Consider the following 72,089-nt stretch of genomic DNA (forward strand, 5'->3'; position numbering starts at 1 on the left):
GCTTCTGCATAATACACAAACTGCAACTCAGAGAAATAAAGACGAAAAAACGGCTAGAAATTAAGACTAGGGTCGGTAAACACTTGTCGCTATTTGGGGCACTGAAAACGACAAACTCACACAGTTTTTGCATTTATTTCATGAAGAATTCATCAAAACTGCATAAAACTATATATGTATATGTTGCTAGAGATGTCATCCATACAGTGGGATTCATTGTAAGTTATAATATTGTGCATGGTTACCATGGTAACCGGATGCCTAAAGGTGACTGGTAACCCCCAAAATGCCTCCTGCTGCTGCAAACATTGTTGTGTTTTTTTAATCTTATAGATGCAATAAAAGAAACACAATTTTTTATTGATTTTCGTTAAAAAAGTTTTCCTGTTGCCATGGCAACCAGTATTATCCAATCAGAATTTAGTTGTCAATAACTCGAAAACTAAAGCCCATAATTTCAAAAAGCTCAATAAGCATGTCCTTCCTTCTGCATAAAGTGTACGACATCAGGTATATGTGAAGAATATTTTGAAGCATTCTCAAGTTACAGCAAAATTTGCAAGCAAAGGCATAATAAACGGCCATTGAAAGAAAGATATCATTTTCGAATAGCAAAATACATGAAAAAGTTGCATCCGTCGTACTTTCAACACAAATTTGACTTCAAAGCATAGGCAAATGTATATAGTTTTTAATAATGTATGGACACAAATTTCCCTTAAAAATAAGATGAATACAGAAAGCAAAGCCAATATTCTATAGTAGCTCTTTCGAGTATTTACAGAGCGATGGTTATTCAAAACAATCCTGGAAAAGAGCAGAGGAAAGCAATTGATTTGTTTACGTTCTTAAAGGAAGTTTATTCAAGAATACCGATAAATTCCTTTCTAAAGAAGGAATATACACGTGCGCTGGATTATCCATCAAAGAATTAAGTGTACTTTTGTGTTTGTTAACTATTGTAATATATATATGTATATATATATATATATATACATATATATAGAATAAAATGAAATATCATGATATGTAAATTTTATTCAAAACGTGCAGTAATGAATTAATGCTGAGGAGAGAATGAGGGAAAAATCTTGGGCGTCTTTTCCCTTTTTATCCAGACTAATTTTACAGTGTAGAACTCATCTACAATGAGTGATGTGCACGAAAGGCAAAAGAAACAAACCTGTCTAAATTCCAGATAGTTTTGGGAGTTACCAATCACCTGTAGGCATCCGGTTACCATGGTAACCATGCACAATATTATACCTTACAATGTATCCCATTGTATTGCTGACATCTCTAGCAACATGCACATATATAGTTTTAAGGCGTTTCGATGAATCCTTCGTGAAATAAATGCAAAAACTGTGATAATTTTGTCATTTTCAGTGCCCCAATAGCGACAAGCGTTACCGACCCTAGTCTTAATTTCTAGCTGTTTTCATTTCGCCTTTATTTCTCTGAGTTACAGCTTGTGTATTGTGCAGAAGCCCGCTCTGTCATGAAGGTCATGAAAACCTGATTATTTTTACAATTAACCACTTTCATTGATTAGTTTTGTGCTAATTATGGTAGAAAAGTGGTCAGTGACAATTTCCAATAGAAAAACAAAGAAAAAACAAAAGTTGAAAAAGTTGAAAAACAAAGAAATACATAAGAAATTATGAAAAACAATAGAATACATTAAATTTCACCTAGAACAGCCACTTTTCGTTCCTGTTAACATCTTGATTATGTTTTGGTACGTCATGAGGATCCTGAACATGTAAGTGTCGAGGAGTCCGGGGCCCTGTTTCATAAAGCTGTTCGTAAAGTTACGAACAACTTACGAGCGACTGGTGATCAGTTCTGATGTGCTATACTTATCAGAATTTCCATAATTCAGCACAAGAACTGATCACCAGTTGCTCGTAAGTTGTTCGTAACTTTACGAACAGCTTTATGAAACACCCCCCGGGGGGGGGGGTGCACGGTGACCCCCCCCCCCCCCCCTTAGGTACCCAACTACAATGGCAATGGATTTACCCTCCATAATAATCGACACGCACACATGTATTGTGTATGTGCACCACAGAACATAAGAGTTCTGTGATGTGCACCCTGGCCTGGATCCCCACCACACCACCAATCGAAAGATCCTAATACACTACCTGGCCTAGCTGTGGGTAACTACACGCAGCCGCTTGAAGCACAGCGGTCTGGTCAGGCTAGCTAAGCTGTGGGGTAAACCTACAATGGTCTGTGGATTTGAAACAGCTTTCCGATGATCCGGGGACACTAACAGTCGTGTTTGTCAATTTATTTCTTCACTACCTGCACATTGTGGTAAAGCAATGATTGAAGCTCCTTGACCTTGTTTAACTTTGATAGCTCTTTTGTGTAGTGTTCACTGATCCTTGAAATAAGCAGTGTCTAGCATTCACCCACGTGGTTTTTTTGTAGCTCGCTTGCGCTTGCGTGTTCGGTGTTCTTGGTTGTATAACGCAGTGGCTCATACGGGAGGAGTGGGAACATAATTACGGTGTCTCACATTGTTGGTGCTGTGATTTCCCCATTGCCATGACGTATTGTACGGTTTGGTGGCATTTGAAGCTGAGCTCGCCCACTCATATGTTTAGGATTGGCTGTATTGCGATGAGCAGCCGCCAGAGCGTTCGACGGCTCCAAACACTGGCAAGATCTCTCGTAAGTAAAGTTAGTCCTTGGATATTGAAACACACGTAGCCAATCGTCGGTAGCTAGCTGGATATACTATTGTATTTTATGGTTGTAGGACCTACTAACACAGATTGAAGAGTGAACATATCTGTTTAGGTTAGTAGTAGCATGGACCTAGCAAAAAGTTTTTGCTAGGTCCTTGACCGAAAGATCGGTCTGTATCTGTCCGTCGGGGAATGTTCCGCGGAGACTACGTCTGGCTTCACGGATCCCCTCCGTATACAGACCGAAGTCAATGATGCCAGCTCCTGTGTGGCAATAGCGCACAGATCAAACGTTACGATTAACCAAATTTCAGGCAGCTATTTTACATTCAAACAAGTTTGACATGACATGACACATTATGCAGCAATATTTGGGGTTAATTTCTCACATTGTGCAATCGAAATACTCACAGTTACTCGGTTATAACGCAGAAATTTTATCGATATCGCAACATCGCCGTTCGCAAGCAGTAAGTCGCCATTTTTAATCTGTAAGCCATTGAAAGCCAATCACATGCGAGGTACGTGTTTTAGTAAAACAAACACGTAGAAGCTACCTCGCATGTGATTGGCTAAGAGATTCATAGTGTGTGTTTCTGCAGTTTGAACGTGACGACGCGACAGGCTGTGTTTTACGTTGAAAATTCTACTAAAATATTGGATTATTCATTAATCTGGTGAGTGTAGTCTATTCTTGAATAGTTGATTTAACTATTCAAGCTTAAATTTGCCGACCTAGGGCCGTGAATTAGACGCAATCGAGAAGGGTGAGGTACCTCACCCAATTTTCCATAGAGACAGTGGTTAAGAACATCCACACAGCAATGGGTACTACAACCTTCCGTCTGTCTACGGAGGACAGCGTTAATGGCAAAATATAAAAGAGTCCTCCGGACAGACGGATCTTTCTGTCTAGCTAGGTCCATGCCATGGTAGTAGTAGGCTGGACTGCCTTCTTCTCTAGCAGCAGTCAATACACCTGCACAATGGGACAGACCACGCATTGTGAGTGAGACTCAAGCATTTAGGGTCTGTCTCACGATCTCACGCATGACACCCATTTTTCTCACGCATTGGGAGCATAGCTTAAAGGATTAAAGTGAGAGTTGCAATTGAAGGCATATTTCCCTTTTGTCTTTCAAAATAAGTAAAAAATAGTCACTCATGTATTCACCAGCTTGCACCATTAAGACTAGAACTATTTAAGAGCTAAAAATTGAAAAAAGCTCCTTACCGTGGGAGGATCGAGGGCGGACACCCCCCCTCCCCTCACTCACGCACACCTATATCAGTATATGCGCGCGCGTAGAGATGCTGAGTCATGAAAATCTCACTCATAAAAATGTTTTGAACTTGGCATCTATGAATGGGAGTTGAAATTTGAACCCACAAACACAATTGGCACAAATGTAGAAACGACCACAAATGTAGAAACACCCCTAATGTAGAATTAAATACATTGCTGCACACAAATGTAGTAACCCCTAATGGCCGCACTATGGACCGATTCGGGTTCGTTGAGGGCAGCAGACAATTTGTGGCACTGGGCGCAGCCATAAGCTCATTTTGAGGTGTCTTGGCCGACCCCCCTCCTCTCCCCCACCCCCCGGGCAACGTGTTTACCGCGCACTTGTAACAAAGGTTCGCGCGCTAAGCAAGCATTCGCGCACTCAGTATGAGATGCCTATTGGCTAAAACGACCATGCATCAGTTTTTCATTCCGCGCGTGGAAGGGGATGGGGGGAGGGGGGGGGGGTCGGCTAAGACACCGCGTTAATGGCGCTGCCCATGCCAAAAATACACATAGCGCGTCACAGAATCGGTCTATAAGTTATGTGCTATTTAAACGACCGTTAATGTAGAAATGATTTCAAAACGTCACCCACAAAGGCACAAATGTAAATGTAAATTAACATGTTACAAACGGCAAATCGGTCGATATAGACTTTCAATTAGTTAGTCTGCTTCTCGAGTTCTATTAATTTACCATATGATTAAACCTTTTTTAACGTTTCGTTTGGCCTACAATCTACATGTAAAATACGGTAATGTGTACAAGTACGTGTGTGGGTGGGGTGGGGAGATGTGCAACATGTGTGTTTGTATGTATGTGTAGGTACCTACCGATATACAAATGATGCACAGGATAGAGTGCGTTAGTGGAGATGTAGCGCACTCGAGGGTATTTACAATTGTGAAACATGCACGAGGTGAAGCCGAGTGCATGTTGCACTACATTGTAAATACCCGAGAGTGAGCTGCATCTCCACTAACGCCACGACATAATCCTGTGCATCATTTGTTTTATAAAATGGGTCGAAAACTAACATCATTTTTCACGTACCTTTGTGGGTCAATACCAGTCAGCTACATGTAGCACTCGCTCAAGAATTGATGTCTGCAGATGTTCGTCCCAAACATTTACGCACGTCGCACTTGGAAATCCCGCACAGTATAAGTGCTGTACGTATTAAAGAGTATACGTACGCCACACATGTTATGCACACAAGAAAGGCCGGCCGGTAGGCAGCCCGAACTAGAAGTTGTTTACAGGATTGACAGCGCGTATAGTAGCGCGCGACGCACTTGTAACAACTGATTGAGTGCGCACTGCTAGTGTAAACATTGTGACGTCAGGCCGTGCATGTTAGTGAGAAATTAATACAAGCACACGTGACTCATTTCAGCGCTTCCAATTGGCCACATTCTTGAACCCATTTTATAGTATATTTTAACTATAACTACGATCATGCGACTAGCCCAAACGTGAAGTGTTCAGCGCGGCGGCAGGCTGCGGATGATGGGATTGGGATCTCACATGGGGTAGTATGGTGACCATTTGGTTCTGCTATTTATAACAGTCCATTTCTGTCCACATTGATGACTTAATTAAATGATTCGGTCAAGAGGAATCTGTGAGTGTGACAAGGACAACTGCTCTGTATGACATATTTGAAACCTTTGCACTTGCGCTTGATGTGCTTGCCGGTAGCAGCTAGATTTAGCCTTTTGACCAGGCACTCTTGCTGCGCGCAACATCCCGTGCAACTTGCATGTGGCGCCCGATTGCTCTTTGCTGGTGGATACTGCGATACACCATACAATTTTTTGTATATTTAGCAAGTCTAAATTTTCGGAAATGGGGACTTCCTGACAATTTCGCAAGTGGTTAAATTCGTGATTGTGGAGTACTGTACTGACCGGAGAAATGTACACGTGGATCAGACGCATTATTTTTGCATGTCTTTAATTTCGCGAATAGCACCTAGTAGAGCTGACTTGGGAAATTCGCGAAAATGAAAACCTCACGAAATATTCGGCATACTGTTTCAGTTTACAGGCACCTTTGTTGGTCGTAAAGGAGTCTGCACCAAGACTATGTACCACTGCAGCATCTGAGAAGCTAAGACTGTAAAACATGATATATTCGCGGCATTAATTTTTCGCTAATTGGAGCCGACGGCCTTTTTTGCGGCATGAAATTTTCACAAACTGCCACTGGCATTCAATGCATATAGTGAAGACAAGAACTTTCGCCTGCATTTTAATTTCGTGAATCTTGGTGCTCGTGAAATGCACGCGAACATTCCATGGCGCAGGCTCATTGTGATTAACAAGGGTTTGTGCCTGCAAACTAGCTGGTGGGCACATTTCACTCGGAACACCACTACACAGTGCGCAGCAAAAGGGCATTATTCAAAGGCTAAAAACGTCATGACTGTCATGCATATTCATATTGCTGATGCGCCAAGTGTCGCACAAAGGTGCATCAAAAAACAAAACAATGAACAGGAGGTATGGATATGAACTTGTAGAAAAATGTATTTTCAAGACCATGGGATCAATCTCCTTAACTTATCAAACTTCTTAATCTTTTAATCAAAAAGTTTGAGTCATTAGTGCGCATGCTCAAGGAAGAAGACAGAAGGTGCCATCTGCATATACATTGTATGTAACCCTGCACCTCAAAACAAACAAAAAGTCGCCAGACATGAATTTTTAGTTAAGACCATATTCTGAAAGAGCAGACTTTAAGCTTTAAAACGATGTATAACTCAAATCAAATGGACTCTCCTAACCTATCTAAATATTGGAAAGAAAGCACAAACTCAGGAAAAGTGTGAACTGAGAAAAGAGGCTCTGAAGTACAGTGTCTATTCAAGCGCTTAATCTTTACCAAACCGTGCTGGCTGTGCGATGAATGGGACAAAAAACAGGAAGTATAAACCCACCAGAGTAACAACAATGAAGGGATTATCAAATTAAAGTGAAATTAAGCATGCCTCATTAACACATTCTGTCCATAATTAATACCAACTTTCAAAGCAGTAGGGCTATCCTTTCAAAAGTTATTAGAGTTGAAAGTGAAGATTGTGGACAAGGTTTTTCAGAAATGAAAAAGGGATTCTAAAGACACACCTAATCACACTATTCTACCAAAAATGTTCGAGATAAACTGCTAAAAAAAAACCACACTTTCCTGCCCGTTTTATGATAACAAATTTTAGCATAATGTAAAAGAAGACCCGCTCTTTCAGAAAATATGAAAAAGTCAAGTTCGGCTAGGTTGACTCATTTCACTTATTGTCAGTCCTCACGCAAAATCAGTGTGTGCGACTTAATGTTCGTTTTGAGGTGCACGGTCACATATGTCTAATGATTGTGACGTAACAATGAACACCTGTACGACGACACAATAGCAGTGATCTTCTGAGGTGAGCGTTCGACTATCCCTAGCTGGAATGGAAAGTTTTGCAAGAAGTTTCGCAGGAAGTTTGCGTTCATACTGGCAAAATTTTGAGATCTTAAAGATCACGATCAAACTTTTTGATCTTTTTGCCAGTGGGAATGTGGCTATTGGCCCGTTCTCAGTAAAAGCGTTCAAATACGGAATTTTGGTGTCGCCGACATTCCATGACAGTTTGCGGTTCCCTGAAACCTATTAGATACTATTTAAATGTTTATAATATATCACAAGGACTTTATTTGTTAAAAATAAACACGATCAAATGCGGTTATCTGCCTTTTTGTATAAAATTTTGCTGTTAAACTTCGTTAAGACCCCAAAAACGCAGTGTCGCCGGCTATTTCAGAATTATGTTTTATTGCTCCTCTCCGTCCACAAACACAATTTCCAAATATCATTTTCATGGACGATGAGCATATCATATGAGCTAATCACAATACTCAAAAAGTTCCAAAATTTTTATTGACTTCTTTTTTTATAGCCTTTTGAAACCTGTCGCCAAGTTCACCGCCAGATACGTTACCAGTTTCTTTAGTGTTACATCATTGTGAAAATAACAAGACTATGCAATGACCCTGTGTATATGAAACCCTGAGGATATACTTCATACATTGCAAGTACTTAGATTTTTTGTGCAACAGCTCTTTTTTGAGAATACGGTACAATGTTTGAAATATCGGTTTTCTACACTTTTATTTGGACAGATACGTGACATACTTTTCACGCCACCCACTGCGACAGATGTTGCAATGTCAGACAAATTGTATATTATACATTACTCCTCGGAATGACGCATCGATTCAACATTAAAGTTTAGTACAAGTGAGAAATATTTGGTAGATATCGCTCTCATGATAATATGATCGACCATATACGTTACCACAGATACGTTACCCCAGATACGTGACCGAATTTTGCTCATTGGTCTTGTGCTTTCTGGGGATCAAATCTGGTCAAAATTCATCCCTACACATTACATGCTTCGTTTTGTTGGACCTCAGGATTATATTCTTACACCAAAAGGACAGAGAGGTGAAAAAGACCAACACTTTCACATGATTTTTCTTTCTGCATCAGTGTCTCACAACTTAATGCCAAGTTTTCCGACAGATACGTTACCACACAATCAAAATGCTGAAAAGAAATTGTAAATGTTTTTACAAACAAATCGTTGTGTGCTCATAAACTCCAAAGTTCTATTCTATAAAACCCAGCCACTTTCATATTCTATGCAACAACTTTGAACGTTTATCTTACAAGACGAAGCTAAGATTCAGCATATCAGTTTTTTTGCTTTTCGGATTTAGCAGATACGTTACGTATAATTCAGGGCACCCACGGTGACAAATAATGTTATGTAAAACAAAGTGTTCATAGAACAATTCTGCATAGAATGACGCTTCCATAAAAAATTAAAGTTATGTTCAAATGAAGAATATTTAGTAGAAATTGCTCTGTAACTTCACCGACAGATTCATTTACGGTACGCCAGATACGTTACCAAACTTTGAAAGAGTAAAAAGTAGTTTATGAAACGCTTCCGAGAAAAGTTTCAGTGTTCTGTTGCATATTTATTCTAGTGTTTTTCAACATATGAAGAACTACTCAAGATTCATTGATAAGTTGAACAATTATTTATTCATTTTCATTAAAAGGAATGAGCCAAATACGTTACCATAGGTCAAACAACTGTTTAGCATATCGAGTTCATAGAGACTGTACCTACTTCCTTCTAAATGCCTGCAAATATATATTTTTTAAACCTTGTTTGCATTATCCATCAAAACGTAATGAATATTTATAGTCAGATGGATAAATACATTCAGACGTAAGATGAGAATATTCTGTGAATGAAGAACTCAGCTTTCACATTTAGGGCTCTTTTCCACTACATTTCATAGTTTAAATATTACGTACAATGTTTAAAATGGTTAATTTGGGCTTACATCATTCATTTTTACATCAATTCATGTGGTAAATAATTAAACAGATGATATTTATTAATTCATACACAACTAAAATTATTACTTATATTTTACCAGATACGTTACCAAAGGTGATTCGATGTTTTTCAATAGTTATTTCCCCAGGAAAGCAATTCATATTTGTTTCCTGTGAAATTCCAAATTGGATCGTTCCCTTTGCATGATTTGTGGAATTCGAAACTTTATTTGTAAGCGAAATTTGCTAAAAATACAAAGTGAATCTTAAGGTTACATTTCATTTCAGCAAAAAGCATATTTCAACTTACCACACAGAAATAATTTCTACCAATTAGCAAGGGATGACAACATCTTTACCTCTTGAAAAACCCCAATATCTTTAGGGGGACAGATGTCTTTTCCTAAACAGAAATTGGATCAAAACAATAAATTTAATTCAGAGTTAGGAGTCCACTACAACATGTAAAATTGCGGTAACGTATCTGATTGGTGATCAAATATCATATATGATGCTCTATTTCAATTCATTTTTACTCAATGAATGGCCATCATTTAGAATGTTCCACTTTTTGTTTCGTATTTGACCGGTTTTGAAGTTTCCAAAAACACATCTTTGAATGTATTACTTTGTGGTTGATTTTTCGGTTTTACTCACATGGAATTGAACACTTAATCTGAGAATGGCCCTATTGTCTCTTGTTTTTGTGTGTAACATCATGATTTATGTGTGTTTACACTGTATCTCATGCACTCACATGATACTCTGCTCATTACTACACTGTTAAACGCCACAGAATTACAGATTGCCGTCGTGTGACAAGACCGTCACACCAAAGATGACATCAGGTAACAACTCTTCATCGTCTGATCCTGATGCGCGCCGATTTGCACGGCCGGACGAGGTGAACTACGCCCTCCGGCAGGACATGGGGGAGGACTTTCGGAAACACACCGTCACGATCTCCACCCTCGGGATGAACTTTGACATGCTGTACGGAGAATGGCCCGGTGTGAGCACAGAGGGCAAAGAGTGTCCAGTGGTCATCTGTGTCCATGGGATTCCAGGCACGTACGGGGCATATCGTCCAATCGGCAGCCGCATAGCAGCTAGGGGTTATCGGGTATTGGCTGTTAATTTGCCTGGTGAGTTTCAAAATTGAACGTCTCAAACCCAGGGAGCTGCAATGTAACTTTAATACCTTTGGCAACCACATGATGTAGGTGAGACAAGAAATATCATACCAAGTATTTATATTGTAATTATTCCTGTAGCTATTTGTTGTCCCCGCCGAACGAGTTCGAGCAGGGGACTATGAAACGGGCTCCGTACGTGTGTGAGTCCGTGTGTCCGTCTGTCCGTCCGTCCGTGCGTCCGTCCGTCCGTCTGTGCGTCCGTGTGTGATCAAAATGTTCAATTTGCTACTTCTCTGTCATTTATGAGCCAATTTTGATTCTGTTTGCTTTATATGATAGCACTACATGGGAGCTTTGAAACTTCTACACAGAATTTCAGTTGTGACCTTTGACCTTGACCTTTTACCTATATTGTACATTTTGCTTCAAAATGCTACTCCTTCGCCATTTCTAACCCGATTTCGATTCCGTTTGCTTAATGTGATGGCACTAGGTGAGGGCTTCAAAACTTCTACACAGAATTTTGACCTTTGACTTCTTTGACCTTTGACCTTGATTTTTGACCTATATTGTACATTTTGCTACAAAATGCTACTCCTTTGCCATTTCTAACCCGATTTCGATTCCGTTTGCTTTAAGTGATGGCACTAGGTGAGGGCTTCAAAACTTCTACACAGAATTTTGACCTTTGACTTCTTTGACCTCTGATCTTGATTTTTTACCTACAGTATTGTACATTTTGCTAAAAAATGCTACTCCTTCGCCATTTCTAACCCAATTTCGATTCCGTTTGCTTTATGTGATGGCACTAGGTGAGGGCTTCAAAACTTGTACACAGAATTTTGACCTTTGACTTCTTTGACCTTTGACCTTGATTTTTGACCTGTATTGTACATTTTGCTACAAAATGCTACTCCTTCGCCATTTCTAACCCGATTTCGATTCCGTTTGCTTTATGTGATGGCACTATGTGAGGGCTTCAAAACTTCTACACAGAATTTTGACCTTTGACTTCTTTGACCTCTGACCTTGATTTTTTACCTTTATTGTACATTGGCTACAAAATGCTACTCCTTCATGCCATTTCTAACCTGATTTCAATTCTGTTTGCTTTATGTGATGGCACTACACTGTAGGTGAGGGCTTCAAAACTTCTACACAGAATTTTGACCTTTGACTTCTTTGACCTTTGACCTTGATTTTTTACCTATATTGTACATTTTGCTACTAAATGCTACTTCCGGCGGGGACATATATTACGCACCGCGTAATTTCTATTTTTCCTTGTTATTCATACATTATTTGCAAGCATGAAGTGTGCACAAGTAGAACCAGAACTGGGCATGTACTGGTATTGAACCACAGTGTTTCAGGGTTGATAGTTTCGTATACTATGCCCTGTGCTACAGAGAGTAGAGATTTCTTTCTTTCCTTCTTCTTCTTCTTCTTCTTCTTCTTCTTTTTTTTTTTGGGGGGGGGGGGAGTGGGGTGGGATGGGAGAAGGGGCAGTAAACCATTTTGTTTCTGTTCATTTTGAAGTCTGATGATATTCTTTAATCAGCATGCTCATTTGATGCCTTGTACTCTCTGTTAGATAAGTGCATGCACATATCACATATATGTCCTTCGATTTTTTAAGTTCTGGAGCCCTGAAGGCAATCCTTGTCATAAGAATAGAAGCAAGGGAATAGAATACAGTGCCAAGTGTGAGTTGTTCTTTTTTTATGAAAGAAAATATGAGTGTACTCAATAACGCTCAGACCAATTATACCCATGTGATCTCCACACCAGGAAATGGATACAGTGATGTGGACCTCAGCAGTAGCTATGACTGTACCTCACTGCACAAAGCTCAAGTTGTCAAAGAATTCATATTTGCCCTTGGACTGGAAAGGTCAGTGTCTTTGAATATACAATTGTGCATTACACCTATTTTTGTAGTTTTTTTTAATATTGTTTTGCATGTTTGTTCAGGGTTTTTTGTCCACCTCAAATGTAGTTAAGTTGAAATATAACTCTGTAGAAGGTCTGGGGTGCAGTAGGTCTATAGTTCAAGAAGTCTTTGATAAGATAAGGATTGATGTAGGTTGGAACAAGTCAAGGGGCTTCACACATTGGCAAAATATGGTCTTGTAATTCAAGTAATTGCTGGGGCTGAGCACTCCCTTTAAACCCTTTTACAATGTACCTCATTCCATTGGGATTAAACTGGCAGTGTCCCTATTTCCAATGGCTTTTTACAAAAGGGCTATCTCCACCTATAGTCCTGGACTCTGTAATTGCAGTGGATAAGCCTGTTTGTGGTTCCACTTGAGCAGAGAAAGTTTACTGTATACGCCATAATTTTCGCGTACATAAATTTTCGCGAATTGCCGCTGTCACACATTTTCGCGAGTGGTTAAATTCGCGATTGGGGGACCAGAGAAAATATGAAGTGGCAAAGAAAGTGTGAATTTTCAACTTACTAGCAAATAAGATGGATTGGCTTTCTACAGTATTCATAAGTAGACGTGGATGTGCGTAAACAAGCTTAGCCAGTATGGTCTGTTCGGTAAGCCGTGACATGGTATACTAGTACTGAAATGTTCGTATCATCAAGGCAAGGGATTCATTTTGGAAGGTAATATTTTCGCGTGTTGTTAATTTCGCGAATAGCTCCCGACTCGCGAAATTCGCGAAAATAAAACCCCCGCGAAATATATAGCGTATACAGTATATGCCTTATGAGGCATGTTGGTTTTTACATTCACAGAGCTAAGCATGGATCTGTGATGTAGTGATTATGGCTGTGTGTGCTACATAATTATAGAACTACTCAGTATTCAAGAGCTAAGCGCTCAAGATGTACATGTACAAGTGACATCAATACCATGCTCGAGATCAGAACAAGAAAACTTTGCACCAGAGTTAGAAACTAACTGTAGATTATTTGTTGTTTTCTGCAAGCTTTGCACAGATGCAAGCTCCCAAACAAGCAAACAAGTGTGGATGCACATTTGAACATTCACAGCTGCCCGTCTTTACAGGGATGGTATAATTTTTGTTGAGATGGGGAATTCAGACTTTTTACGAGATAAATAGAAACCACTTCTGAAATGCTGTATACGCCGAATATTTCGCGAGGTTTTTATTTTCGCGAATTTCCCTAGTCAGGTGATATTCGCGAAATTAGAGACATGCGAAAATATTGACTCTGATCCCGATGTGAATGTGACGTACGCGTGTACACTTCTCCATTCAATACAGGACTCCACGATCGCGATATTGTCGGGAATTCCCGATTCACGAAAATTTAGACTCGCGAAATAAATGGCATATACAGTATGACAGAGCATACAATTCTAGAGGAATTCAAAGTTTATTTGATGAAAATCCATTTTAGAATGGCTAATTATCTTGTTACAATTTAAAACCTGAATTCCCATGTCAACCAAAAATATATTATCCCTTTAGGGTGCTTAACCCATTGAGGACGAGTCCCGACTATACTCGGGTAGGTGTCTATGAGAAATGCGTGTTGTAGCAAAATTAGGCTGTCCTCAATGGGTTAAATGTCATTGAATGTTTGCAGCGGGTTCACATGAAATTTTGGCGATTTGTCTTGTGTGAGGCGTTTGTCATCATACTTAGATAATGCTTTGAAAGCATTACAGTGGATTCCAGTTATAACAAAGTCCTTGGGACTGGCAAATTTCTTTCATTATATAAATGGAAATTTCATTATAACCAAACAAATGGACAATAAAAAGCATAGCACAAATATTGCTGCGGCCTGAATTTTTACTTTGCTGTAACAGGAATTCCATTATAAGCATGTTCATTTTAATGGGAGTGCACTCCACTTAAATACCTCATTGTGTGCGTGTGCTATGGAATGGGAAGGCTGGCCCTGCTTCAATATATTTGAGAATCTCTATAATAAATTTTGTATAGCTTTATCACTGATCTCAGTCAGTATGCACACAGGCAAAGAATCTCGACTGTACAGTCTACCATTACCAATGAGCGTCCACTTCAATGCCCATGTGCGCTGATCAGTTGTATTTGTGATTTTCTCATGTACCCCCGGTGGGCAGCGAACAAATCGGACCACCCATGGATCGCCACACTTCTGGGTCTTACAGAATTTGACTCATTATTCATCACTGTCATTACTGTAGTCTTTGCCTATAAATCAAGCTCCTGCTCTCTTTGTCTTGATTGACAGAGTTGCTATGGTGATTGGTCACTCTTCGGGCTGCATGGTGGTCACTAGCATGGCAGCTGACCCTGAGCTGGACGGAGTGGTGCAGTCCGTAGGAATGATCTGTGGTACTGGCATCATACCCCACAGGTCAGTCCCAGCTTCATTTATTTGGAAGATGTGGTTGACCCACAATTAAATTTGAAAGATAGTGGAATACATACCAGACTGCTGGAGAACAGCTCTTATCTTTTCTCACATGCATTGTGAATTAGTCAGAATGACAGTAAAAAGTACTCTATAAGCTGTTATTTTCATATGCAGATATGTATGCAAATGATGTCACAGACATTTTCCCAGGATGTTGTTTTCATGATTTTGACACCAAGGCTATCATGAGTGTGCTAATGCCTGGTCAGTTTGGGATATTTTCATGTGTTTGTTAAATTCACGGTCCAACAGTGATTGGCAGAATTCACAAAAATGAAACCCTTGTGAGAATAACAGCTTACACAGTATGACATAGTCCCACTTCAAACAGTCAGCCAAAAGACCAAATCAGATTTTACTCAGTACTGTCAGTCACTTTCATTTAACCCTTTCACACCTTGGGGTCGATTGGCAATGTTATTCTTAACTCATTGGTAGATAATCATGGACGAAGTAACTCGCACACTTCTAGCATGGGTTTAAACAAGCCAGTCATGCTATCAGCAGAAATTAACCTACAGAGCAGCATGATAGGTGGATGACACGAACTATATGTGACCCACTACAACAAAGTGATCCTAAAGTCGGGCAAGGTCGATTATTTGAAAATTACATGACATAAATCCCTAATCTTTCTGCTTTAAATTGATATATAACACATCATATAAAAATAATCGGCTGCGGAGATATCGATGTTTAAAAGAGAGCATGTCGAGACGTCTGGGAAATCACTGTTTCAAGAAAAGCGCCCTAAAAGTTCTCCTTGCGACGCAATCACGATCAAAGGACACGCAAGTCAGTTTTCACCTCCGAACAATGGAAGGTAAGCCCTAGCAACCCCCGGAATGCTCCTTCAAACACAGCGTCGGCGGTCTCCTCACCGACCAATCAGTGACCAGAATGGCAGGAGAAGCGGCTGGGCATAGCGCACCCCGCCAGCACGCACCAGTCAACTGGGCAGTGTGCGAGCTTCACGCTTCGGTTAGCGGCAAGCAGCAAACTGACCAATGAGATCACTCTGGTCGTTGTTAGGGGCGGAGCCTATGTGTGGCGCTCACTCCAAATGTTCGAACCAGTTTCTGCTTCGTTGAAACGCCAAAAAACATGTCCCAGAAAAACGCTATTTTTTGGTCTTTCCTTTCATCATTTTGCTTCAAAATTTCGACAGATGATAGGAGACATGTCAGATAATATGTATAATATACAGTGTATATATAATATAATAATATGTAATAATATGTCAAATTCAGAAAATCGTAAGTTTTGACCAATTTTGATGCTCTGACTTCAAACTCGATTTTCACGGCTTCGACCGTGCGCGACTTTAGGACCATTTTGTTGTAGCGGGTCACATATAAACTCACAAGCACACACATACACACATTCATACACCTCTACTTAACTGGAGCAAATACCCACAAGGTGGTCTGGGGCAATTTCCCCTGGGCAATTACCCCAGACCCTTCCCCTGACCCTAACCCTAATCCTAATCCTGAACCTAATCCTAAGCCGGGGGGGGGGGGGGGGGGGGGGGGGGTTATTGCCCTGATATGCCACAAGGTTATAAGAATGGCCAAGTAAGATTTAACTTTTTGGTGACTTTCAAACAGGAGGTTCAGTAGCTGGAGGGTTATATGGTGACTTAGCACACAGGAGCATTTCACATTGATGTTACCTCTTTATCCTCTCTCAGGATGCAGAGACAGTGTGCTGTCATTCCTTACCTCCCGTATCTTCTCTACCGGGCAGTCTTCCTTCCCATCATTGGACCGGTTGTCCTGCATCTAGTCTCTAACTATGTGTTCCGGATGGGCTTCAGGGGAAGAACACGGGAAGCACAGGTGTTGTGCATCCATGAGGCAGCTATCTTGCGATTTGATCTGGTGAGACATGTTTAGCATCCTGGACTGTGTAGACGTGTGAAATTTCATGGGTGTATATGGTCTATTATTGTCTCCCACTTCCTTGTATTCCTCCTCCTCTTCCCTCACCCCTCCTCCTCTTCGTCTTCTTCATCTTCCTCGTCCTCCTCATCCTCCTCTTCCTCTTCCCTTTCCTCCTCTCCTTACTCATTCTCTTCCTCATCATTTTCCTTGTAAATCCTCTTCCTCATACACCTCCAACTCCTCTTCCCTCTCCTCCTCATCCTCCTCCTTTTTCTCCTCGTTTTCCTCCGCTTCTTTCTCTTTCTTTTCTTTGTCCTCCTCATCTTTCTCCTCCACCTCTTCTTCTTTCTCCTCCTCTTCTTCCTCCTCCAATTTTTTATCTTTTTTCTCCTCTCTTCATCCTCCTCTTCCTCCTTCCCCCCCCCAGTTTCTGCTCCTGTATCTGCTCCCCAACCTCTTCCCCTCCCCCTTTTATCCCCTCATGAAAGGGGGGGGGGGAACTTTCAGGGTTGTTTTGGCACAAGTTTTAATGATGGCTACCTTTTCTCCCATCTGTCCTGCCCTTATTGTTCATGTTCATTCTTTCATCACAGTCATACTTGATGATTTATTAATATATAATAAGACTCCATTGTCTGTAATATTTGGGCCCCTCAATTCATTTTTTTCGCATACATGTATTGTATACAGTCAACCATGCGTAAGTCAAATCTATCTGGACTGAAGAAGTAGCTTTGACTTTGAGAAAGTTCAACTTACAGGGTATTAAAATCAATAGAAAACAAAGAGACGGAATTGAAATGAGGGATTGAACTCAATCAAAAATAAAGAGAAGAGGACTTGAAAAGACCTTCAACTTATGCGATTGTTCGACTTATGCAAGGTCGACTAATAAGCAGGGTTGACTGTATTCAAAAATAAATCGGAATATTAACCTACAAATGAAAGGCATAACTCTAATGTCAAAAAGATAATGCTGAAAATGCCTTGGTCTTGGCTCACCAAACAGACACCCAGGCTCTTGGTTTCCCTGAAGAGCCTGAACTGTCCTTTCATCCCTGTATTTCTGACTTATCGATGTTTGTTCTGTCCCTTCTCATATCACCTCAGTAGGTTTATCACCCTTTTGGCCTCCTGATACCAGAAAATATTGCCCTTGTCCAGGGTTTTAATAAATTGCACTCATCTTTTGACTTGGGCAATATTCCGCCCCTGCTTGTGCAATATTTTAGGTATCCCAGTCAGTGTCATCAAGTATATCAGATAATTTTGATCTTTGTTAATCCCTCTGTGTTCCCAGTTTGCCAAAGACCTGAAGGAGATGAGAAGGAAACAGCTCCCTTCGCTCCTCTTCTACTGCGTGGATGACACCATCGTTGAGGCAGAAAAGATTCCTGGTACCATAGAAACCCTCGGCATAGCCGAAGACGGTATCAAGAAGTACGATGCTGATGGCCAGCCACTTGCGACCTTCCATGGTGAGAAGAAGTATTATAAATCATCATCATTAACCCTATCTCTGTCACATAGACGAAGCCAGAATGTTCAGACATTTTGCAGTGCAGAGACATGGGATTGTTGTTGGCCAGTTCTGATTGTTATTATTGACATTAATGTGTCATGTTATACATCATTTGAAAGCTTATGGTCTATACTTTCATATTACATAATAATCTGAGTGAGGGCGCCCTCACATTTTAAGTAGGACGCCCTCTTATGTCACATAATTATCTTTGCAGACTTACTTGTACATGTTACCACCTCATTTTCTCACACAATATGCTCTTATACCCCAAAAAGGTCTATACAAATGTTGTAGAGAATTTATTCAGCTTTCAGATGATGTGATTATTTTGTCAGTAGCATTAGTACTTTTCATTTTAAGAACAAAAGTGTGTGGCAAGTACAACCTACATTTTACACACTTCGCACAATTTCTAGTTTTATGAATGAAATGTTGGCATGAAAGTAGATAAAGCATGCTAACATCCAGTCAGGATGAAAATATTAATTGATTATACGACTTTTACTTGTAGTTTAGATTATTCTTGTCCTATAATATTGCCATGTATGGTAAGATAATCTAAGGGTAAAAACTGTCACTGAAAATATTCAGTCTTCAGAGTGTCCATTCCTGTTGAGTATGCTAGACTCCTTTGCACTCTCCTCATTGAACAGAATTGAACCATCAATGTAGTCATTTGCTTTATGATAAACCTACATTGAACATAAGTTTCATAAAGTAACGGTTTATTAGATAATAATGATCGACAGTCAAACATACCTCAGCTTCTAAGCTTCGAGACCAAGACTGTCCAGCTGCGGGTAGGAGGCTACTGTACCCTTATTGCTGCTAGCACCCTGCCCCGCTAGCCCCGGCTAACTAGAGACCCATTGCACCGCTGTTAGTGCTGAGTAAACAGCTACAACTGCTGCACTGAACGTGCAGTGTTCATTTATTCTACAGTTCATTTATGAGGCCGATATCACGAAAACCATACCCCTTCACAGAATTCAAAGATGTTGAAATCCCTATCCTGAATGTTTTCACTTCATATTTTACTATATTGACTTAGATAAAATGGATGAAAATTGACCCATGTGTACGATCTTTTCATCGCACACGGCGATCTTATTACAGTCCCACATATACAGATTCGTGTAAGTTCTCCACACAAGAAACCTATAGCAAAACTGTACACAATACATTGCAGTCTGAATGCAAATAAACATGGGCGGGGCCACCACAATTCTTTTGACTTTGAGAAGGCTTTCCTGATTGGTTGAAGGTGGGGAAGCTTTTTTTGCACACTGGATATCGTTTCCTTACACTGTCAGCCAATCACAAATGAGTTTAGAGAGTGGTAGTGTCATAGCCATTGAAGTAATCTGTCAATCAAAATAGGGCCGATTTAATCGGCCCAAGCATTTACATGGCAGGTTTTGGGCCGATTTAATCGGCCCGTGACACAGATAGGGTTAAAGGACAAGTTCACCTTCATAGACATGTGGATTGAATGAATGCAGCAATATTGATAGAACACATCAGCAAGAGTTTGAGGAAAATAGGACAATCCGTATAAAAGTTAAGAACTTTTGAAGTTTCTGCTCAGTTACTGCTGGATGAGAAGACTACTGCAGGGCACTGTTTCACGAAAGTTGTCAGTGCTGACAGGTTGTCAGTCTCTGACAATCACCATGGTAACAGTCAGTGACCACAGCTTCTCAGCCAATCAAAACCAAGGATTTTTTGCTGAAATTGTCAGTGCTGACAACTTGTCAGCACTGACTAAATTGATGAAACACCCCCAGCTTGTGATGTCACATGTGTACAACGATATAATAAAAGTATAAAGAAAATTCAACATATTTTTACTTTTTCAAAAGTAAAATTTTGTAAAATTCTCTATCTATTTTCCTTATAATATAGCATTGTATGCATGTGACATCATTCACTCTACTAGTCTTCTCGTCCAGCAGTGACTGTGCAGGTACTTTAAAAATTCATTACTTTTGAATGGATTGTCCAATTCTCCCAAACTTTTATTGATGTGTGCTACTAATATTGCTGCATTCACTCAATCCACATGTATATGAAGGTGGACCTGTCCTTTAATATGATTTCGTGATGCTCCACAATGTTAAATTTGAACATAATGCACTGATGGTGTGATGAATGTTTGTGCACAAGGCACCTGTGAGATTGCAAAGTGCCTTGCAGCCTTGGTACAAGTCTAATGTTTTAGAGCTTTCTTGCACTAACCATATATTTGCACATTTGACCCCAGTGAATTAGGCGCAGTCTAAGGTGTAATCTTCAGCTGGTCAGGTCTGCTTTTGTTACATTTAGTAGTTCATGGCTTGTAAGTTTCATATTTTATGCATGTCACCAAATCTTGGTATGGCACATAGAATGTCAGACATCTGCGTACAGATTGTAGCATATTTATCTCCGCCAAGGGAGGAGGTTATGTTTTCGTTACCGTTGGTTTGTTTGTTAGTTAGTTAGTTTGTTTGTTTGTCTGTGTGCAGAATAACTCCAAAAGTTGTGCGCAGATTTGGATGAAACTGACAGGAAAGGTTGAGAATGACACAAGTAACAAATGATTAACTTTTGGTAGTGATCCAAGAAATTTTTGGATATTTATGAAGGATTTTTGATATTTTGACAGGTGGGGTCAATGAACTTCTGAGTTCAAGCTGCGCATTTTTGAGGTTTTCAAACACGCGCTAAAGTGCGTGCTCTAGTTTCTGCTAGGGCGAGGAGCGTGCCGCGCAGCTGAAGGTTTATGACGTAACAAAGGCTTCTATATTGGGAAATCGGGCGATTTTTTTCAGCGGGTATACCTATGGGTAGAAATCACTGATCTCTATGGAAAAGCCCAAAGAGCTTTTCCCCAGTGGTGGAGAGGAGAAAAATCTCTTTGGGAAGAGCAAGATCATCGGTGGAAAGTAGCTGCTTGGCGGAGGTCTGCGCTCTCAGAGTGCTTTTCAGTTTGCAATGTTGTCATTTCACTATGACAGCTTAACACTTGCAGTGGTCCACCCTGATGGTTTATTTTTCAGTTTTGAATGCTTTTAGAGGGTATCAACAGAGTATCATTATACCACAGTATGGCCAACTCAAAGTGGACCATCACTCAGTGTTCATCTTGACAGTGATATGATTGTTGGTGCCAGCATCTGAACTAAAGTTACTGGAATTTAATAAAACTTCAAGTTGTTCATGTTTTCACAAACTACATGAAAAGTGGAAGAGTTAATGAAATGACTCGCTGACAAGTCTCCTTTTGGTTTGTGAATATCATTACCTCACCAAATGTCTGATTTTGATGAAGATTTTAAAATGAAGAAGTCATGGTTTAGAAGATACTGTTCTTCATCTTTAGTATGTTAGCAGTGATGTTTGTTTTGTTTTTGAGAGGGAATATTAAGTTGGTAAAATTATTAACCATCCCCAAAATGTGCTGTAAAAATTGACAATTTTGCATTAGTAATTATTTTGCTCGGCCAATAATTAGAATATATCCTTATTTCTCTGCTCTGAAGTGTCACTGACATCTTCACTATGCATTGAGCACATCAGAATTTGTCAACTCTGCTCTTTAGATTTGAAAATTAGGCTAGGCATGCAAACCATTCACGCATTTGTTTCCTCTCATCTTGACTACTGCAATTCCCTTCTTGTTGGTCTCCCTGCTTCAAGTACTGCACCACTTCAAAGAATTCAAAATACAGCTGCTAGGCTTGTGACCCTTACAAAAAGATCTGAACACATTACTCCAGTTCCCTCCACTGGCTCCCCATCCATCAACGTATCACTTTTAAAATCCTCCTTATTGTTTACAAGATATGTAATAATCTTGCCCCATCTTACCTTAAAGATTTAATTTTCTTCCGCTCCTCCACTTCAACCCGTTCTCTTCTTCTTCCTCCGCTCTCCAATTATCACGTGGTCCCCGCACCTGTACACGTTATGGTGATAGGGCCTTTTCAGTTATTTCCCCACTTCTTTGGAATGAACTCCCTTTTTATATTCGTAACGCTGAAAATGTTGATAGGTTTAAGTCATTGTTGAAAACTCATCTGTTCACACAACCTTAATTTTGCTGTTGTTGTTGTTGCTGTCGTTATCATAATATGTACATAATGCTGTATTTTGTTTTTACGTTATATATATTATTTTTTCCCCGATTTGATGCGCTTAGAAACATCAGTATTAAGCGCTATATAAATGTTATTCATTATCATTATCATTATAACCTTATCACATGTCACTTTATTTTTATCATTTCCTCTGAAACAGAAGGGACAGTGCGAAGAGTGGTTTGCTGCGAGAAGGGGTCGCATCGCCTGCAGTTTACTCAGCCGGAGCTGACTGTGAATGAGATCGTCTCTCTCCTGGACGCACTACAAAAGAGATAAGAATTGTAGGGATGGAGGAAGCCCTGCGTGTCTTTCTGCTCTGGATTTCTTCTTCTTAGGGGTGAAGTTCTGGCATCAAACAGACATTCCATTTCCAGAGAAGCAGGAGAAAGTTTTCTTCCAGACTTTCATAGCTTGAAGTTCTCAGGTATTCATGATCTTCTGGACCGGCAGAAAGCAGTGTGTGAAATTTAAAACTCGTGCCAGATACCACGTTTACCTCAAAGATTGCCAACAGAGATTAGTGGATGACATTTTGACTTACATGATTTTGTCTGAGCGAGTGTGTATGTGTGTGTTCATTTGATCATGAAATTAATTGCCAATTGAAAGCATTTGTCTTAACCCGTTGAAGACTAGCCCAGAGTATACTCAGGGAGATGCCTATGGGAAACATGTATGTGTTATAGCAAAATCAGCCTGCCTGCAGTGTGCTAAATGTAACTTGAAATCCTTCACAATCCTTACCATTTGTTGGGTTTTGGAAGGCTTCCATGTCTTTCAATATTTACAAAGTATATCTACGTTTAAAGCGTTGAAATGACAAGATTATGTTATTCATGGTCATATTGTGTGTTGAATAGGATGTGCAGAGTATAGAAATGTTCAAAATATCTTTGTCCTCTGCTTAATTTGTATATTTTGCCATTTTATAAATCTGTTTGGTGCTTATCTTTGGGGGACGAGTTTATGCAGTTTCAACTATTTAACCTTAAAAAGGTCGTGGGGGGGGGGGGGGTTGAAAACCCCATCCTCAACATTTTCCACGACCAATGAAAATCAGCATACTGTTACGACACGGCACGACCTTTTATACATGTTTGTCAGGTTAAATATGGCTCAAAAATATGATTTTGTGTATAAAGTCTATGCAAGTAGAGTTTTCTCACCTTATTCAAAAAGATATGATTATTTTCACTGGCAATGGCTAAGATCTTTTGATTTTAACATAATTATGCTTAAAATAGGTTCTGTAATAAATTTTGTGGAACAAAATGAAAAAAAAAAATGTTCAAAATATAAAGAAATACACAATAAATCCATAAAACAATACAATTCATAAAAAAATAATTTTGATACCAGATTTTTTTTTTTGTACATTGTTAGGATAGATTTTGCTATTCTTCAGTGAAGGGTCTCAGAAACACTGACATATCTGGTTTTGAACTTCCAAAGCAGTGGGCAGTTAACAGAATGTTATCCCATTGCATTTTAATTATTTCATTTCATTTTATAATTTAGGTTCTCTGAATTAATTAAAACTATATGTGGTGTGCTATGCTTTCATGTCTTCAGGTAAAATTTACCAATGCTGAACCAAAGACATTCCTTTTAATACAAATTTGGAATTCTTTGGTTCAGCCTGAGCAGGACGAAACGCATTTCAGTACCTGGCCTGCTCCTCTTTCTTGCTATGCTTGCTTATTGGTCTGTCTTTAAATCGCGGACACACCTTTCATGTAAGACAACAGCTTAACTTGGAAAATATATTCACTATCTTGTAAAATGACATTCACAAATTTTCAGAGCTATTTTCAACTGGTAGAAAGAAGTGCAGTTTCAGCATTTTCATGACACAATTCACACCATGACCCAAAGTCAGAGTCACTGTGCAGTTTTGCAGTTATACCAACTTTGTCAGGTACACATTTGGCCATTTCCAAGGTATGGAGAAAATACTGTAATTTCAGCACTGAATAGTACAATTTACTTTGTAGTTTTCAACCTTACCTTTGACCTCATAACTCAAAATTTGCAAGAGCATGATTGTCAGGTAATACATGTTGATATGCTACCTTTACTGAAGATATCATAAGCCAGTTCAGAGGAGGAAAAAGTGAATTTTTAGCATTTTGGGTTGACTTGATGTCTCAGCTGAGTAAGCCGACCATCAGTGAGGGGTGAAGGTGTAGGAGGAACCTGAACAAGATCATGTAGATCTAATCCAGGAGGTGGAGGAGCAACTGGGACATCAAGGTGTTCAAACATATCCCTAACAGCAGTGCATGAGGCTACTTCCTTGAAGCCACAAAATTTTTTTTTAACAAAAATCTAGAGGGGGGTCTGATGATGCTCTGTATGTAGGCCATGACGGTTTCTCTGACTTGCAAACAATACTAGATCTCGATTAATCCTGGGAAGATAGGCCTGCATTTCCTTGCCCACTGGGACGGCGATTCCGGCTCGGAAACGTCCGTGGAGTCAGGCATGGTGGAGTCACCCGTGGGTGGGTCAATGCCAGCCCACTGGGGGAGCTAAGCTAACGGTGGTACGAGCTTGGGAAAGTGCAACTTGGTGCGTGTTTATACAGGAGCCTCTCGCATCGGCGCGCATGAGCCTGTATTTTACCTCCCGCATGAGCGCTTATTTCTCGTGTTTATACAGAAGTCAAAATACCGGCTCATGCGAGCCGATCCGAGCCGATGCGAGCGGACCTCAGCTGAACTGGACCTCTCGAATTTTGGGGTCAAGCATAGGTCACGTTCGCAGTGCAGTTTACACATGATGGGAAAAAAATGGAAAAAAAATCAAGATGGCACCGGCAAAGTCATCAGGACCACCAAGCTTGAAGGTCATTCTTGTAACATTCCTCTTGGCAACCACCCGGCCAAATGATCAATTGAAATCCAGTTTTTCAGTAAGAAGGAGAAGACGTGGTTCGACCATGACTGATATTAAAATACGCGCTTTCCGGTTACCTCTCGAATTTCGGTCGTCTGTATAAACACACAGCAAAATACGCGAGGCTCCTCTCGCATCGGCCACCTCAAAAGGTGGCGGACGGAACCTCTCGCATGAGCCTGCATTTAGCGGCGTATGCCGGCATACGCCGTGTTTATACAGAGCAAAATTCGAGAGGTCCTCTCGCATGAGCCAGCATGAGCCAGCATGAGCGCGTATTTTGCTTCTCTGTATAAACACGCTCATTGTAAAGAGCCCAAATCTGTGCTTCATTGTCTGTGTCAAGTATGCCTTCATCCTTTAAAGAGAAAAAAAAAATCATAATACAGATTTGTGACTCCACACCACATATCTACCCAGGCTCGTTCGATTCTCTGATTGTGTGTACTTGCACCACGCAGGGCACTTTCTCTTCCCCCTCCACGAAGGACTTTCATCAATGAGCACACATCATCGTTTTTCCCACCGTGATCACATCTGACCCTTGATGGGAGTCCATATGTTAATATGGCTGTCGTAAAATTGTCCAGAACGGTTTCAGCCCTGTTGTTTGCTGCTCTGAGAAATACAAAGAGACGACTGTATCCATCTATTCCACCGTGAACTACAATCCGCCACCTTATCAGCTTGTGGTTTCCATCAATGTGCCACAGAGAATTAGGGCCAGCAACTTGAAATGTCCTTCTGTGTAACTGATGTCTCGGGGGCCCTCTGTGCTACTCCCTCTGGATCAACACGGAGCATGCTGTCTCTTACACGATGCCTCTGGACCTTGACACCCATTCCTTTCAGTCTTGCACAAACTGAATTGGTTCCTAATTTGGTATTGCCCTTGATGATGTCTCGTACAAGCTGGTCTAAATCAATGGCCCCAATACCTGAGTACGCAGGCAATGTGATGGAATATTCCCTCAGTCAGCGCCTGACTGTTTGGCGGGATATGCCAAGAATGGAACCCATTTCAATTGTTGAAAATCCACACTCGCACAGAAATTTAAGGTGGTCTACTGAGATTGCAAATTTTGGTGCTCCTCTGTCTCATGAAACTTTTGGTGTGGAATAGGCACTGTTGTTTCCATTTTGTGCTTCAGTTTCATACGTTGTCAGCTCAATATCAGCAAGTCCTTTGTTGAGCCCAATACCAAGATCTGCCATTTCATCACTTATAAGAGTCCCAGATGAACGCTGAATGGATGTCTTCACAGTTTTCAGCCTCCTTATACAACAGCTAGAAAAAGGGGATTGACCATGCTGAGTAAATCAAGAAAGAAATGAGCAATATGCAAGAAAACCAAGTGTTATGTTAGATACCATACACCTCAAGAAATAGTGGTCATGATTCACTTTGTTTACACAAGATTTTAAAACATTAACACACATGAACTCAGTTTTTGAATTTTTCAAAATCTAAGAATTTGGACTTTCCACTGAACAATTTGAATAGAAATTTGATTCTATCCTGCACTTCGTTTCAAATATTGTGATGGATTAATAGAGGGCTTTTTTCATGTCACACATTTCATTTAAAAAACAGCACATGACACATATCTGATAAGTCTCTTAGCGTTGGTGTTACATTCTTGTGTTTTGGTAAGTTTCAGGATACTTGGGTATTTCAGTGTACAAGGTGCCATTGACTATATCACCAGTGGCAATGATCATTGCTTGCACTATTGTACTTCTTTCAGTCATGATTACCATTTGTACGTGTTTGCATGAGGCATACTGTGGGTGTGGGGCTGGCAACCTTTGCTGTGGTTTGGTCTACTGCTATCAAAGAATGCTTACTTTCACAATGCAAGGATGTTGCTTCACACCGCCATTGTTAAACATAGACTTGGACTACAGGTAATTTGAGTCCATGTCTTGCAAGATATGGACTCAAAGCAGGAATTGAAAGAAATTGAAGAAATGCTTCAGGAATTGTTTTGTAAGTCATTCCTTGTCCTTGCAATCAAAAAGACTTTTATGTTTCGAAAGCATTTCTTCCATTGATAGGCAAGGGTTACGTGCCATTTTTGGAAGATCTGGAATGTCTGGTCTTCCCAGTTCAATGTTGCATAGTTTGAACACAATGACATTCTTCATCGTACCATTTACGAAGCTGAAATCCTTCCCAACATACCTACAGTAGCTCGGAGCACCCATCCTTGGGTAGCTGTCTGGGAGACAGCAGTGTACATGTACTTAATTTGTCCTGTTTTGTCCTTACGCATCTCCCTCTCACTGTTGTGATTGTGGTCAATTACTGCTAGCTGTGTACGAGCAAGCATGCAAGGGTACTCAAAAAATTGCCGTTTTGGACAATACCGTAACATCAGGCCATGATACTGCTCTAAACTACCTGTGTATGTAGGTACAGTGTGATCTGTCAAATGTCCTTGAGTATGGTTTTCTCAAAGACAACATCGTTTAGAGCTTCATGAGCAGGACTACCTGAAGCCAGCCATTATTAGGCAACTGACAGTCAACATTTTTTACCGGTACCACACTTTGTCTGTTGATCTTTGTGAAACGACCTTTCTTTCGTGGTTGCCATGCATTTCCACCTCCGTAGAGCCTTCACATTCCAAACTTCTTTTTCAATGTCTATGGAAGGGAGAGAGACACACTGATCACCATTCAGTATGCAACGTTCATTAGTCATCTTCCGAGTGCTTTTAGCCACATCAGCCCAACTTCTCTGTGCTTTTGCATAGATTTGCTCAGTGTATTTTGCCATAACACGAGGTGACTGAACACACTTTGAATATACATTCTATACAGATTCAGGTTATACCTGCAGACTATCATTTCGTTCTGTGTCCAAGTTTGCATTCACATTTTGCTTCACTAGTTTACTAGGTTCTCTTTGCCTTGTTTCTACTTTTGATTTCTTGCCCTTCCTGGTCTTAGCTCTTTTCTGTCTTTCAAGATAGTAGTCTCTCATTGCTTTGCCAATGTAGGTCACACCAGGTTGGAGAATCACACCATTTACTGATCTCACTGAGCTCTTGTTATTGGTCTTGGTCTTGGGATTGTCCGTCATTTTTTGGGATGTCGTCACTTTTGTCTTCTCAATCATTTTTGTCTTCCTTGATTTCACAGTTGTCCAACCATCATCAACTGCAGTGTCTAATGGCTGAAATTGCCTCTTGGTCAGATTTGTCATGAATGTGGAATCTGATTCATCTCTGTTACAATCTGCCCTTTTCTTCACACACACATTTTTCATTTCTGGAATGCCCTGTTTGTCCTTTCTTTTGACATGCCACTTTTTCATTCTGTTGGTTGGTTTCTTTCTCTGATTGCTCTTGCATGATGAATGTGAAACATCAACACCAAAATCTTCATCACTATTGCCTTCATACCAGGCAGAGGAATGTGTCCAAAGTGGGACCCATTCTCTAACAGATTCTGCCAAATGTAGTAATTGGTGGATATTGAAGGACATATTATTCCTACCATACAAGTCTTGGAACTGAGTCACAAATTTTTTCAATGCATCATTTGCTCCGGTCAGACCAATTGTTTTAATTCTTTCCGCACTTAAGGTGTAAAATGGCATGTACAAGTGGCATCCAATGGTGTAAAAATTTGGGTCACAAAATACCTTTGAAGACTAGAGTACTATAAAGAAGAATCCAACTGACACCTTCCAGTGCACTCGATCATGAATAGGATGGGGGTTCTGGTCACTTCTGTAGGTGGATAAAAATTGGCCAATTTTCTGCCCCTGTCATTCAGTGAACCACATAAATAAAACTGTTCAGGATGATTACACGAATCCAGCCACAGTGAGGCTAATTGCCGTCCAACACCAAGGAATATTGCCTAAAGGGGTCAGGAGGGAAACCACTTACCAAATTGACATGAGAGACTCTAAAGAGAGGAGAGAGACCCTTTGTATCAAACACTGGTGAATTCTTCTCTACAGCTTGGAAAGCATGAGCTCTAATGCTCTCATCTCTGCGCCTGTCTTTACAAACATCATTGTAAGGATAGGCTCTTACATGACCTCTTTCCTATCTGTTGAAATGGCATGGAATGCCAATTTTGTCATCAAAGATGCGATGAGCAATATTATAGCTCCCTCGCTCTGAACGTACATCCAAATCAACCTTGCATCACACAGTTTAGCCTCTGGGTCCTGTACACATCACATGAAACTACTTGCCGCAATTCTCACATGGTACTTTGCTTTCATTTTTATTGATCACATTGCAACATGCATCACATTCACTGACCTCTAGATTTCTCATCAAGTCATACCTGAAGGGATTTCATAGTGAGATAGTAGAGTGTAGAAAATATCCTGCTACTCGCCATTCGTTGTTTTTATGCACACAATATCTCCCGCGTTGCCGAGCTGCACCTGGAGTTGATGTTGCAGGAAATGGTCCTCCAATTGAAAGTTCACTTATTGCACTTCTCTCGTTTGGTATATACCCAAGAACATATAACGCGACACACAATAACGATTTCCTGAAGTAGCACAATGATGAAATAGCACAATGTTGGATGGTCCACAAGATGGCGAGCTTAGAGATGGAAAGGGAAATAGATAGATTGAGAGAGAGAGAGAGAGAAGTTCGCGAGTTCGATGTTTGATGATGAAGTTTGGTGAGTTTACAACTTGACATTTCCATGCTTTCACGTCGAAAGCTGGTCAAGAAGTGTAGTGTACGTGTGAAAAGTTGATTTTTGTGAATGGAGAGTTGTAACATGCGTGCGAAACTTCTTCGCGACGTGAAGGGAAGAAAGAAGGAGATTGGTTAAGCTGGTATCTCACTGAGCGGCGAACGTTTGCGAACATAGCGAATTTGAGATTCGCCAACTTTTCTGACGAATGTTTGCGAAAATCAAAGTTCGCTTCTGCCATTAGCGACAGTTAGCGACTTTTAGCGATGTTTAGCGACAATTAGCAACACTTTAGCAAATGTTTGCGAAAGTGTTTGCGAACACAGGTGGCGACTATTAGCGAGTGTTAGCAAATGTTAGCGACAATTTTGCAAATGTTAGCGACAGTTTTGCAAATATTAGCAACTGTTTGCAAATCCTTTGCGACAATTTTGCGAATGTTCTTGAACGTAGAAAAGTACCAGGCGATTGTGTATAGTAAGACCCATAAAACGACATAAAACCTTCCACTGAATTCAGATCTCTTGTGACAACCGTTCAAGATGGATTTCCAAGATATGGAAATAAATTTCTGCCAAGAAGAGGCTCAAGGTATTGCTATCCTTGAAGAGCTGCTTTGTCAGGCTGCTGCTACAGCTATTAGCAGTGCTGCATAAGAGAAATAAAATAAAGAAAAACAAGAAAGGAAGGAAGAAAAGAAAGAGAGTCAGAGAGTGCTTGTTGCAGAGGACAGACTTTAGTCAATATGAAAAGCTTTTGAAGCAATTACAATCATGATGGAGATGTCAAGAGCTTCAAGAACTTTCTTAGAGTGGAACCTTGTCTGTCTCAGAAGCTTTTATATAGGGGCAATTCCGCGGTTAGTAACGTTACATTTGAACAAATTTAGATATTTGTTTTTACTACTAAATTACCATTTATTAATTTCAAGTCAAAATTATGTCAAAAACATGTTCATCCTTCCCAGGTTTATGATACAGAAAAGAATGAATACAGTCCAATAAATATTAGAATTGCTATGGCAACTTAAAGGGCTAGTTAGTAACGTTACGAAAAAAGGACATGACAAAAAAATCAATGTCTTGTAACAAAAAGTGTGCAAAAATTCAAGTTACTTCAAACAAAGTGTTGCATTAATTTCAATTATTGCATCATGACAAATGTTCACGCAAATTTTTTTAGCAGTTCGACCAATAATTTTTTAGCCAGACCCCCAAAAGCATGGTTAGTAACGTTACATTTGTCTGGAGTAATTCCGCAGGTCATTTCACCCTTTTGTAATTGACAAAATGTCACATGACTTCTGGAGTGTATTCATCTTTTACCCTTTAGCAAAACTTTGAGGAAAAAATTTCAAAGAAACCCACTGTAAATTTCTTTGCGACAAGAAAAACTGTTTGCGACAATAAAAACCGTTTGCGAACTTTCTTGCGAATGTTAACGAACCTTTTGCAACCGTTTACAAACCCTGGCGAATTCCCAAATTCGCTACGTTCGCAAACGTTCGCCGCTCAGTGAGATACCCCCTTTAGAAAGGATGTCCATCTCGCGTTGTCATGGTGACCGTAGGAGTGTTCTGACAGATGATATATGAGTGCTCGCAATACAGAGGGCCAGAGCAGTCGTAAAAATGTGCTTGTATTACGCTAAAAGTGACCACTAGCGGATATTGTCGGCGAGTGGACGAAAACAATTCTCAGTAGAGTGAGAAAATGAATGTGTGACTCACTGTGCTGATACAAGTAGCTCCCCCGTAGATTGCTGCGAAATGAGATGCAGGAGCAATCGATGAGTGTGAAAAAAATAGAGTAGAATGTTCTTAGGTGAGCGAGAGTGATAAAATGATATGTACAATGACTTAGAAAGCAACAAGCTGAATCGGTAAGAAACAAAAATGTATCTTCAACCGTTGTCACAGTAGTCAACGTATTTCGTGGGGAATCGCACGTGACGACCGGAGCGTGTTTTCTTGATTTCCGTGGTCATTTGGTTGGAGTGTGAGGTGGGGATCCGAGGTGGGATGGAAGGGGGCGTGGCAGGTTGTGTCGTGCGTTGAGTGTTTGTCGTCACGGATGGTCATGTGGTGCGAGGCAATGGCTCGGGGATGATATCCATTTCTATTAATACTGGTTTCAAGCGGTCGATGCTGACGGTGCCGTGTTTGCCGTGGTAGTCGATCACGAAAAACTTGTCAGCATTCTGAATGACCAGAAAGGGACCTCTCTATGGGTGCTGTAGTGGTTTTCTCATGGTGTCATCGCGAATGAAAACGTGTGAAGATGTGTTGAGGTCGTTGTGTATGAATGTCGGTTTGTGTTGAGTGCGTGTTGATGGCGGGTGCGTGTCCTGCGTGAACTCTTATGTAGACGTTGGACTTACTCGGAAGGGTCGATGTCCGTTGTGGTCTGTTCATGCTTGGTGATGCACTGGCCTGGGAGTTGTAGCGTTGTCCCATAGACAAACTCTGCAGCTGAGCAGCCTATGTCTGTCTTCACTGCAGTCTGAATGCCGAGGAGAACGAGTGGTAGTGTCTCGGTCCATTTGGCGTCATCGTGTGCCATGAGAGAGGCTTTGAGTTGACGATGTAGGCGTTTGACGAGGCCGTTCGATGTCGGATGGTATGCCGTTGTGCGAATGCAAGTGGATCCGAGTTGCGTAGTGAGAGCGTTGAAGAGATTGGATTAAAATTGACGACCTCTGTCTGTTGTGATGGTCGATGGTGCGCCGAATCGTGCAACCCAGTGAATGACGAAGACTCGAGCGACTGATGTCGCTCATGGGGAAGGCTTCAGGCCATCGTGTGAATCGATCGACACATGTGAGGAGGTTTGTGTGACCATTTGATGGAGGGAGTGGGCCGACGATGTTGATGTGAACGTGGTCGAATCGTGCATCGGGTGATGAGAAGGTACCGAGGGGTGCTTTGTTGTGGCGATGAATTTTGCTGCGTTGGCACTGTAGACATGTTTTGGCCCATGAACGAACATCATGATTGATACCGTTTCAAACAAATCTGTCAGTAACCAGTTTCTGCGTTGCTCTTACCCCTGGATGAGAGAGTTGATGAAGGGAGTGAAAGATCGCCTTGCGATGAGGGGCTGGAATGTATGGATGAGGAAATCCAGTTGACAAATCACAAAATATCGTGTGATCTGATGAGGGGATTGGCACTGGTGAGAGTTTGAGTGAAGTGTCAGTCGTGAGGTGTTTGAGGTCCTCGTCGTCCTCTTGGGCAAGAGCAATGACGTCGAAGTCGATGGGGGTAGTGCTCACATTGTTGATGAAAGCTCGAGAGAGTGCGTCAGCAGCTGTGTTCCGTTGGCCTGAGATGTGACGGATGTCGGTGGTGAACTGGGAAATTGCCAATGTAGGTCACACCAGATTGGAGAATCACACCATTTACTGATCTCACTGAGCTCTTGTTAATGGTCTTGGTCTTGGGATTGTCAGTCATTGTTTGGGATGTTGTCACTTTTGTCTTCTCAATCATTTTTGTCTTCCTTGATTTCACAGTTGTCCAACCATCATTAACTGCAGTGTCTAATGGCTGAAATCGCCTCTTGGTCAGATTTGTCATGAATGTGGAATTTGATTCATCTATGTTACAATCTGCTCTTTTCTTCACACACACATTTTTCATTTCTGGAATTCCCAGTTTGTCCTTTCTTTTCACATGCCTCTTTTTCAGTCTGTTGCTTGGTTTCTTTCTCTGATTGCTCTTGCATGATAAATGTGAAACATCAACACCAAAATCTTCATCACTATTGCCTTCATACCAGGCAGAGGAATGTGTCCAAAGTGGGACCCATTCTCTAACAGATTCTGCCAAATGTAGTAATTGGTGGATATTGAAGGACATATTATTCCTGCCATACAAGTCTTGGAACTGAGTCACAAATTTTTTCAATGCATCATTTGCTCTGGTCGGACCAATTGTTTTAATTCTTTCCGCACTTAAGGTGTAAAATGGCATGTACAAGTGGCATCCAATGGTGTAAAAATTTGGGTCACAAAATACCTTTGAAGACTAGAGTACTATAAAGAAGAATCCAACTGACACCTTCCAGTGCACTCGATCATGAATAGGATGGGGGTTCTGGTCACTTCTGTAGGTGGATAAAAATTGGCCAATTTTCTGCCCCTGTCATTCAGTGAACCACCTAAATAAAACTGTGCAGGATGATTACACGAGTCCAGCCACAGTGAGGCTAATTGGCATCCAACACCAAAGAATATTGCGTGCAGGGGATCAGGAGGGAAACCGCTTACCAAATTGAAATGAGGGACTCTAAAGAGAGGAGAGAGACCCTTACACCAAACACTGGTTAATTCTTCTCTATAGCTTGGAAAGCATGAGCTCTAACACTCTCATCTGTGCGCTTGTCTTTACAAACATCATTGTAAGGATAGGCTCTTACTTGACCTCTTCCCTTCAAGGTCTTCGAGAAGTTTGTACATTGCATGTGTTGAAATGACATGGAATGTCAATTTTGTCAAAGATACAATGAGCAAATAATATTATTGCTTCCACGCACTGAACATATCGAAATCAACCTTGTATACCTACTGTCCCCTCATCCGCATTACCATGTAAACACCCTGCCCCACGTCCAGCCCCCCGCTTATTTAGCAACTTCCTAAATTCCTGACTATGGTTCTCACTCTTCCTAAACTTATCTAAATGATTAAACATACGCTTCCCTACATGTCCTACACAGTCTAACTTCTCTACTTTACGATCCTCCCCATATGTGTCTTCTACTGCCCTAAATGCCTTACTATCACCATCGCTTACCATGTACCTATACCTTAGCCTATGCTTCTCTACCGACCTACCCCATATTGCTACTGCTGCATCTACTTCCATTTTCCCACAAGACCCCTTGTGCCCTCCCAAACAATTGTCCTTATGCCCATCCCACCACTTCCTAAACTCCTCTGTATCCCTATCCCACCCATCCCTTAGCTTACATTCTCTACAATCCTTAGAAAGAACCTCCCTGTCTAACACCTCCCCTGTATCCATGCTAATTACCACCCCCACCCCATGATTAGACACAAACCCTCTCTTATGCCAAGTCCCATCATATGACACTGCCACATCCAGCAACTCCTCCCCCGCCAGCTCTGGGTTCCCCTCCACAATATGAGCCCGGACATGACCGGCGGCCTCTGTCATCTGCTGCTCAGCTGTCTGTAGATGAGAATGGACAACAAACACACAAAAAAAAATTATTTCATTAATGATATTGTGTGATCACAAGTTACTATTTCTATTACATAAGAAAAGAAATCTTCAATATTGAAAGCAATATAACACTTAAGAAATATCATATCTTACTGCTTCGCTCTGAGACTTCAAGTTGTTCAGGTGCTCCTGGAAGCATTTTGAGTTGACTGGGGATGGAAGGTTCATATATGAGCAGAAGTCAGCCAGTCCTTCACATCCCAGCCCCAACTCCACTGCTGCGATGACAGAGCAGCGGTTGATTTCTGCAGACTGCCCAGCACCCTTTGCTACATTGGCAGATGTTTTGAAGCTGTGCTCTGTCTTGCAGACAGAGCACTGGAGGACAAGGGTGCTACAGAGACCACTTCGTTGCTTGTCAGCTTCAGCAAACTGCAGAACACCTGAAATTAAAAACACAGATATATGAATTTGGCATCATATTTCAGTCAACAGACAATATTCCTCCTGATTACTCATGTGGTAATGTTAAATGTTCATCTGAAAAAAGATACTGTAGTGGTTAAGTGTAGCTGTCTGGTTTATGGGTAGTTCATTATCCCTATGTTGCCTCATAATTTTTACATGCACTATGACATTTACACTACACATCAGGAGACAATATCATACACAGAAACACACCTTATCTGTTCGTTTACAACTTCTGCAGACTTCGAGCCATATCTATGTAAGTTATCGTACTCGATGCAAGGAAAGTCATATCTTTATATGATTATTCCAGCCACAAAACTTGACGTAACATGAGAGTACCAGTTTAGTACTGCAGTATATTCAGCAGACACTGAACAATTACGAACGTTAGACTCGTGGAGTAAATTTACACGGCTTTCTTGAGCTCTAGTCTATGTTGTAAAGGAATATACATTTATTATTATTCACAATCAAATAACAATTTATTAAATATAGAGAAACTCACCTCCTTGGCAGGTATGGCCCTTGAATTCGACTAAAGCGGCATTCAGCACGAGCAGGCTTGTTATCAGATTTGAGCCCAAGATTTCAGAGCTGGTCCCACACAGATCTGAAGGTGTGGGACCACACTGGGAGGTCAGCTTTCTCCTAGAAGCAGTGTCCTCCCCAACAGTGGCAACAGGTGTATAGCGGCTGCTTCAAGCTTCTCCCTCTTCTTCTTGGGCTCATGTAGTGGAATTCCACTGAATCTCTTCTTTTTCTTGTAGTAACAAGCCTTTCTTTTGCCCATGGTGAAAGTGAAAGTAGTGCAAACGAAGAGCAAATTACACAAAAAACTGTCACAGTGTGTGTGGTGTATGTCATGTGGCACAGGCATGACAATGTACATGCATACATGCCTACCACTAGGTGGCAGCACACTGATATTGAGCTAGTCTGATAGCTCAGACCCTACCCTTCAATTTGGTACCTCATATGTTGAAGTAGCATGAATAATAATAAATTTAGAGATTTTTGAATTATCTTATTATAATCTTTGATTCACATGAGATCTGAGGTCACAAAACAGTATGAAACATAAACTTTTGATTAACTTTTTGACCCCTTCTAGGGCAGATTTCAAAATGATTTTTTTTTTTTTTTGGATAGGTCAGTCAATAGTTGAAGATTCCAATTTCATAAAAATCCATATAAATAGGTAATTTAACCCCTTTTAAGAGTACTTATATGAACACAATACAACTATCTACCTAATTAACTCCTGAGGGCCACTCAAACTTTAACCCAACAAAAACCTTGGGGGCACCTCGAACAATGCCCAAAACATTGGGGCTTAACTAACAACAACTAACAATGCGACTCCCTAGGTGGGTTGCGAAAGGAAATGTAGGGACAGAAATGTAGAAGGAAACCAAAGGGCAAGGCAGAAAGGACAAGAAAGGACAGCAAGTGGATCCAGGTATCCGGTGGACAATGCTCCTGCATGATCTCGTGGAACTGCTGATGAGCAGCCTCCCCCTCGGGATTACCCCGACTGCTGCGCACATGCAGGACATGCACTTTCCCGATGGTCCCGATCCTCAGGATCCGTTCCATGAGGCCCAACTGGACAGTCCAGCAAGAATCGGGGACGGAGTAGTCCAGCCCCAGCTCACTGACTCCCGCGACTCTGGCGTCTTTGAGCAATTGTTCCAGCTCAAAGATCTGCTGGTCGGAGGTCCTGTCAGCATGCTTGGGATGGATGCCCACTACTACCTTCCACCGGGCGTCCTCTGGGAACACTATGCTGGAGTAATGGTCGGGGTCACAGTAATGTAGAACCCCTCCGACCACACTCACAGGCACCTTGGGAGGGCGGCCTACCCTCCTTGCCAAGGTCGGACCCAGACCTTTGCTTGAGGAAACGCTCCATCCTGTCCTGATGGAAGTGGGAATCAATGACGAAGAGAGGGGAACCGGCCCCTTTGGCCTGTGGTCGGACGGTACCACGAGGGGTCCCTGCAGCCGGCGCACTAGCTACCGCTGTCGCCGGCCGAACGGCCACCTCGGACACCTCCTCCTTGACCGTAGGCTCCTCCCCCTCACTCGCACTGCTCCCACACTCCATGGGGACAATAGGAGGGCTCTCCATCCCTCGGCCTCCTTCCACCCCAGGGACTGGTGGCTCATTGGGAGTAGGTGGGAGAGCCTCTCCACTGCCAGGCTCTCGCAGGGGGTGGGTGGGCTCCACAGGACCTTCCCCTGACTTCCCTTGGGAGGTCACCTCCATCTTGAACTCTACCAATGGGGGCATCCCCTCATACTCTGCCACCGGGGGTCGCCCACGGCGGGTTCCCCAAGGGCCGCGGCCGCAGCGCTATGCTGGGCCAACTGACCCGCAGCTGGAATGGGGTCCATGGGGCCACGTAGCTCCCCAGGGTGTTGCCCTAGCCGACGGAACTCACCCCATTGAAGGGGGGTTACCCGTGTGGCCAAGAACAACAACACCTTCCAGTGCATCAGTGCTGCATGAGAATTAGGAGGTCTTAACATGAACCTCTCGTGAACCTCCCACCCATGGCGGCGGGCTGTTTCCCTTATTTCGGCGGCCCCTCCTTTGGGGGCCAACACCGCAAGCCCAGCCCTCTCCCTCACCACCATCTCCAGGAGGGCCTCCTAGCCTCCGCTTCCGACAACATACTCCGCCAGGTACCGAAGGGCATTTACGTAGCCGCAACGGATGCAGAATATCGGCATTCCAACTTCCACATACCGAGGTGCAGAAACAATCCGGAAGGTGTTTATTCAGATGCCTGCGCCTTTGTGTGACTTCTTTTCCACACCCCGGGATGGGACATGGTGTCTGATCCTTCTGCCCTGGCGAAGTCTCTCTCGGTGGCACAGATTGCTCGGCCGCCTTGGGATGGGATCTTCCCCCTGTGCACCTTGGACGCCCTCTCGGGTCCGGGGGCCGCTCTAGGGGGCGTCGCAAAACGAGGTCGGAGGGCTGCCTGAGCCTCTTCAGGCGCCATAGCCAGAGCCTCTGCTGCGCACACACCCGCCAGCAACGTTACATGAAGGGATCCGGTGGGGGATATTTCCCAAGATCCAATCATCGCTCCGCACCGGCCGACATGCCAGCTGCAGCGCTCGCACCCACCACCATTCGCCGCGACCAGCTGCCAGCTGGTACTAGGTCCTGATGAGCGTATCCACTCCCACCTGATGATGGAAATCGGGCTCACCTTGTCCCTGCACCAGCAAAACCAGGTCTAGTAACTCCCCCCGATGATGCCGGACCCGGAGGCACTCGAGTAAGGACAGCTCACCAATATCCCTAGCATCCTCCCCCCTACCACTACTGGGCCAACGTCCTGATCCACTAGCCATCCTGAAACAGAGAGATCAAAACACAAGATTCATTATCACCTCATCACTTTATCACATCCCCCTTTTTAATTTTCCCTGGAGAGAGTTCATCCCCCTCCCAATCACTCTTCAATTTGAAGCTCTCATGCCTCCAATCAATTATATACACTCCTATCATCATTCATTATATCTCCCATTATTCTTGTGTCCATCTCTGGATTGACCATCCCTCTGTTTCTCTAATTGCTCTGGAGGGCTCGGCATACCGGGCAGAAATACTTGTCAATGTGCGCACCTTCTTCCGGTGACACATTGATGCAACGCCCGTGGTACCACTCCTGGCACCCTTCACACATGACCATGAACGCGCCGGTATAAGGCCTGCGGTAAAAGCAAAATACTGTGTCTGTGAGGACCTCAGCACTGCTCGTGCTCCCCTTGGGGATGTCCCTCTCCCGGCACTCCTTCAACCGGTCATGGTTGGTCACAAACATTTTGTTCCCCACTTTCACGCGGTAACGGTATTGTGTCAACCTCTCGGTGATCACACCTGGGACTTAGCTTGCGACACTGGCCCTTGACTGTGGCGGTGTCCAACTCGTAAACCCGGTCTCCCACTAGGTATTCCCGAGACAAGACCTGCAGATCATAGTCCCGTTTCATCACCCATTGGGTCGACCGAAGTGTTGACCTTGCCACCTCATGGGCTTCCCCAATCCGACACTGCAGCTCAGAGCAATAGTCCTCGAGGGACCCTGTCTTCCGCTGGCGGGGGATCGGGTACACCAAGTCTACCTTGGTCATACTCATCTTTGGTGAATACCCCTTGGAACTCCCGCAGCAGTTCCTTGAGTTGGCCCTGCTTTGAGGGTCCCAACTCAAATATATGGTAAATTTATGCAGCCACGGCTTACAAACTAAGTATGGTTCAAAAGCTGCAAGCAATTTAAACCACCACAGTGACTACAAACTCACTAATAATGTAATATGTGGGAGATTTATATCCAAAATCAAAGAAAATCTGGATAAGCTTAACTATGTGATAGATTTGTACCGCAAATGCCTACATACAAAATAAAATCAACTTTGTGGTAGATGTGCGCCACAAAAACACAATACAATCTAATTAAACTCAAACATGCGGTAGATTTATACCACCAAAATGAGTTACAGTCGCGCAACTTAATCAAATAACTGATAAATGTGTGCCACAAGATCGTCTACACTCTAAATCAGGTTGAATATGTGGCAGATTTATACCACAAAATCGAGGTACAATCTAAATAATGCATCAATATCAAACTATACTACTCAATCGGATTACAACCAACACAATGCTTAACTATGTGGTTGACTTATACCACCAATTGGCTTACAGTCTACAAAAAGCACGAATGTGTGATGAATTGATTCCACACAAAGTAAACTACGATCGATCTAGTTTGCTAACCGGCAGTAGACTTATACTGCCTATCCCACACAAAGTCAACTTACAATATATCAAGTGTGCTAACTGGCAGTAGCCTTATACTGCCTATCGCCGCTCAAACTCGAAAACAGGGCACTTCTCAACGGTAGGCTTATACCGGAGATAGATGCACTGACTATAAATGCCAGAAATACGCCACTAGATGTGAGCGTACAGGATGCCTGTATAGATACTAAACGACAGTGCTGCGCTCGACGGTAGACGTATACCGCGGATAGAGGCACACTAATGCAATGAACACACTAACAATATGCTTAAACAACATGCAGGTTTAAATACTCACAAACAGTGCTTCTCGTAACGGTAGACTTATACCGCAAATAAGTGCACTGCCTAAATACGCAATGACTACAGTGATATAGAATTATAAACGGAATGCAGATTTAAATACATGAAAACAGTGCTCTGCTTGACGGTAGGCTTATACCGCAAATAAGTGCACTACTGAAACGCTATAAACACACTAACAATATGACCCACGTTTACAAAATACTGGTGTGAATACGCGGGGAGCACCGCTATACTGGCAAGCTTACCTAGCACTGCAACAATGCGTCTGTGTTTTAACCGGAACTATGCAGGAACTACACTGCAGGCTTATGCAGTGTGAATGCACCCGATCATGTAACAAACCAAAATTGCTAAACTGCAAAGTGCACTCCAATGTTTATCAACGTTAACAATTATAATAGCATACACTAGGAGGCCAATAACAAAACAAACCTACTTGCGTGGGGATTACACTGCAGTCTTATGCAGTGTGAACGCGACTGTACAGAAAAAAAAAAATATATACCAGCACACACCAACTCAAGCCATACACAGACAATACCGACCTTTATTGGTCCTAGTATAAAAAAATCCAGTAAAAGATTGATTAACTGCTGAGTTGTAATTAAATCAGCCTTATAAATCTCGATCACGTACAGCAAAAAATTAAGCCTTCCCACAATTTCTATCTGAAATTCCTCTGCTTCCGAATCACTATCCTTCAAACACACAGTCACACATGCAATCGACCATAACACTCACTCGCTGAAAGAAAACACAAGACACTTGATTGTAAAACACCAGTTTAATATCCACACATTAGACACAAGCACACACTCTCTATTCACAGGCTAATCACTCACCACTAATTTTGCCCTATCACTTAATCTCACTCTGTTCCCCTATCAATTGTTCCCGTTGCACTACTGATCACCGCTAATGCAACACACTACAATATCCGGTACCGAAACTTAAATCAAGAGGACCTAGTCCGCTCCACACTGAAGTGCATACAGCGCTGTGACAATACGCACACAGGCCGCAATCACGGTCTTGGACCTCCATTGAAAAAGTTTGCGAGTACGGAATCACAACTCCTGCGAAACAAAAACGCCGACAGAGAGATGGCACTAGTTCACAAGAAAGAGGAAAGGAGACAGTATAGAGTAAATACGAAAACCGAAAAACCCAACACTTGCGCTAATCCCAGGCCGCTAACACGAACAACCTGAAAATTACGAATAAACTGTGCGGGGCTACCCAGCTTTATGAAAATCACGAAACGATGAAGCAAAACACGAAATCTGTGGAGTGAAAGTCACTGCACACGGTAACACAAATATTGACACAATCATTTCATGCAAATGAATAATACGGTGCGCTGGGGAAACCCAAGTTAGACGTGCCCGATATGGCTCAATAGCCGACTACGCCAGTGTTGCATTAACTGACCGCGCCACCCTACCCCAGGTGCGGGTTAGCTAATTATACACATGCACTAGCGGTATCACGCTAGTGTTGTGGCTGAGTGGTAGGCAACCTTTACCACTCAGAATCTTACCTAAATACGTTATCTTACCTACCCCTTACTCTAACAAAACTAACTACAACTACTGCTCGGCTCACCTGCGGTTCCTTGAGGATCTTAATTGCTTCCCTTATATGGCTGATGGCTGACGATTGGAGTAGAGTTTCAGGAATACACGTCCGTACTTGTAATCATTCCTCCAACCAGCACCTTGGCCGTCCAATCAGGAGACAGGACTGCAGCCCCCCAATTTGCATAAAGCCCTCCCCGATTAACCCATTCTACTAACTAGGGGTGTTCAACCCTACTTCCAAAAGACGAACCCAATTTACTGCTACACACCGCAAGAACTCTCTCCTCCCCTGCCCCTGCCCCTGCCCCTGGCCACCAGTGCTCCTCCTCTCAAATCTCTCCTCTGCATACATTTGAACTGGCATTCCAGACGACGTCGACTTTGATTGTGGTAATGAGGTCTTTGAAGACGACACCATAGCTGAAACTGAAACTGAAAACCACGACAACATGTACCGAAATTGCGACCACTATCTCCTGACAAGTCACAAATTTTTTCAGTGCATCATTTGCTCCAGTCAGATCAATTGATTTAATTCTTTCTGCACTTAAGGTGTAAAATGGCATGTACAAGTGGCATCCAATGGTGTAAAAATTTTGGTCTCAAAATGTCTTTGAGGACTACATTACTATAGAAAAGAATCCAACTATGCCATTCTGATGCCTTCCAATGCACTCAATCAGATATAGGTTGTGGGGTTCTGGTCACGTCTGTACGTGGATAAAAATTGTTCAGTTTTCTGTCCATGTCTTTCAGTGAACCACCTAAATAAAACTTCACAATGATTACACGAGTTCAGCCACAGTGAGGCTAATTGGCGTCCAACACCAAGGAATATTGCCCTCAGGGGATCAGGAGGGAAACCGCTTACCAAATCAAAACAAGGGACTGTAAAGAGAGGAGAGAGACCCTTTACACCAAACACTGGTAAATTCTCCTCTACAGCTTGGAAAGCATGAGCTCTAACACTCTCATCTGTGCGCTTGTCTTTACAAACATCATTGTAAGGAAAGGCTCTTTAATACATGACCTCTTTCCTATCTGTTGAAATGACATGGAATGCCAATTTTGTTGTTGTGTCATAAAATTCCTCTGACCATTCATTGAGAGAAAGATCACCGTTTCTCTGTGGGTTACCCTTGAATTTTGCCAAACGACTCAAAGAATAAGCAGCGTTGACTTCTTGACTCCTCGGAGCGAAGTGTAATCTTCTGTCAGACTCAAGGCTTTCATCCCTCAGAGTTCCTCAACTAGATGAACGCCGATCACTCCATCAGGCTCTCATCAATCCCAATCTTGACACCATTTGTTGTTAGCTGGATTCTAATGATGATGCTGACGATGCCAATCTCCATGAATTGAAATTGCAGGGATTTTATTCGGCAAGTAAAACAGTTTCATTCCGATACATTGCTTCAAACTCCGTATAATCATCCTCGGCTACATGCGTACATGTCATAGTGCTTCATACAGAATTACAAAGATGTAAACTATAGTCTTACAATCTCTTGATGACATCTCCCCACAACGATCGTAATGAAGTAGAAAACAAATACCTCTTTCTTTTCTACGTGTCTTTTCTGGGGTGTATTTGGGGTTTTTCATTTTTCTAACAAATTTTATTCTAAAACTACTACAAATGCAATCTGTCATTTTTGTATTCATACTACTCTCCCGAATAATAGATACAAGGGCATTAGACTTCATATTACATAGATGATAATATTTGGGTGATGATTTATTACAAAGTTTACATGGTCCACCAAGAAGTTTTCTGGCAAGGAGCCAAACATGTCCTTCACCCCAGCAGCGAGAATGTTTGAAGATGTTCAGGCATCATATGGACATCATGATCGGGGGGGGGGGGGGGGGGGGGGGGGGGGGGGGGGGATTACGGGGGCGATCAGTCGGAGGAAGGGTGCTTGTTGTGATGCCTTGTGATGGCATGATGACCTCCCGCTTGCAAACCTGCATCACGAAATATTGACAAACAATTTACAGGAAATTACCTATTCAAGAAATGAAACACTGATATTATACAGTAAGTTATGAATGTATTAGTACATGGCGATGCACTCAATTTCACAGCATACTTGTACATGCAGAGACAACAGAAGCAATTATGTCATGTGTCCTAGTGAAGAACATAAGTATCATCTTGGGATTAACAGAAGAATTCATTTCATAAGCCACTATTTTCATTAGCTGTTAATCAATGAATGTTAGAATTTTCTCTCCAATGTGAATGTGTAGGGGTAGTTTAGGTGGAATAGGGGGTTGTTCGGGTAATTGAGGACGTCTGTAGCCCTCGTCGTCGTCCTCCCTCCAAAATGGTCTTTTTTCTTTCTGCTAGGAAGATCGAAGTTGAAGTAGGTGGATCGCCTCTCCCTGCGCAAATACAGAACGAGATCGAGATTTGTTTCTGACCAAATATTTTCATTTTTGGGGGGGGGGGGGGCTTCCTTGGGGTATGCAGCCTTGTCAGTTCTGCAGGCATCCATTTGTATCCACTATGGCAAGTCCTTCCACTTGTTGACTGTGAACCACTAGCAAGACAGTGGAGTTGGAAATAGTGCAGCCAACACAGTTTTACCTGGTTTATTTAGGTGAATAACATCTGCTGCATACAAGCGGCTATCCTGAAATTCTTCTCTTAGATAAAGACACTCACAGTCGGGAAGCTTGAAGTTTTTGCACAACTCCAGAAGACACTCATTAAAGATAGTAGAAGAAAAATGCAATTGGTCCAAATCCCAGCTACCGACGAATGAATGCAGTGATTCCATGTCGCATCACATGGACCGCTTCCTGGGCAAGCCTTTGGCTGATGGAACATTCTTTGCTACACCTTCTCCTTCAGGAATGTCAGGTTTGACCTTCCCATTATTAGGCAACTGACTGTCAGCATTTATTACCGGTACCACACTTTGTTTGTTGATCTTTGTGAAACGGCCTTTCTTTCTTGGTTGCCATGCATTTCCACCTCTTTAGAGCCTGTTCACATTCCAAACTCCTTTTTCAATGTCTGTGGAAGGGAGAGAGGCACATGTAGTCTGATCACCATTCAGTACGCATCGTTCGTTAGTCATAGTCATCTTCTGAGTTTATCTGCTGTTCACGAATCCCAAGACCGCGGATGTGGTATTGGGATTGTCCGTCATTGTTTGGGATGTTGTCACTTTTGTCTTCTCAATCATTTTTGTCTTCCTTGATTTCACAGTTGTCCAACCATCATTACCTGCAGTGTCTAGTGGCTGAAATCACCTCTTGGTCAGATTTGTCATGAATGTGGAATCTGATTCATCTCTGTTACAATCTGCTCTTTTCTTCACACACACATTTGTCATTTCTGGAATTCCCAGTTTGTCCTTTCTTTTCACATACCTCTTTTTCATTCTGTTGGTTGGTTTCTTTCTCTGATTGCTCTTGCATGATGAATGTGAAACATCAGCACCAAAATCTTCATCACTAAGGTCTTCGAGAAGCTCATATATGTTGAAATGACATGGAACGGAAACATCTTGAAACAGACCAAACATTACCACAAACTACATCTACTGGATCAACTCAAAATATGTCACAACAAAATATAGATCATTTACAATGAAATAAGGATAGTAAAGTATCTTGATTCTTTTGGGGAAAATTTATGCACATTATAAAAATACACACACTCACACTCTTTGTGTCTACTCTTAGCAGTGAGTTTCTTAACAACAGATTTGGTCTTGTGCCAGACATTGAACTGATGGTCGATGTCTGGGTATTCCTCTCTAACCAGCTTCTGTATGCCAGCGTGTCTGTCTGTTGCAGCTGTGGCAATACTGAAATTCGCCTCTAGGAGTTCATCCAAACCCCTTTTGAAATCCAGCTTTTCCACTGACACAGAGCTAGTGGCCTCAGTTACTTGTTCAAGGGACATGGCAATGATCTTTTTTAGTTTTCTCCATGAAGCTGTATGAGCAAAACTTGCAGTTTGAAAAGCCTGGGGACAGACACCTCCCATCCCCACAAATTGCCATGAGATCCCTGCAAACTTCCCTTCTTACTTCACAAACAGTCTCCAAACAGGCAGCATTCACTGCTGAGAGCACTACCTTTTTTTTCTGATTTTAATACAATTTGGTTTTGTTGATGTTTTGCTGGTTGAGGATTGAAAGAAAAACACCATGGTGCTTCCTTGACGTTCCCCTCAATGTAAAAAAAAAAAGAAAAGAAAAAAAAGCACTAGATGCAGGATGTGTAAACTTGCTGGTTGGAAATCCATCCAGAATCTCGCCCTGAAGCCTCTTGTTCAGGGCATTTGCCTTTTCCGCACTTACTGCATGCACCCTCCACGCGCGCTCTCAGCGTGCGGGAGACTACCATTTAATCATCCTCTTTTATTTAAGTTATTGTTCAAAAAAGGCGTTTTTCTTTTAACCGACCTCCCTGTCGAAAACTTGTCAAGGATCTCTTTCTGCAGATACGTGTTGATGTCCTGCAATTCTTCAACCTTTCTCTGAAGAGATGCGTCTTCGGCCTGAAGCTGGCTGCAAGGAGTCTTTTCTGTGGTCTGCATAGTGTTTGGGGTAATAGTAGGTACAATTGTGTTTGTTCGTTACAGTGTCATTTAGTACACAAAAATTTGTTGATCCCTTAGAATTACCTGCAGATGTGTAAAATCAAAGTTTAAACGCATTAAATCAAAAGGGTTAAGTACAGAAAATGAAAAATGTTGGAGAAGCAAAGGTACATGCACACCCATAAACTTTCATGGTATGAAGTTTATGAGCCATTTGCTTTATATACAATTTGTAGCAGTGGCACATAAGGAAACAGTCTGATTTCAAAAACTTGGATACATGTCTATTTTGAAATTTGGTGTAACTGAAACTGCTTAGAATCTCATGGAAAGAACATACTGAACCAGGAAGAGCAGACACAGTTTTGGACAGAGCTGCTCCAAAAGACCCTGGCTTGGAGCCACTTGCCTGATGCTGATGCAGATTCTTTTTGGTGGCCTGCATGGTGTTTGGGGCAAAGATGGGTGCAATTATGTTTGTACAGAATTAATGGTAGACTTTTGTGAGCCACTTGTTTCCTACATGGCAGTTTCGCAAGGAAACAGACCGATTTCAAGAACTTGGATGTCTATTTTGAAATGTGGTGTAACTGAAGCTGCTTAGAATCTCATAGAAAGAACATACTGAACCAGGAAGAGTGGACGCTGTTCCAGATACACGTAGGGCTGGTGCACTCTTTGGCTTGGAGCCACTTGCCTGCTGTACCGGAGTCTTTTTGGTGGCCTGCATGGTGTTTGGGGCAAAGATAGGTGCAATTATGTTTGTACAGAATTAATGGTAGACTTTTGTGAGCCACTTGTTTCCTACGTGGCAGTTTCGCAAGGAAACAGGCTGATTTCAAGAACTTGGATGTCTATTTTGAAATGTGGTGTAACTGAAACTGCTTAGAATCTCATGGAAAGAACATACTGAACCAGGAAGAGCAGACACAGTTCTGGACAGAGCTGCTCCAAAAGACCCTGGCTTGGAGCCACTTGCCTGCTGATGGGGAGTCTTTTTGGTGGCCTGCTCGGGAGTCTTTTTGGTGGCCTGCTCGGGAGTATTTTTGGTGCCCTGCATGGTGTTTGGGGCAAAGATAGGTTCAAATATGTTTGTCAATTACCGTCAGAAAAATTGCTTATTTCCACAACAACTGCAATTACATGAATATTTGTTGCTAGCTTATAATTACCTGCAAATGTGTAAAATCAAAGGGTTCAGTACAGAAAATGAAAAATGTTGGGGAAGCAAACTTAAGGTACATATGCACACCCACAAACTTTATGGTATGAATTTATGAGCCATTTGTTTTATATAGCAGTGGCACAAGGAAACAGGCTCTCTTTTGTCAGCGATCCATGTAAAGCCTCATTTTCCGTCTTCAGTTTTTCAACTTCCCCTTTCATTCTTTCTAACTCCCTGGAGACAGCACTTGATTTTGTCTGCCAAAACAATCACACATATATTTCAAAAACAAAAATTAGGAATCTGGCATGTAATTCAAATTAAATTGAAATGAATCAGAAATATTGTGCATTATTCACATTAAAGGGAAAGTTTAACTTCGTTGTGAAAAAATCTGTTGGAGTAAACGATACAGCCGTTATTGCAGACCCTCAAGTAAGACGGGAATCATGTGAATTTTATGGACTGTTCGGTTGTGCATTTTACGAGATATGATTGAAAATATATAACCAGTAAAGACCCACACGGCAAATGCCCTGCGAACAAATTGGCAATCGGCGTCCCCAGAGTTTCTTGTAGTCTGCTCACAGTCCGAGCTGGGTGAAAAGTGGGCGTGTCCTTCTCTATCGCCGCGCGTAAAATCCTAATGTGAATTTCTACTCGTTGATATCTCGTCGAATATATGATCAATTCGTCCATTAGATTCAGGTGACTCCTGTCTGACTATAATGTTTTGAAATATGAGTGCCTCATTGGCTGGAACTGATTTTTTTTTTAAAGGTCTGAGACAAAGTTGAGTTATTCCTTTAAGAATTACCGGTATGACATACATTTATGCAGCAATGGAAGAAATTATTCAAGCCTGCTTTTATTAAAAATAACAATTGTTCAATTATACAACTGCACTTAATCTTGAATAGAAAGTAAGCATATCACAAAAAAATAAATAAATACATTAAATAAAATCACTCCTCATTCACTGTACACCATACAGAACTAAGAATGACATGACATACATGTACTGGTTCATTGGTTCCATAAACCTGCCTCCTCAGTTCCTTTGCCATTTCATTGCACTGGGCAAGCTTGCTGTTGGATTTCACTTTCTGTTGGAGAAATCACTTGAAAACTTTTAACTGCATGCCAGGAGAAGAATTTTCAAGGGAAAGAAACATTGAAATTATGTAGTTCTTTTTTTGCCAGGGCAGAAAGAAAGTCTTACTTGTAAATCATTTATGAAAACAAACAGCATATAATACCTATTAATAATGATAATCTTGTCTTCCATATATGGAAAGTGTGCAACATGGCACTCTGAGTTTCCCAGCCCTCATTAATTGCTTGATATCTATTGGGGGCCACCATCTTCAGCAATCTTTATCTGCTGGTAAATCAACTTGCTGTAGCCCCATCCCCTCCCCCCACCCCAAAAAAATATACTAAAAATGACGAATAAGAGAACAGGGAAACCCCGACATAACGAGGTTGGTGGGACCACCATTTTTCCCTTGTTATAACCGGTATCTCGTTATAAACGTATGCATACTTTTACCATTCTGATATGTGCAAATGAAAATGGGACCAGTAAAATATCCTTGTTATAAGCGGTATCTCGCTATTTCCGAGCTCGTTATAACGGGGTTTCCCTGTATAAAACAAAATAGTTGGCCTGAGCTTTCGACACTAGCAGGATCTTTATCAAAGGCAGAATAAATAATCTTTTAGGTTTCGTAGTATAAAAAATATATATTTTAATGGTGTTTAAAAGATATTTTAACTTACCTTTCCCAAAACACACCTCAGTTTGAGTTGGACATGGAAGTTCCTCCTCCTCTGACTCCGACTCGGATGTGAACTTAACTGGTTTCTCTTTTCGTTTCCCTCTGCCCGTCTCGAGGTCTACGTCCGTCTCCATGGGCTGGTCATTGCATACCTTGTTCCGCTTCATTATCAGCTTCTCCTTGGAATCTGAGGATTATCATAAGCACTGCATTGGAATCTGGCAAAGTGCACTTTTACAATTTTGCATTCAGAGTGACAAGATACAGTATAATCAAGATTTTGCAAAGCGACTTGGTTACTTCAGGTGAACTCTAGTATGACTTTTAAATTGTTTGAAACCTTAAACCCTTGCTTTATAGAGTGACATACACTTTTCGTTGTACTCTTTTTTTCTCTCTTTTTTTTCTTTTGATACGCATGCACTCAGCTTTTATGTACACTTGTGTGTAGTAGTAGTAGTTAGAATCCTTTGCATATTGCAAATAAAAACTGAACATACAATGCTATATTTGGGACTATAAGAAAAAACAATCTTGGATCTCATTTCTTTCCAGAATTGATCTAAATCTTTTATTAACAACAACAACTTAAGAAGAATTTAAAGAACACATTGTATTATAGGGTAATCTCATGAGATCGACACCCACGATTTCAACATTGAAAATGTCCATGAAGAATACCGCTTATCAGATTGATAACGGGCAACAAATACTGCTCATGAGTTTGACAATAGGTATAATGCAGCCCACAAGTTTGACCTAACAACACAGGTTTTATGTGTTGGTTTCAAAGGCTCTAGAACTTTTTGGTTGCATGGCTCATGGGTGGCGGTCTGGTGACATATATGCATGCACCTGTCTTACCTCGCATGGCTCCGGCACTTCGATATTCCAGAAAGACTCTGGTAAATGTGGGACCCGACCAGAATCCGCAGGATCTGATTCATCCGCATCGTGAGGATCTTGAACAGCAGACGAGCCAGCCTCAATCTTTGTAGGTGTGGGTGTAGTATCTAGGATCTGAGGACTTGAGTCTTGTGCTCTTAACAAGTTATCCAACATCTGAATTTAAAAAAAAAGATAGTTCATGTATAAAAATCATGTATAAATGATTGGGGAACTGTAGTCTGTACCGTCCTGGGAATAGTTTTCCAACTCAAATTTGATTAGCAAAGTCAGCTGATGAACAATATTTTAACCCTAACTAGGCCGGGGGGGGGGGGGGTTCCGCGCGATGTATCGCAATCGCAAAAAGCTATCGCCGCGACGTTTCATGACTTTTTTCTTTCGAGTCTCCCGCATCTTTTGACACCAAATTTGCGACGCCCGGGCGCGCGGTGCCGAAGTTATGCATAAATATGTACATGCATGTCAGACCAAAAATTGCTCAAAAACGTTATTTCGTGTACAATTTCAATGCAAACTGTGCTTACTGGCAAATTTTATAAAAGCATGATTTTTTTGGTGTTTTATTGATTAAAATCAATGAATAACATATTTTCTTGTTCGGAGCGATGTCGCGGACAAATTTCATCAAAAAAACAATGAAAAACATAAAGTCGAAAAAACAAAGAAATACATAAGAAATTCAAAAAAACAATAAAATACTTAAGATTTTTTTCTGATATCACATTTTTTTTTATTACATTTGCTAAGGACACTAAAAAGAATATTTACACAAAAAATGTGCCTGTTTTGAGCTTTATTTTGTGATTTATACCAAATAGTCTGATTTTATGCATCATCATGCATAAATTAGCATAATTTAGCATAAATGATGATTTTTTGAAAATATAACTTCATGGTATTTTAGATTACATCATAGGCAATGTGTGTGCCAATTTTCGTCGCGATCGCGCGGTCGACGGCCGAGATCTGAAGGGGGGGCCTGGGAGGCCCCCGGCTCTATCAACTACCTAAATAGCCCCGCCTAGTTAGGGTTAAATGTTATCCTGTATACTTTTATAGAAGAAAACTGCTACACAAAAGTTAAGTTTGTGTAGCAGGATTGTAAAACTGCATAGCAAATTTCGAGGCGATACCAGGGAAATTATTTGCTGCAGTCAGTAATAAAAATCACAGGGCCACACTGCCCAAAGGCCTCAATAAATGTATGTGCCAAGGGGCAAATAAAAATCACAGCAGGGCAAGTGAATATAAAAAACACTTGCCCTGCAGTGACTGTTTTTTTTTTAAATATAACAAATATTTTTAGAAATGTAAAGATTTCGACCAATCATCAACGACATCATTCAATATTCATTCTTTTTCATACCCGAAAAAACTAGTCATTTCAATTTTCAAAGCTCTGAGAATACACATTTGGGCAAGTAAATCAAGGTATCCAGATCCCAGCACTTCCCCCAACTACTGCAAAACCAGGAATGTTGTGCATTTTAATTTCGCAAATTTTGCAAACGCTAAGGTTCACGAAATTAAAATGCATGCGAAAGTTATTGTCTACACTATATATGCATTGAAAATGTAATGCTATGAAAAAGACCGTCGGTTCCAGTTGGTAAAAATTTCATGCCACGAATATATGTTTTACACGTATCCGGGCAATTACCCAGAGAGGGCAATTACCCCCCGGCTAAATACTGGTTAGTGGTAAGCTTAGAGTAACGATTAGGGTTAGGGTTAGGGTTAGGGTTAGGAGTTTGAGTTAGGGATAGGATTAGGTTCAGGATTAGGATTAGGATTAGGGCCAGGGGAAGGGTGCGGGGTAATTGCCCAGGGGGTAATTGCCCTAGACCCGTTTTACAGTATTGCAGAGACTCCAACCCAAAGCACCTTCTGATCTGGAGATTCTCCCGCCTGAAACCTCTAGCAAACGGGAGACTCCCAAGTTGATGTGTGCGAAGCGCAAAGTTCCTAGGGTTCTAGATGTTCTCTGGTGCTATCTAAGGCTATTTTTTTTTTCAGCATACAATAGCAATAAGTAAGAAATCCTTTCCAACGGGAGACACAGAGCCAGGGCGGGAGAAATTAAATCTCAAATGGGAGAACGGGAGATTTTGCAAAAATGGGTTTTCGGCGGGAGATCTCCCGTCGAAAACGGGAGAGTTGGAGTCTCTAGTATTGTATTCAAACACTCAGGCCAGCTGGGCAAGCAGAAGAAGCTACATGTTATATTTTTGTCCAGCCCTGGAAATGTTGCATTAAACTAAAATCACGATATGAGGCTGCAGAGCACCTCATCTTCACCTGAAGTTGAATTCACTGTTTGTTTGTTTTTTTCTAATGTAAAACAACTACGGGAACCGTTAGGTCTTTGTCGATGCATTAACAACAGAAATGCCAAAATAAGCTCATCACTTTAAATGATATGATACTAGTCTCTTAAGGGCTCTACCACTTATATCAATCATCATAAGGAATGCATCAATGCTTCTAAGAATAACCGGTAAGCATTCTTGATTTTACAGGTAAATTTATAGCTATGTATGAGAGTAGGTCCTCGGCTAGGCTGGCCCTCCGTCCTCACGCATTGCACACTACACATACATACATTGTATTTGATACCTACAGCAACTACATACTCTTAAATCATAACCTACTAAAATTTAGTACACTGACTGTTAGTAGTGTACAACAAGTATGAGAACGTAACTAAAATTTAAATGGATTTACGATGCCACCAGTAGGCAGACGACGGTTAATCATAGTCAGAATGTCACAAATTGCCTGGATTCTTAGATAGAGGCCATCTGGCCACGCGTAGTTGCAGCTAAGGTTTGTTTGTTGTTTACTACAGTCCCACGTATTGATTTATGTGCTTGCTTAGAATTGTGCTAATATTGACCAGTGCAGTGACTACCATAAAATCTTGTCAAAACTTACGTGCTGCCTCTCGTATCTTTCATGTCGCTGCTTACTTCCTCTCTTTGGAGCTTGAGGCGGCCGATGGGCGAAAATTGTGGGAACAGCGTCAGATTTTAGACATCTTTTCTTCGGCATGTATCCCATCAACTTCACCCTCATGTCCTCTTGGAAACATTCCGCCTTGAAATGGTCCTCGCAGACGACTCAATTTTTGCAGTAGGTGTAGGTTTTTATGTCGAATTTGTCGATTCCAATGTTGAATAGCCATCTGGCGCACCTTTCCCGCTCATGAACAGAGCAATGTGAGTCTAATGCGTCACGCCGTCACGTGATCTTTCTCGCCATCGTACAGAAATTTAAGAGTTACAATTCAAAATTGGTGATGCTAACAAATCGATTGTGACGAGTTGGGAGAGCATTTTTCCGTGAAACTTACTCATTTTAGTCCTTGATTTTATGTAGGTTATGGTGAAATTTATTCAAAATCGTCCAGACTTCTCCTTTAACAGAGCAGATGGCTCTGTGTATTAAATGCTGCTAGCGCCCACTGCCGAGAAGGTTTGAATAATTCTGCTTTTCTCTGGTAAACTGAGTTTATCAAGTGATAAACAGAGTTTATCAGAAAAACTGTGTTATCAGTTGATAAACTCAGTTTATTAAGTGATAAACAGAGTTTATCAGAAAAACTGTGTTATCAGTTGATAAACTCAGTTTATTAAGTGATAAACAGAGTTTATCAGAAAAACTGTTTATCAGTTGATAAACAGAGTTTTTCTGATAAATTCTGTTTTTCTCTGATAAACTCTGTTTTTCTCTGATAAACTCTGTTTTTCTTGAAAAACAATGTTTATTGGTTGATAAACACAGTTTTTCTGATAAACTCAGTTTATCAAGTGATAAACAGAGTTTATCAGTGAAAAACAGAGTTTATCGACTTTTTACACAAACGGCTTGCCATAGGTTTAAGTCTGCGCCACTGCTTGTGCCAGTCTCAGCACTGGCAGAATTGTTAATCTTTTTGAGAAGGGTTCCTACTTTCTCTACAAGCATGTATGGGTAAATCTGAGGGAAAGAAAAGATGAACAGAATATATACAATGAAGTTGACATTTCACAAGTCTAGAATTATGACATCTTCTCTTTTGATATCATCCTGAACGGCAACTGGACAAATCAAAAATTTGCTTGAAACTTCTTGGATGTCTTTACTGTTCAGTCTTTTTCCTTTAAGAACTGCACAGTGGCTGTGTTGCCTGAAGAGATATCAACAACTCATCCGACAGGGGCTTTTCTTCCATAGAGAACTGCCACCCACTCTCCCTGTTTGCATTTTTTTCCACTGGGCATGTGAAGCTGCAATGTTTGGAGTAGGAATACAAATTAAGTAAATTCTAGCCGAAGGTCATTGGTTTCTACACATTATGAGTCAAAAAAATGAAGTAAGTAATTGCCAATGAAAGTAACAGGAAGAATTCTCCTGAGATCAGGTGCATGAATATCTGTACATTGAATGCTTGATATTTGAAATATCTTGGGTTGTGGTTGGAATGATGTTTGTCTTTCAATTACATGGATTGTATAGCAAACCAGGCTGGGTGATTCACTAGGTGATTCTACATGTAAGTTTGTATGTACAAATCTCTCTGCATTTTAGTTTCTTCCTTTACTGAGTCAGGAATTATAATAATCTTCTCTTTCTATATCGTACTGAACAGCAACTGGACAAATCAAACATTTGCATGAAACTTCTAGGATGTATCTGCTGTTTGGCTTTTTTCCCTTCAAAAAGCTGCACAGTGGCACAGTTCAATCGGATCATGGCTGAAGTTTGCTGCAATGGTCTCTCCATTGGAAGATGCACACAAATAGATGTGATTTACTATTGACCTCTTCCACAAGTCTACTACCTTGCAGTCCTTCTGCTTCGAAATGACATCAAGTTTCTTCTTCATCCATTTCACTTTTCTTTCCTAAGTGGGGTCTATAGGGGCATGGGCACACATAATATTTCTCACCAGAGGTTAATTCCATACATGGTGGGTCATGGATTGCCAAATTTATGTGAGAGTTTCTTCATCTCCATCGCAATTATTAGCACCCACCAGATATGAATGCTCACTGCCCTTATCCAGGGGCCTAATAGTTCCTCACACTCTTTGCGTTTACTCTTAGCAGTGAGTTTCTTCACAACAGATTTAGTCATGTGCCGGACATCGAACTGATGGTCGATGTCTGGGTATTCCTCTCTCATCAGCTTCCTTATTCCCCTGTGTCTATCAGTTGCAACTGTGGCGATACTACAATTCGCGTCTAGGAGTTCGTCCAGGGCCCTTTTGAAACCCAATTCCTCCATTTGCCACAGAGCTAGTGGCCCTTTTGACTTGTACAAGGGACATTGCCCTGATCTTTTTTGAGTTTATCTCTGTGAAGCTGTATGAGCAGTACTTAGTGTTAAAGCCTGGAGACAGATACACTTGTACCTCTCATCCCCGCAAATTGCCATGCGATCCCTGCAAACTTCCCTTCTTACTTCACAAACAGTCTCCAAACAGGCAGCACTCACTGCTGAGAGCACTACCTTTTTTTCTGATTTTAATACAATTTGGTTTTGTTGATGTTTTGCACGTTGAGGATTGAAAGAAAAAAGAAAAAAAAGCACTAGATGCAGGACGTCGGGTATGCGAGGTTGACTGTACGTATTTTAAGAGGAGTAGTAGAGGAGGTTTACTGGAATTCAAAAGGACTAATAGAGGAGTTTAAGTTCACACTGTATTCTAGTGATAAAAAAGTACATATTTTTAGCACACATACCTCTCACACAGCTTTGATCTTCTACAGGTAGTGCAGGTCGCTTTGCTTCTGGGTCCTTGTGCAAGTTGCACTTAGTCCCTTGCAGGGAATGGGTGATGAGCATCTCCCGACCGAACACCTTCAACAAAATGGTGTTCACCATGGCCCTAGGAGAATTGGTGTCCAGGAGAGACACTTCATCTTCCTCCAGCAAAACTTCTCCTGATGATGTCTTTCACTGATGAGAGATTCCAGATTCGAAAGAAACAAAAAATCAGACATAAGGAACTAGATTAGTGGCATATCCATCAACATTACTGCTGCAAAGTTTCATGATTCCTTGACCTTATCAGTTGCTAACCTATTGAATTGACATAAAAAAGTAGAATAAGATAATAATCATACACATTTTTAGAATGTATCTAATGTATGACACATAACAACTGTCATCTCATTTTTGCAGATTCAAAAAAGTATTTCAAGACATTTTATACACAAGTGCAACAATTGACTTTTGTTGAAAAGATCATTGAATGCTATGATGCTTAAGGGATAAGATGGCTGCTACGAATTTACACAGATTTTCTGAACTCATGATAAGGGATTGAGGAAGTGGGTGTGAGACAGAAACCTATAAAGGGATTAACATACATCACCTTCTTTTAAAATCTGTCTTCACTTATTCATATGTGCTTAAAGACATAGTACCCCCCCCCCCCCCCCCCCCCCCCCTTTGACTCAAGCAAGCTATCAATGATTACGGCAAAGGATAAATAGGGAAGTTGCATGCAAGCATACATCTCTCTGCACTGGCTGATACTGCAGATGTCCAACAGATTTTGGAGGCTGGAAGGGCATAGGCTTTGAAGCAGAGGTAGTAGGGCTGCTTTTCACACTGGCTAGATCTGAGTAAGGGCGTAAGTCTGCACCACTGCTTGTGACAGTCTCAACACTGGCAGAATTGTTGATATTTTTGAGAAGGGTTCCCACTCTCTCTACAAGCATGGGTAAATCTGATCAAGGGAAAGGAAAGATGAACAGAATATGTACACGAAGTTGACATTACACAAGTCTAGAATTATGACATCTTCTCTTTTGATATCATGCTGAACAGCAACTGGACAAATCAAAAATTTGCTTGAAACTTCTTGGATGTCTCTGCTGTTCAGTTTTTTCCCTTCAAGAACTGCACAGTGGCTGTGTTGCCTGAAGAGATATCAACAACTCGTCCAACAGAGGTTTTTCTTCCATAGAGGACCGCCACCCACTCTTTCTACGTATTTGTTTTCCACTGGGCATGTGAAGCTGCAATAAAATGTTTGTCAAAAACAAATACCTGATTTACGGTGCCACGCACCGATACTCCCATCTTCTTTGGACTACCATTCACATCACGAATGGCAACAACTGGTGGGTTTCGATAATCGTCGACAACCTCGGTGGAATACTCAAACCTTGATGCTTGCAAGAAGAACAATGGAAAAATGATAAGACCATTATCAATAACATAACATCAAACATCAAGCATCAAAACAAATTTTTCTACCATCTGGCCACGCGTATAGTTGCAACCGGGATTTGTTCGTTGTTTACTATGTATATTACAGTCCCACGTATTGATTCATGTGCTTGCTTAGAATTGTGCTAATATTGACCAGTGCAGTGACTATCGTAAAATCTTGTCAAAACTTACCTGCTGCCGCTCGTATCTTTCCTGTTGCTGCTTACTTCCTCTCTTTGGAGCTTGAGGCGGCCGATGGGCGAAAATTGTGGGAACAGCGTCAGATTTTAGAAATTTTTTCTTCGGCATGTATCCCATCAACTTCGCCCTCATGTCCTCTTGGAAATATTCCGCCTTGAAATGGTCCTCGCAGACGACTTGATTTTTGCAGTATGTGTACGTTTTTATGTCGAATTTGTCGATTCCAATGTTGGATAGCCATCTGGCGCACCTTTCCCGCTCATGAGCAGGGTTGGGAATTGCAAAAAAACTCTTTTTCTTGCCATCGCCCAGTTTATTCGAGCACCCAACGCCTGACACATCGGCATTTTCGCGTGCCGGGTTCATCCGCTGCATGCCCGGAACCATGCGGTACGCTACCGCTTGCTCGACCTGTATCGCCGTTGCTCATGCAGGTGACGTCAGCTGACGCTCCAAACAAAGAGCAATGTGAGTCTAATGTGTCACGCCGTCACATGATCTTTCTCGCCAGCGTACAGAAATTTAACAGTTATGATTCAAAATTGATGATGCTAAAAAATCGATTGTGACAAGTTGGGAGAGCATTTTTCCATGAAACTTACTCATTTTAGTCCTTGATTTATGTAGATTATGGTGAAATTTATTCAAAATTGTCCAGACTTCTCCTTTAACAGAGCAGATGGCTCTGCGTATTAAATGCTGCTAGCGCCCACTACCGAGAAGGTTTGAATAACTCTGCTTTTCTCTGATAAACTGAGTTTATCAGAAAAACTGTGTTTATCAGTTGATAAACTCAGTTTATTAAGGGGTCATTCACAATTATCAACATTTTCACAAGTGTACAAACCATACACTTTTCAAGACCCCCCCCCCCTCCCCCCAAAAAGTGTACGAAGAAAATGTTGATTTTTTCCCCCACATTTTATAGCTACGGTCACAAAGGTCCTTGCGAACGCCGTACGAAGGACTAATTTGTACAGCCACAATGGGACAAAAATCATTCGTATGGCGTTCGCAGGGCCATTTGTGACCGTAGCTTTATTTTCACTGTGTTCAGTTCTTGCTTGGTCTGTTTTTTTTTTTTCCAGTTTGTTTCCCTCCTTAGTTCTTGCTTGGTCTGCCTTTCTTCAGTTTGTGTCCCTCCTCATCCTGGTGCTTCAGCAGTCGATACCGAGTGGGATACTTCTGGTCACACACTGGGCATCTGTGGCTGGCCTTGTCCTGATTGGCATCCCTCAAAGCACGTACTCCACCGTGGATCAATTTGGTGTGCTTCTCTTCATCGGCTTTGCTGGTGAAAATGTATCTGAAAGTAAAGGAAAGAGAAGGCCACATTAGTTTCTGTATTTAGAGCACAAGATCAGGAGGGCAGAAATATGCAGAAATAATGTGCCCATGGGGCAATTAATACACTGCTGGGAGATAGAAGTTAATTTGAATAGCCACAGCTAGGATGAAAAAGTCACTATTATAAAATTATATATATCTGCAACAACATATTCTTCAGTCACAGTGTAGGTTACTGATTTCCAAAATGTGGTAGCCCACTGGGTTTATTTTAAAATGTAGAGCAACCACACAGTTCTGTACTATGTTCATGTATTTCAGGGCAAATCTCTTCTGTGATGGCTGGGCTATATTAAACACATAGAGTTTATTATTGCTTTGATTTTTTAAAACTCTTTCGCCCCTGTTGTCCAATGGTCTATGCATGTATTGTATCAGTAGCAATTCAATTTTTATTCCAAATATAAAAAGGAAATGAATGAGCAACAACAAAAAATGGAGAATATGAAAGATATTGAATACATGTACAGTATAATTATATTGTTTTGAATTGTGTAATTTTAACTTGTGGAAAAATGAACTCGAAATGAATAAATGAGCAACAAATAAATTGAGAATATGAAAGATATTGAATACATGTATAATTATATTATTCTGTATTGTGTAATTTCAATTTGTGGAAAATGTACTTGAAATGAAAATGAGCAACAAATAAATGGAGAATATGAAAGATAATGAATACTTGTATAATTGTGTTTAATATTTCATATTGTGTTTATATTTTGATTTGTGGAAAAATGAACTTGAAATGAACTTGAAATGAACTTGAATGAGCAACTAACTAGGAACTTTAGTCCATATTTCAAGATTGTATAGACTTCTGTGTTCTGTGAAAACACACCAGTGCAGAGAAAATAAAACTAGTGGTGTGCTGAGAAACCTATTCAAAAATGAACTATAGATCACTGATATCATATACAGTGTCTTTTATTCACACTGCATATGACATTAAACAGTAGTAAGTAAAGAAAAAAATTTATTAGAAATTATATGCAGCACAATAATCATACCTGCAGTGAGTGCAGCTGCGAGCTTCAAAGTTCTTCAAGTGCTGATCTGGACTACTGAAGGCCAACGATCTTTCCAGCTGGCGGAGTGTCTTGTAATGGCCTGGGTGTTCAGGGTCAGGGGTTATTGGAGGGAACAGCCATTTGTCACCACTTGGCATCTTCCACACTTTTGAAGCCCGGACTCCATCTTCCATGCACTTACATGTGCTTTCTCCACAACTGCCCTTGCGGAAGCACACAAAGCCACTTCTCCTGTCCATATGCGCAGAGATGTACTTCCACTCATCATGGGCCTCAGACAAATCTGAAGACTCCCGGATTCCACGTAGACTGGAGTGGAACATGTTCCGAACAACAGTGTATGTCCCATTTTCATCACCTGCGTTGGGTAACACAGCTTTAGAAGTGATCCTGAATCCATCGTGGACTCTCCCATCCCAGTACATGTTCAGACGGTTCAGAGCATTTTCGAACACAATTGTCTCCTTTTCCAACTTCTCGTCAGGTGAAATACTCTGAAGAGCAGGTGGAACCGTCTCACCTGGCAGGCATGCCGGGAGAGACACACCTGCCAGAAACTTCGACAATGGAGACCAGAGGTGCTCAATTGGATTGTAGCGAGAGAGACCAGCTGGCATGCACGTACTGATCAACATGTCATACTTTCCCTCCTTCCAAAGCTTACCAAGGAAGAATTCATTCAGATTCGTTTTAGGTGTCCAATCTGGGCCGCCGTCAGTTACAAGTACCAAGATGGGCTTGTCTAGACTGGGATTGTCCTTCATTATCACTTTCAGATCATTCATATGGTCTTCGATAGTTGTGGAAGTGTTTTTCACAGTCCGATTGAAAACCCAGAGGGGACCAGTGGAAGGGACTTCCACCACATCTCTGCCACATTTGTCCTTAGTGCTTGGGGCTTCAGCCTCTTTCATCTGAAGTTGCAGGTAGCCATCAGGTTCGATTAGATAGCCAGGGACTGGAAAATCATGGTCAGCATAGTGTGGGGTATCATCGCCAGGAAAAAATGTTCTCAGCTGGTGGTATCTGGACACAGCTTGTCCTCCAATATGGATCTTGGCCTTGCTGTCACATGAAAATGCTACACATTCATCTGGATACATTGCACACATCTGTCGCACGTTCGAGACAGTGGCAAAATATTCATGTGCATTTGGATTGTCTTTGCTGACATCACATGACTTCGTCCCAACACGTATATCAAGTGCGTCCTTGTGTCTGGCAGCTTCCCTTGAGTTGACTCTTGCAGGCTTCATCAAGTAGTACACTTTCGTCCGCGATATAGTATCCAACCCCTCCACATTTTCCAGAAGGTGTTTGCGGACATCATCGAGGGTGACTCCACAGGAGGTTGCAGTCCCAGTTCGCCTGCGTATGTGTGCACCAAAACCATGTAGCTGTACAAAGTTCATCATCACATCAAGCAGCTGTGGGTACTTTTCTTGCAGTGGTGTTTGTCCTGATTTCTGATAGAAAAAAATGCCATCTTCTGAACCATTATCTGACTGCTGCGTGCTTGGCAAGTCCTCGGTCTTATCAACAGAATCCAGGGTTAGGACCTCATACACAAGATTGGGTCTGAATACCAACTCAACATAGTCTAGAAGAACGTAATGTCCCCCTCTGGCAACACACAGCAATGGAAACATATCCAAGAGTTCATCAACAGCATTCTTGAGTTTGTCGTCTGTCAACTTGAAATGTTCAGCTAAAACATGGCCTGGTATCCCCAGCATGTCAGAGCGATGGCACATGTCCTTTAGGCTAGGGAATGAGTACAACTGCATAGCATTCAGTGGATCGAAGAGACTTTTGTCCCCATTGGATTCCATTTCGGTAATTTTCTCTACAGCTTTCTCCCAACTAAGGCCTAGAGAATTCCCGGCAAGCAGTTTATATTCAGAGTTGCCCGTCAGCCGATTGAACCTCCTGGCATTCTGTGCTCGAACACTAGCCTGCAGACTGTCAATTGCTGTTTCTAGGGCAGTCTTTGCATTGAACAGAACAGGAAGCATTTCCAGCATTTTCGTCAGTTTCTGCTGACAGGACTTAAGCTGGAGACCAAGATTCCCGCTTACTACTTTTAGTTGCGCAAGCTGTGTCAAATGGTGCGACAGTTCACTGATACTGGACTCTGCCTTCTGCTGCCTTTGTGAAACAACAGAACCTTTCTTCACAAAAATTTGCTGTTTCTGCCACGAAGCAACTAGAGGGAAATAATCTATAGCTGAAGCCGACACTGACGTCAGAGCTCTCATAAATTCTGGATGAGATTTCACGTCCTCAGTGAGTAGTTCCGTTGAAGAGATTTTCAATTTTTGACAGAGGAATGATACAGCAGTTATTTGTCCATCCAAAATGTGATTTTGAACTGTGCTTGTATTCATCTGAGAAGAACCAACCGTTTCCTCTGGCACCTGAACTGTCACAAGAACTGGCTCTTTTTCTGGCTGGCCATTGTCATGCAAATCTTGATCCACAGTTGCTGCCTGAAATAAAGACAAATCATGTTCAATGTTAGTTTTTGAAAGTGGGTCAAACATCAAGGTCAAGGGTCAAAAGTAAAAAAAAAAGTTTTGGTATAATGTGCAAGGTCTTGCTGCTGGTCATATACAATATGAAAGCCATATCTGCTCACATTCAAAAGTTATGACCAAGGTTAAAGCGGAATTAAACCCACCTATGTGCATTTTTATTATATGCAGAAAAATCAGAGAAAGAAAATGGTGAAAGTTTGAGCAATATCAGATAATCCATTCAATAGTTATCAATTTTCAAAGTTTTACCAAATCTGCGTAATGGCCACCTAGGGGATCCTTGAGTTGGCCACTGAGCCAATTTCTGTGATATGGACAACTCTCCATTCGTTTTGTACACATATTTTCACAATTTTTTTAATCAAGAGTATACATTTCCCCCTTGCTTGTTATTCTTATTCTTGCTTATTCTGTCCTTTCATAAAAATGAAAAATAGTGGTAATCTGTGTGGAGAGTTGTCCAAACTCTAATACACTGATATTAGGAGAGTTGCCAAAATCAAGGATCCTCATAGGTGGCCATAACGCAAATTCTTATAGCAAAACATTGAAAATTGATAACTCTTGAAAAGATATCCGATTTTGATGTATAAAAAAAAAAACACCATTTTCTTTCTCTAATTTTTCTGCATATATATATTGAATGCAGATAGATGTCCGAGTTTAATTCCCCTTTTTATAAAAAAACATATTGAGTACTTGACCACACCAAGATGTTAAAAAATTATTAAGAATTATGTACCAAAAGAAAGAAAAATATTCTGTAAAATATGAGCCCTCATTTGTCACAGTCATATGTTAGAATGGCTGGCAGGAATTTTTTAAAGGCAACATAAGCTGCTAATCCTTAAAATTGGCAACATTTAAAGATTCAAAATCACTATTATAGGTGCAAATTCGCAACTTTATATATTGGAAAGGATTGCCAAGTGTTCATATTTTTATATTGTCTACACAAATCAAGTTTCACTGAATTGTAATGAAATTAGAAAATATTTGTTGCCAATTTGATATTCATTTCCAAATGAGATGTGGTCTTGTACTCTGTGGGTTCAAGTTTCTGTGAGACAGACAGACAGACAGACAGACAGAGTGGCAGACGGATGCATGAATAACGTTCCCTTCCTTTCCTGAAATAAAGCAGGAAAAGCAAAAAGAAAAAAAAATACCCGAAATCAAATGTGCAGTTATTGGCTATATCGTGCTACCGGTCTCCAGGGACTACAAGGAGTTTGTGCCAACAATTCCTACGACTCTTTCAACTTCATTTGTACTTCAAATTTGATGTCTTAAAAACACATTAATTTTTTGTTGGAATAAAGCATACATGTAATCATTGCTCACAGAGCAAAAACATTCAACAATGCTGGTTTCGAACCCCCAATGCATCGACGAGCATAAAAATCGCTGCCCTCAATTTTAATATTGAGCTGTGCGAGATTCGCTGCCAGGGTGGGGTTGTCTACAAATATACATATCATCATTATGAATTGCGCACTGGCCGTGCACAGGACTCATTCTATTCGGATTTTTGTGTATTCATCTGTGCCACAGAAAGAATTGCCCGCCAGTGCCGTATGTAGTCCCTGGTCACATTTTCACGATAATGCCTGTTTGTTCAATAATCATGGGGGCTGAAAGTGGGGATATTTTTTATTACAATAGATCTCTACTTCTCTTGAAAAAGAGATCTGGTAGCTCCCAGCGACTAATCATAAAATTTCTAGGATGACAATATGTGCACACTACACGCCACCGTGGTGCACGGCGGCACCTTTTCCAACTTTCAAATCTTGTTCAAACAAATCTAGATCTAGATCTATACCGTATGTACACGGGAGAGAACTGGGCCCCACAACATTCAGCTCAATAAAATTAAGTTTTTCTTGCTATTGCAAGAACAATCAACAGCTTCAAAAACCCATAAACTATTCCTGGATTTTGGTATTAGCTGTTGATTATTCTTGAAATAGGAAGGAGAACTGAATTTCGAGTTTACCAAGGCCAGGGGGCCCCGAGTTCTCCCCTGTAAACGGTAGACATTACTGGTTGATCTATTACTTAGACTATTCTAGATATGTAGGCAAATTTTCCTAGAAATAGTTTGATTTTAATTTGTATCTGAATATTTTCTACATTAACGCAATTTATGATGGTGGAATATGAATTCAAATGAAATCTCTTACTTCCTCAAAATGGTCGTAAAGTGCGGCAAAAGTCATTAAAAATTGTGCGCAGAGTAATAATTGAGCGGGGCTGAGCCAGCCGCACCGCCGGCTGAGCCCGCCGGCCAGTAGCGCCGGGCGGCTGGGCCACCGGTCCGTGTTGCACTCCCAGTCCCACACTCTACAGCCTGCTTCAGGCCTGCTTCATAATCGGGGTAATTCTTCGGCATGTAAACATTGAAATACAAATTGCCATCAAAATATATGATAGAAAATCTGCCTACATACCAATAGAAAACAATTTATACACGAATCTCAAATTTTACTGAAATTAGTTACCTTTGGAACGACTTGGAAGAACGATTTGATCGTCCCCTTCTGATTTTTAACACGCTCCATCTTCAGCAGGGCTTTGTCCAGAACTTCAGTGAAGAGAACACATTGCGTAGACGCAGTGCGCCACAACTTTTGACCTTCCAACACGGCATCTGCTCGTTTCCGGTGCTCATTCACAAACACAAAAGCATTTATGAAGTTCATATATTTGTTAACTGGATTTTTGTGAACAATGCACCCTCGCTTAAGGAGGAATTCTGTTAGATTTTCCGGGTCAGTAGGTCTATTGTCCCTATTGTTCGCCATCTTTGACATTGTTTCCACGTACGTACGTACGCGCACATTTTTCTACATAATAATATAATATACCTAGATACCAAAGATCGCATGCGCGCGTATATCGACTACGCGACTTTCGGTGGCACAACTCACCAACCTTGAACATGAAGAAGGTGCGTAACTATGCATTCTTCACTCGCTGTTTCATTTCGGATCCAAAGTCGGTGATTCGTGTATTAACCGAAAGTCGTGTAGTGTGCGGGGGCCTAAGATAGCTATCTCTCGGTCATAAAGTGAAACGATGCCGCGAGAAATTGTGGGATTTTGATGGAGTGCGCGAACTATTCGGTCAGCGTGGAAAGTTTCCAGCGAGACGAGAGGCCGGGCCCGTGATCAGACGGGATGGGCGCGAGAGTATGGATCGACATTTTTTATAATTTGAAAAGCGTACGCCGGGTGCTGACCCCCTCCCCCCCAGCGTACGGTTTGTACGCTCGTGAAAATGTTGATAATTGTGAACGGCCCCTAAGTGATAAACAGATTTTATCGGAAAAACTGTGTTTATCAGTTGATAGACAGAGTTTTTCTGATAAACCCTGTTTTTCTTGAAAAACAATGTTTATTGGTTGATAAACACAGTTTTTCTGATAAACTGTGTTTATCACTTGATAAACTCAGTTTATCAAGTGATAAACAGAGTTTATCAGTGAAAAACAGAGTTTATCGACTTTTTACACAAACGGCTTGCCATAGGTTTAAGTCTGCGCCACTGCTTGTGCCAGTCTCAGCACTGGCAGAATTGTTAATCTTTTTGAGAAGGGTTCCTACTTTCTCTACAAGCATGTATAGGTAAATCTGAGGGATAGAATAGATGAACAGAGTATATACATGAAGTTGACATTACACAAGTCTAGAATTATGACTTCTTCTCTTTTGATATCATCCTGAACAGCAACTGGACAAATCAAAAATTTGCTTGAAACTTCTTGGATGTCTCTGCTGTTCAGTCTTTTTCCCTTAAAGAACTGCACAGTGGTTGTATTGCCTGAAGAGATATCAACAATTCGTCCGACAGAGGCTTTTCTTCCCTAGAGGACTGCCACCCACTCTCCCTGTTTGCATTTTTTTTCCACTGGGCATGTGAAGCAGCAAACTGGCGCCACTACTCCTTACTCCAGATCTAGATCTAGTCCACAATTTCAATTCATTAATTGGAGGACTTACTTGATCTCGCTATGAGCCGAGCCTTGGAAGACCGACCTTCGAAAATGACATCAACAATGTCTTGCTCCCCAATAGTGACTGTCATGGTTTCTAAGGCATTCGGATGGCACGATGGCTGTAGTATTTTCATTGAGAAAAGCCATGAGGGCTTCTCTGAAGCGTTGTTGCCTTGTGGATCTCGGTTCCATCATTCTTCTTCTTCAACCCAGTCATTGGGTGTCCGGACAGGTACTCAAAAAAATATCATCATTTCATGGTTAGTCAACATAGAAAAACAGGTAAGCATTGTTTTTGGTTAACATCTAACTGATATTGTTTCTTCAACACAGTGATGACACTCAATAATGGTTCTACTAAAAAAGTGTATTCATTCAAGAACTTCGTAAGATTTTTGTAATTTGCATGACAACAAAATCATTAACCTGTAATTCAACTTGGCCATTGTTCCATCATAACATGAGCCAAAATAAGGAAACATGCAGTGATTTTGCAAAAAGAAAAAAAATCCATACCTTGTATCCTGCTTGGAACAGGTATCATCCTCGGGCATCAGCTTCTCACTCTGTGTCTCCTCCTCTGAGTTATCTTGTGGGAATATGGTGGTACATACCTGTTCTAAACATCCTTGCATACATAGGGGTAAACATAATATGTTGGCATCATTCCACCCAATGCTGTGACCATCAGTGTCAATGGTATGCTCAGCAACAGCTGACTGGCTGAAATAGTGGACTCTAAATGCCTCTTTGTATCCCTTTAATTTGTCTTAGAGTGACCATCCATTTTTCGCCTTTGTTGTCACCTGCATTTGATTTATCTATAGAATGAACCAATTTGTTTGGAGGGTATTGGGGCTTTTGAAGGAAACGTCAACTCCTTTGTTGTAAAAGGCCTGTTTCAGAAGAGATGATGCCAATTTAATTAATTCTGCATTTTACTTCTGGCCAAGGAAAATCAAAGGAGCAATTTGGATATGAGGAAGACTGATCCTTCGTATAAAAAGGACTCTGGATATATCGCCAATCTATGCTCCAGGAGTTAGAAAGCATCACTAGACAGGCAGCTGTGGGAAAGAATCAGCCAGCTTAAAAAAGTCAAATTGTGGATGGTTGAATGTGGATGATTGGTTGAAGCCCGAGATTCAATAATTACCTCTAACTGCCGCCACTTGCTCTGCTGGCAGTGCCTGCCGGGCGAACTCTTTCTGGGCATGGCAGGTCCCCCCCCCCCCCCCCCCCCCCCCCCCTGTCAGAGAGTGATTGATAAGCACCTCCCTGCCAAACACTCTATTCATTAGGGCATTAACTAATGCCCTTGGCGAGTCATGGGGGAGGGTCTGGATGTCTTTCCTTGATAGTAGGACTTGCCCACTACAGGTTAACTGTTTATGGGAAAATGGAATATTAGAAGGAAAACAGGAAAAGAGGGAGAGAAAAAAGATTTACAGTGAATGCATCATTTCGCACTTGTCACTTTCAAAAAAATACATCAGCTCACCATTTTCATGTTTGGAAATGAGCATATTCTGGAAAAATTTGCCATTTCTATAGGCATGGATGAAGTTCATCTATGCTCCTTCTTCACAATTCCGTTGAAGACAAGTCCCAAGCACATGCACTCAGCTCATCTTCAACGAGTTGAAAACATGTAAGAACACAGTGTAAAAGGGAAAAGATGCTTGAAGTTGAAAATTGCAAAAATCTGCACTTCAGGCAAATTAATTCCATCCCAACCCTATTCAAACAGTATAAAATGTTATTTATCAATTTGTTTACTTCGAGGAGGGGAGTAGGGTATCAATGGCTAAAATTTATCAAACACACGCAAAGAAACAACATACGTCGCCATCGGGAACGAGGTGCCACTGGACCTTGGGCTTGGGCTTGGATTTTACCCCCTGGGTCTCCTTCTTTAGGGGCGGAGATAGAGTCTCTACCTCGGTTCCAAGTGCCTCTTCTCCTCCAGACTTGGTCCCGACAGCAGTTCGTCTGACATCCTTACAGAAAGACTGTATGGTTGTCAACAATGCCGGCAACTCTGTAAATACCCACAGAAATAAATGCATACAGGGAAAATGTTTATAGTATATATCAGACAAAAATCCTCAAACAATTCTAGGAGTAATTCTTTGTAAATTAAACTGCATTAAGATCGATGATCTTGTTAATGCCTAGTTCGATCCCAGTGTAGGTGCCAAACTTGGCAGAATGCCCCGGGCTGTCGGCACGCCCATCCCCAGCGATGACCAGCATCTGTCCTTCTGCCTTCAGTGTTTCCAGCAGGGATCTTTGATGTGCCGTCCACACCTTCTCCACCACAGGCTGGAGGATGCGCTCTTGCTGTCTGAAGAATGTCCTCTCTGTAATTACTGCCACCTTCATGAAGCTGAGGATCCGAAGGGTCTTCACAGCGCTCCCTCCAGCAAACAAGGTGGCAGCAGACAGGAGGACATTCCCAGCTGGAGTGCTGCCATAGTGGGGCTGGCTGTCCCAGACACCAGTGTTGTCGCACGCCACACATTCTGTGGTGACCCTCAGATGGGTGCCTGTCACCTTTTCATTTATGATGACATTTCCCGAGGAGCAGGAAGGACACCTATGAAAGAGTCTCATCAAGTGGCTTTCAAAGATTATGTACTTTGCCTCCTGATGAGGCACTGGTGTCAGGTTCGGTACATGCCGTGTTCTTGGACTGTGATCTCTCTTGTCACACAAAGTCAAGGCAGTAGACATTTGAAAGGCTACCACATTCATGCAGAAATATTTTTGAATGAATAGGTAAGCACACTTGTATGTTAATCACTCTGAATACTTCTTTACCTTTCATTGTTCATGAGAAGAAAAAAAACTGACAAGATTTTGGCAGTGTCCTACTTATTATCATTCACAACAAAATTGCACATGGCCTAACTATGCATTTGTGCAATTAACTACAGAATGTAATCTGTTCAAATAACCTCTTTCTTTGTTCTTGCTTTATGCATAATACCTTGACATACAATGGAATTCTCATCTTCATCACTTTGAAAATGTATACATTTTCTTAAATGTGTATTTCCAGATAAAAAAGGAAGTTGTGATTAGGAAAAGTTGGGTAATTCTGTTTATTTTGATTGTACAAATCTCGACATTCACTGAAGATGTTGTATCAAGACAATTCTGTTTGTTCCACTCATTGACCACCAATCTTGATGCTTGAATAGATTAACTCTGATTCATCATGAAACCAATGTTAGGTATTGTTCTCATCATCAGAAATGTCACAGTTCTCAGTCTTTTTCCACTTGAAACTGTCCACACTTCTCCAATCTGAATGGTGATAAAAACATTATATTTCCGGCGGTCCTGGGGGCCGTCTGTCTTTCTGTCTCTGTTTTGCCCTCCATGTGAACTCTCCATGCGTGCGGTTGGTGCGTGCGTGCACGTTTGTTCGGGATTGTGCTGTCCGTCAGCGTGCGTTGGCACATACGCCGATTACCGGGGTACGCGGCAGTAGAGCCAACCCCATACTATAATGCATGCGCAGCAATGGACGGGGTTACGCACCAGTAAACATAATGTACTGCCACGCCTTGTGTATTCCTGATGGCAGATGTATTATATTGCCGACCATACAACTGGTGGCAGGTATAATCGCCATCTATACAACCAAACGGAGCGACAAGCATAGAGTTCAACCTGTCTTACTACATAACTATCAAAAAAGGTGGTATTGGAGTGATTGTACACAAATTTCACCTCCCTACTGCTTGCTCTTTTATCCTTAGTGATTATTTTTGTCAACATACTTCTTTGTGAAGTCCACAAGGATGGCCAAAAATGTGTGTGTGATGAAGAAGCCTATAGGGGTACCGTTCACATTCACATCAGCCAGAACACGACTGTCGGCCCAGAGCTGATGAACAGGACTCTCGGCTGACATTGTTGATTTGACAAATTTTTGTATCTCTGTGACTCTCCTGAATCTACTGTTCTTGGTTGTGGTTCGGGAAGTGCAAAAGATGACATGAAACAAATCCTTTTGATACACCTTGCCCCTCTTAAAGACACCAGTCACATCCAAATGCACCGTTGAACTAAATTTGTTTTTACTTTCTGTTCGAATGATTTGTTCCACTTTCACTTTGGCAACTTCTCTGGCAAGCCCAGGAGAGCTGTGAATGCTGTTGAAATATGACTTGCGAGAGAGAACCGAAAGGGAACAATGGCACCGAAGAATCCCACAGTGCATAAGTGACAGTTATCTGTGCATTTGGGATACTGGGCATTGAACCCCAACAAAAATAACAGGTTTTATGGTACATTTGGTACTAATTAATGTTCCAAGCACATTTCTCCTTTTCAGTAATATCACATATATCAGCCAGTCCCAGTATGACTATAGACAACGTGTATTTCATTCATCCTTGTAGTTACAACTGTATGTCCATAATTTTGATGATCTTTTATAAAAGATACAGAGCAACAAATGTAAAGCAAAAATAGAAATATTTTTTGTACTGCTGTAAAGTGACTGATTTTGCTTGCCAGATTGTTTAATCAATGCTGCATTCACAATGCCATCCTGTTACTATGACAAGTGTCATTGTATGGGTTTAAGAAGTCATAATTTGCCACCTGTAATCTTTTGCATCGAAATGTACTTGTATCGATTAAATGTATTAAAGAATTAATTGTCTAATATGATGCTATTTCTATGTGTCTTTCAAAGACCGTGCATGTTTAAGTTATAGCTCGTCATTTTGCAGTGAAACCCTGAAACATGAATTTCTCTCTGTGTCTTTGGGTAGGAGAATATTGTGACCCAACTGGGCCGTTGTACATTGTATGCCGGTTCTCTCATATCTTTGCATACATGGGAATCATTCTCTCTCATCACCGCATTCATATGGAACAGGAAAGTACAAATAATTACACCGGTATAACCAACTTAAGGTAATTGAATT

At 41.4% G+C, this 72,089-nt stretch overlaps 2 protein-coding genes and 1 pseudogene across 2 annotated transcripts; 1 reads left to right on the plus strand and 2 right to left on the minus strand.

Annotated features, from left to right (window-relative positions):
* Window positions 1-2,321: 2,321 nt before the first annotated feature.
* LOC139730995 (uncharacterized) lies at window positions 2,322-23,404 on the plus strand. The gene is made up of 7 exons (XM_071641867.1): window positions 2,322-2,685; window positions 10,187-10,535; window positions 12,318-12,420; window positions 14,734-14,859; window positions 16,613-16,802; window positions 18,106-18,283; window positions 22,612-23,404. Exons 1-7 carry the CDS (start codon window positions 2,560-2,562, stop codon window positions 22,728-22,730), a joined length of 1,191 nt encoding a protein of 396 aa, XP_071497968.1. The 5' UTR covers window positions 2,322-2,559; the 3' UTR covers window positions 22,731-23,404.
* A 2,248-nt stretch (window positions 23,405-25,652) lies between these two features.
* Window positions 25,653-28,440, minus strand: LOC139731027 (uncharacterized; annotated as a pseudogene).
* A 30,842-nt stretch (window positions 28,441-59,282) lies between these two features.
* LOC139731011 (uncharacterized) lies at window positions 59,283-63,696 on the minus strand. Its single transcript, XM_071641887.1, has 2 exons — window positions 60,583-63,696; window positions 59,283-59,531 (listed from the first exon to the last, which is right to left on the minus strand). The coding sequence occupies exons 1-2, from the start codon at window positions 63,144-63,146 to the stop codon at window positions 59,327-59,329; spliced, it is 2,769 nt and encodes a 922-aa protein (XP_071497988.1). The 5' UTR covers window positions 63,147-63,696; the 3' UTR covers window positions 59,283-59,326.
* Window positions 63,697-72,089: the final 8,393 nt, after the last annotated feature.

The sequence above is a fragment of the Diadema antillarum genome, unplaced genomic scaffold, assembly GCF_040938485.1.
Source record: "Diadema antillarum isolate AM-2024a unplaced genomic scaffold, OU_Dant_1.0 seq00000348_RagTag, whole genome shotgun sequence".
Taxonomy (NCBI): domain Eukaryota; kingdom Metazoa; phylum Echinodermata; class Echinoidea; order Diadematoida; family Diadematidae; genus Diadema; species Diadema antillarum.

Excerpts from the sequence above, each read along its gene's own strand:
- LOC139731011 (XM_071641887.1), bottom strand. The coding sequence starts at position 63,146 with ATGTTTGACCCACTTTCAAAAACTAACATTGAACATGATTTGTCTTTA. Across the intron at positions 59,532-60,582 it reads CGCAGCTGCACTCACTGCAG|ATACATTTTCACCAGCAAAG; the intron begins GTATGATTATTG and ends CTTTACTTTCAG.
- LOC139730995 (XM_071641867.1), top strand. The coding sequence starts at position 2,560 with ATGACGTATTGTACGGTTTGGTGGCATTTGAAGCTGAGCTCGCCCACT. Across the intron at positions 2,686-10,186 it reads AAACACTGGCAAGATCTCTC|AATTACAGATTGCCGTCGTG; the intron begins GTAAGTAAAGTT and ends TAAACGCCACAG. Across the intron at positions 12,421-14,733 it reads TTTGCCCTTGGACTGGAAAG|AGTTGCTATGGTGATTGGTC; the intron begins GTCAGTGTCTTT and ends CTTGATTGACAG.